The sequence below is a fragment of the Desmodus rotundus genome, chromosome 7, assembly GCF_022682495.2.
Source record: "Desmodus rotundus isolate HL8 chromosome 7, HLdesRot8A.1, whole genome shotgun sequence".
NCBI lineage: Eukaryota > Metazoa > Chordata > Mammalia > Chiroptera > Phyllostomidae > Desmodus > Desmodus rotundus.
The window spans coordinates 94326531-94396597 of record NC_071393.1 but is presented as its reverse complement, the minus strand read 5'-3'; the positions used below and the strand labels follow the sequence as shown (position 1 = coordinate 94396597).

The 70067-nt window shown below is 45.3% G+C and overlaps 4 protein-coding genes across 5 annotated transcripts in view; 3 read left to right on the top strand and 1 right to left on the bottom strand.

Annotated features, from left to right (window-relative positions):
• RASL12 (RAS like family 12) overlaps positions 1-6186 on the top strand; it is a 12940-nt gene extending 6754 nt beyond the window's left edge. Inside the window, exons 3-5 of the mRNA XM_024568433.3 lie at positions 823-896; positions 1584-1774; positions 4489-6186. Of these exons, the coding sequence (XP_024424201.2) occupies positions 823-896; positions 1584-1774; positions 4489-4864 (641 nt within the window). The 3' untranslated portion in view covers positions 4865-6186. The remainder of the gene's footprint in view (positions 1-822; positions 897-1583; positions 1775-4488) is intronic.
• A 115-nt stretch (positions 6187-6301) lies between these two features.
• SLC51B (SLC51 subunit beta) lies at positions 6302-15347 on the bottom strand. The gene is made up of 4 exons (XM_045201982.3): positions 15123-15347; positions 10356-10566; positions 9093-9183; positions 6302-6652 (listed from the first exon to the last, which is right to left on the bottom strand). The coding sequence occupies exons 2-4, from the start codon at positions 10504-10506 to the stop codon at positions 6502-6504; spliced, it is 393 nt and encodes a 130-aa protein (XP_045057917.2). The 5' UTR covers positions 10507-10566; positions 15123-15347; the 3' UTR covers positions 6302-6501.
• An 8391-nt stretch (positions 15348-23738) lies between these two features.
• Positions 23739-41178, top strand: MTFMT (mitochondrial methionyl-tRNA formyltransferase). The gene is made up of 9 exons (XM_024568064.3): positions 23739-24001; positions 25789-25998; positions 27837-27959; positions 29721-29823; positions 31265-31340; positions 34395-34486; positions 38017-38095; positions 38931-39013; positions 40651-41178. Exons 1-9 carry the CDS (start codon positions 23778-23780, stop codon positions 40843-40845), a joined length of 1185 nt encoding a protein of 394 aa, XP_024423832.1. The 5' UTR covers positions 23739-23777; the 3' UTR covers positions 40846-41178.
• Positions 41179-48664: 7486 nt separating this feature from the next.
• SPG21 (SPG21 abhydrolase domain containing, maspardin) lies at positions 48665-67458 on the top strand. Of its 2 annotated transcripts, none has more exons than XM_045201511.3 (9): positions 48665-48899; positions 52805-52891; positions 55681-55842; positions 57184-57264; positions 58109-58254; positions 62393-62501; positions 63189-63296; positions 65387-65527; positions 66756-67458. In XM_045201511.3, exons 2-9 carry the CDS (start codon positions 52829-52831, stop codon positions 66870-66872), a joined length of 927 nt encoding a protein of 308 aa, XP_045057446.1. In that variant the 5' UTR covers positions 48665-48899; positions 52805-52828; the 3' UTR covers positions 66873-67458. The 2 variants fall into 2 exon arrangements, with proteins under 2 accessions (XP_045057446.1, XP_024423855.1); XM_024568087.4 differs by having other exon boundaries at positions 48665-48927.
• Positions 67459-70067: the final 2609 nt, after the last annotated feature.

The following is a 70067-nucleotide window of genomic DNA, read 5'->3' as shown; positions in this document are numbered from 1 at the left end:
AGCACCACGGTCCCCACCGCTCTTTACCGGGCACTTGTGGAGGGCCAGGGCCCCTGCGCAGGGGCCCATCCCGTCCGCACACAGCCCTGTGAGACAGTGCAGGGACAAGCATTCGGCACGGTGTCTGGCACAGAGCAAAAGTTGAAAACTGTCAGCCAATGTTATCAGCTTATCCCCATTGTAAAATGAGGGAACAGCTCTTTTCAAAGAGCTGAGGTGGCTTCACTGAGTCACACAGATAAACAAGTAGCTGAAGTAGGGTTTGATTCGACATCCCCAACCTAAAACTTTCAACTACGATTCCTCTGCTATTATTTTGGCAAGGTTATTTGTAAAAACTTCTTGGGATTTCTAAACAGGGTTCTCTCACTGGGGGCAGGAGGACTGTCCTTGGGGACTTCCTGTGGGCCAGTATAGTGGTCAAAGGGGGGGAGTGGGGAAGCTCGGAGTTCACGAGGAAGGGGCTGGCCATGCAGCTTCTGAGGCCTCTGCTGCTACCTGGGCCCGTGGCCACACACTCCAGCCTGCAGGCTTGTTGGGTGGACACAGAACACAGTGCCATCCCCCATGGCATCTTCTGTGAGTGGCCCCTGTTGCTCTGAGCCCTGACAGGTGGAACAGTATTTCCTTGGTGGGAGGTTTTGCTCATGTCTCCATGTGGGTGAGAGCCAAGGCTTTGCGGTGGCCCAGCTCAGCCAACCCTGTGTTAGGTCTTCCAAGCTACACAGGGTCCAGCACAGAGGGAAGCCGGGATTCAGACCAGTCCATCATCAGCCGAGTGGCCTGCTCTGTCTTTAACCTGGCTGGCTGTCTGTGTTGCAGAGGACACCTACAGCTCGGAGGAGACTGTGGACCACCAGCCTGTCCACCTGAGGGTCATGGACACTGCAGACCTGGTAACGTTATCCCCATGACAGCTGAGGGTCAGGGCAGCCTCCTGAGGGTCCTGGCCCCACAGTGGGGGCCTCAGATGGGAATATGTGTCCCTGTTAAGCTCCAGTTTGCTGTGTGACCCTCTCTGGGCCTGAATCTCTTCATGTGGCAGATGAGAAGCCATGGCCGGGCCTGGGGAGCCCTGATGATCATGGCGCCAGCTCCGAGCCCCTGTGCTCTGGGGCTTGATACCCATGCACATGTGGAAACAGGGGCACACACTTGTTTACACAGAGGCTTCCTTCAGCCCAGGTCCCCCCCATACACACCTCACCTCTGTGTTCTCACCACCCCTGCCAAGGCCAGATGCCAGTTATTCTCAGGAGCCAAAAGGGCACCGTGAACCTGACCCAAAACCAGTGGTGCCAGAGACAGCTAAGTCTCAGTAGGGGCCATGCTAGAGTGTTGGCTCTGTACCCCAGAGGTCAGGGTCTCCAAGTTTCTGGCTGGGTGGTGGGAGGGAGGCTCACAGACAATGTCTCCTTTCACACCAAGCCAAATCCACACTCAAGCACCCCTTTGACAAGGGCTGTGCTGGGGAACAATATACAAAGACCCAGAGAGTGGGGAGGTGGGACGGGGCAGCTCAGGTGAAGGCCTTTACCCTGACCTCCTCTGTCCCTGACCAGGGCTTCCCTCCTTTGCCCCAGGACACCCCCAGGAACTGTGAGCGCTATCTGAACTGGGCCCATGCCTTCCTGGTGGTATACAGTGTCGACAGCCGCCAGAGCTTCGAGGGCAGCGGCAGCTACCTGGAGCTGCTCGCTTTGCACGCGAAGGAGACGCAGCGCAGCTACCCCACTCTGCTGCTGGGCAACAAGCTGGACATGGCCCAGTACAGGTGAGCGTGGTGGTTTGCCCCACAACTCCAGAGCTCCCTTTCCTCCTTTGTGAAGCCTAGGCATCATCTTCAGGGATTATTTGGCTGCTAAGAACAGAACAATAATCTCTTGAATTTGGGTAAAAGAGGGTGTGCTGTGAGGGTGTGGCCTACCAGGCAGCCGTGGGCAGAAGGGAAGGGTGTCCGGGCAGCACAGGGGCTGGACCACGAAAGTTAGAAGAGAGGCCACTTCTTCCATCCTCATGGGGCTCTGTGATCCCTCTCAGCCTTACCCTTTCTTGCCTGAGTCTATATGACCTTCTGTTCCCATTCAGAGCGGCTGACTGGTTATTCTGTGCCCAATTCCAAGTCTATGGAGAGAGGCTCTGATTGGTTTCTTGGGTCAAATGTCTGCGCTGGTCCAACCACCTCTCACCTCACCCAAGCATGGCCCTCAGAATCACTTCCATGGTTGGCTGTGCTGAGGACAGCTTCTCTTAGAAAGGGTTGGACTTGAATCAGAGGTCCCAGGCTGGGCCAGAGGGCAGATTTCCATCAAATACTGCAGCCATATTTTGCTTGGCCAGCACTGTATTTTAGAAGACCTGGAATTGGAATGCTTTGAGGTGGGGTGTGCTCTTTCTAGCCGACCACAGGCCTCACCACTCCCTGTGGCCCACCTCCGCCCTCTCTGAGCATTTGAGTTGCCCGCTCGCCCTGAGGCATTTGAGATGATGATGTCTCCACTGAAATCCCACTGGCCTTCTTCTTCATGACTGACCTTTGTCCTATGTGGCCAGTCCTCCTGCAATGTATGCCACCTCCCGCCAGCCTTCCACCGGTCCCTCCCTGCTCACGGCCAGTCGCTCCTGCTTTCCCAGGCCCCAAAGGTGCATTGACTGGTGGTAGCAAGGAGGGGACCCTTTGTTTAACACGGGTCAGATGGACTGTGGGAAAAGGGGGTTGCAGGCTCACGAAGGGTCCACGGCAGGGGCCTTCAAAGGCAGGCAAGCTCTCGGACCCAGACAAAGTGCGTCTCAGGGAGCAGGGGTAGTTGTGTGATATGAAAGCCAAAAAGAGCCCAGGGCCACAGGGCCTTGAGGAGGGGACAGAAGCCTGGATGGAGATACACCAGTTTTCACTACGAGGGGAAAAAACCAAAACTTGACCACTGTTTGGTACCAACCTTTGTCAACGAGATTGTCTAGCAATGGTTTGGGAGCAAATAACAAAGAATATGGGCTCCAATGGAGCAGCATCGGTTCCCTAAGAACAAGTCAGTCCATCCGCATTTCTGTCTTTGACCAGGTCCCTAGGTCAGGGGTCAGGACTTGATGGACATGGCAAATCTGACTGGAGCTAAGCGTCGATCAGCATCTCCCACGATTGTCGGGCAGCTAAAGAGTAAAACGTAGCTTAGAGCCGTGGCTCCCAAACCACTGATAACATTGTCACCAGGCTGCCACAAAATAAAACAAAAAGGACAGTGCTGCATGCCTGGGACACCCATTCACACACGTGTATGCATGCATGCGAGGGGTCCTCGTTTCCGAAAGTTCGTTCTTCAAGCTCCCCAATGACGAAGTTCCAGCTTCAAGGTTATTATAAAAAGTAAATAATATCAAATATTCTTTCTAAGGGCCTTCCTCAGGAAGCAGCGAGCTTATAGACAGGACACCAGCCCGGTGGGGAGGGGAGCAGGTGCTCTGCCCTGTCCCTTTTGGTCCCAGTCACGGGGTCTCTCTGGTGCTCCCCTGGTCAGCTGGCCCCTCCCCACCCCCTGTTCCTGCCAAGTGAACCTTGGCTCCGAAACCCTTTCCCACCAGCCCCCACCCTAGTGTCTCCTCTCATCTCATGGACTGTGCCCTTGTCCTCAGGAGTAGTGGGTGGGGCAGCTCAGTAGCAAGGGGTGGTCAGGAGGATTCAGCCATTGAACCTTGGCCTCAGCACTTAAGGGACCCCCTGTCCCTTCTGCCTTCTGGACACCTGGCCTGCCCAAGAACCTGTCTTCTTTTTCCTCCCACCGGGTTCCCATGGCTCCCAGGTTGACGCTCTCAGGACCTTCCCAGCTGCAAATACTTGATCCCACCATCTCCAGCAGGTGGCGTAGGACCAAGCCAGGAATAGGTGCTCCCTCCCCATGAAATGCTGTCACCCTTTCTCTCCTGCCCTCCCCTGGGTGGGCAGACAGAACTCACCACGAGCCCTGAGAGCCTCGCCAGCCACAGGCATCCTGAGTGACCTTGGCCCTCCACGCCTCCGTAGACACTGTGACCTCACACCCTTCAGTCCAAACCGCTGCCTTTTTCTAGAGCTGATCCCACAGGCGAGGGCTGAGGGGGGCTCATTTCCTGGCCAAGGGCCCCGTGTGGGGACAGAGGAGAAATGGGGCTGGGATGGCTGTCCTCCGGCCACAAGCAGGGCCTGGGGAGGGCCAGCTTCTCCCTTACCTTTAACTTTGTTCCTAAATTCTGGCTTTGGTGACATTAGCCACCATTGATTGAGCGCTGACCCTGCCTGGTACCGGGCCAGGCACTTAACACAAGTTATCTTTTTTAATCTTAACAACCCTGAGAGGCAGATGTCGTTACCCCATTTTACTGATGAGAAAGTAAGCCTCGCAGAGGTGAAGATGACCTAATCACCAAGCCAGTAAGTGGGAGCCTGGTGTAGGCCCAGGCCTGCCTGACTGGTGTGCATGCTCCTGACCCCACCTCGCCCTGCTTCCCTACCAGGCAGGTCACTGAGGCGGAGGGTGCGGCCTTGGCGGGCAGGTTCGGGTGCCTGTTTTTCGAGGTCTCCGCCTGCCTGGACTTTGAGCGCGTGCAGCACGTCTTCCACGAGGCGGTGCGGGAGGCCCGGCGGGAGCTGGAGAAGAGCTCGCTGGCCCGGCCCCTCTTCATCTCCGAGGAGAGGGCCCTGCCCCACCAGGCCCCACTCACTGCCCGTCATGGGCTGGCCAGCTGCACCTTCAACACACTTTCCACCGTCAGCCTGAAGGAGATGCCCGCCGTAGCCCAGGCCAAGCTGGTCACTGTGAAGTCATCCCGGGCCCAGAGCAAGCGCAAGGCACCCACCCTGACGCTATTGAAGGGCTTCAAGATCTTCTGAGGAACCTCCTGAGGATCCTAGGCTCAGAAGCTGGGCGGGGCTGCAGGATGGTGGCTGACTTCTGGCCACTGGCTTTCCCGCTGATGGAACAATAGCCTGCAGTGGACAGCTGACCCCTGCTCCAGCACCAAGCAGTGTCCCCGACATTCAGTTCCACGTGTGAGCTGGAAGGACAGGCAGGAATGCTGCTCCTCTTCCCTCCGGGGCCTTGGTTTCCATGGTAACCACTGCATTCCCTGCTGTTGAATGGAAATGGCCACTGGGACAACCCAGACCCCTGGGGTCAGCCTTAAGCAGGAGGAAACTGTGGTGTCTGTCGCAGTGTCACCCCTCTAGGTGGACGGCTCCAGGAGGCCCTGCCTAAGTGTAGGCCTGAGAACACCCTATGGGAAGGGCAGCCCTGAGGTCCTTGAGCCCCCTGGTAGGCGTAGGTTTTGGAGGGTGGGAGTCTGGCCCTCCCATTGTCTTCTGACTTCATAGAAGCCCCAGGCATCAAACCTCACAGTTTATCCAATTAATAACTAGTTTAAACGGGACATCCTATAAGAAGTAAAGTCACAGGAAGGGCTATTTCCAGTACTTTGCCTCTCAAGGAGGGTGAGGGAGAGGCTGTGGGTTGTCCAGGATAGGGGGCCTTGAAGTGGTCACCAGAAGGCAGGGCCCCCTTATCTTACCACCTTAAATTAAGGACTCTGTCCACAGTCAGGACCGGCCTTCTTAGTGTTGTGACCAAAGCTTCGGAACAAAGCCATTCTCCCCTGTGGGAGCGACTCAGGACTCCAGGAGCCCACAACTGGCAGTGTCAGGCCTCCAGGCGCTATTACCATGTCTTGGGTCCGTGGGCAGAAATAGTAGGCTGGTTTGTAGCCTGGCTCTGCAGGACCCAGTACCCTCGGCAATGGGTCTGCGTGTTCAAAGTGTTCTCTTGCAAGATAGAACCTGAAGCATCTGTGGTTCCTAAAGCAAATTTTTGCATAAATTATTTGGGGTTGCCCCCTTGGCTTATACCACAGCACTGTGGCTCAGACAAGATCAGGACCCTCCCTTGGGATCCCATGGTTAGCAAGAATAAGGGTCTCATAGGTTTCTAACACCACGTACCACGGGACCCTTGGCCTAATGGAAGTCTTTCATGGACCCTCAGCAGATAAGCAGATCCAGGAAAGGGCTCTGGTGGGAGGAAGGGGCTGGAAGGGATTCTGAGCTCAGAACCCTGCTCCTTCCAGGAGCTTGGATCGAAAGCAAGAGCTCTAACCCAGCCTTCAGCCCGTTTTATAAAGGCGGAGGAGCTGAGGTCAGAGGGAGGCTGTGAAGTCCTCAGGACTACGCAACGAGTCCTGGCCAGGCTTCCTGACCCACAGGCTGGCTGTGGGTTTTACACTTTCGCTCCCCACCGCTAGTGGGGGAACCATTTGAACAAAATGCAGTTCCAACGGCCCATATCCGGAAGCATTTTAATAAAAAGGGTTTGTGTGTTTTTTCACAACAGAATCTTAGTTTGATGGCTGTTCTTTCACTGTATCTGTGGACAGCATGGGGGCTCTGCTCTGCACTCCCACTTGCTCTCGGGTTCTTGTGGGTCTGGAAGGAAGACGGTGGCACACCCCTCTACCTTCCTTGTCTCTGTGTCTCTCTCTTTAATCTCTTAACTCAATTTCCTCCTGGGCCAAATCTGGCTTTTCTGAGAGCAAAGTCTCTTTTACGACGTTCAAATTGTTGTCATCTTTGGTTCTGGTCTCAGCCAAGACCTCTGGAGTTTGCTTTTCCGGTGGCAGCTTCTTTTCCTTTCTGGGAGGAAGGAAAACACTAATGAATGTGAGCCCCCAGAGCCGGGGTACTGAGTGTTTGAGGCAGGCCTGGGTTTCCCAGATGCCTTAGAGTTTGAGGGGAAATCCAGGGGGCAGTTCTGGGAACTCTTGGGGGAGAAAGCTGAGACGGTTTGATGTTCCTTCAGCAGAGAAACAGCTTATGCTCACCTGGGCCTCTCTCACCAGATCCTCACTGCCACTTGCACGTTCGGCTGTCAGTGTTATTGCTCCTCCTTTCAGAGGGATGTGGCTCAGAGAAGCACATACCTGGGACATGCATTTAAGTTTCCTGACCCTGAATCCTGTGCTTTCACCAAATCACATTTTCTCCTCTCCCAGGACTGTCATTTTACTTAGTATAGTCCTTGTCACCCCATACCGCATGCCCAGACAAACTGCAGGAAATTCCTAACTAATCTTCCTGCCTCTGGGTGCTTGCTTGTCCAAACCCACCTAAACGTACCAGTCATGTTTCTAAAGCCCCAGTGTGCACACATCACTCCCCAACTCAAGCACCTTCAGTGGCTTCCCACTGCCCACCTTCTTAATCTGGCATTCGAGATCCAGCCTTCCTTCCAATAATGCCCCCAAATGTTCCCGCTTTGTGGAGGTTTCACTGAAGGTACACTTCCTGGCCACGGTGGAGGCATCCAGCTGTGGCTAGAGCTGACCGCCCAGAGAATCTGCTTGGGCCGTAGGGGGAGCAGCTCCGTGTCTGCTGCTCCGTTGGACAGACACCTTGTCTCTGAGTTGACCTTGCTGAGAGGGGATGCTTCCGCACAGGGTGAGAGAGGCAAGGACATCGTAGGGGCTACACCCCGCTGGGCCCTTCTACAACCTGCATGCACAAGGATCTTGCTAAAACATAAACGTTTCATGTCCCTGTGCAAAGCCCTTCTCATGAGCTAGAACCCGAACTCCTTAGGATAGCCCTCAGAACGTGCCCACTCTAAGTCCTGCTGCCTCTTGTCCTTCCTCTCCTCCCTCCCCCCACCCTCCTCAAACCCCGGGCTACAGCCAGGCAGGCACTCCCCCCACCTCCATTCGGTGGGTGCTGTCCCGTGGTCTGGAGGGCTGCTGCAGCCCACCCTCACTCTGTTTGCTCTGAAGGCCCCAGGTCCCAGCTCTGTGCTCCCACAGTACTCTGTATGTCCAGTCACCATTTGTCACCTTGAACTGCAGTCATCTGCTCACCAAACTGTAACTTCCATAAGGCCAAGGCTGAATCCATGAGGGCCACTGCCGCGGCCCTCACTCGGCACAGAGCAAGCGGTCAGCTCACATCTCTGGAGTAATGAACGGGGCCGTAGCGGCTCCTGACGACTAGTTCTCAGTGTGAACTACGTGGGTTATTTCTTTTTGACCTCATAGCAGAACTGTGAGGGAGATTCGTAGGTGATATAAACTGTGGCACAGAAGGAAGGGCACGGGGGTTAAGCCGACCCTTCCACGAACCCTTAACGACCTTATTCTGCACAAAGGGAGTAAATAGCTTGTGCCCGGCCCACCTTACAGAGCTGTCTTCAGGATTAAATAAGAGAATGTGAAGGTGTTTTTAAAATTACAAGCATGATACAGATTTGAGGGAGAGATTCTTATTATTGTTTCAAAGTTGTTGATGGTGGTGGCTGACAGGTATGGAGCAATTGTCGAGAGAATGAATGAATGAATGGATGGGATGAGTGAAGTAAGCATCTACTGAGTGATTTCTAGGACTAGACGCTGCGCCAGTTGCTTGGGGAAACAAAGTGGAGTCACATGTGGCCCCTGTCCTCGAGGATCTCTCAAACATCAGCCCTGGGACCACCCAGAGAGTGTAACCAATTGCTCTGCCCGGTCCCACCCTTTGTGTCAGGGTCTCCGAGCTGAGGCGCAGCCTTCTGCATTTTTAATATTTCTCCTCGGAGATGTTGCTGTGCATCTAGGGTTAAGGAGTATTGTAATCGTAGAAATGTTAACACTGCCTGAGGAGCCTCGGCTGATCTCAGGTCTGTATCTGAGGCCTGCATTTGGCCTTGGAGCAGGGCAAGGCTTTTCCCCTTAACAGCATCCCTAACTCTGCCACGGCCCCCACGGAGCACAAGGTGATAACCACAAGGAATTGGTTGTTACCACCACTTCTAGGAGAAACTGGTTCAGAGGCACTGAGTGTGTTGCCCTGCTAGTCAGTGACAGAGTGGGATTCGAACCCAGGCCTATGTGACTCCAGAGCCAGAGATCCTGACCTCTGAGACATACCGCCTCCTGCCCCTGCCTGCTGGCCAGGGCCAGTGGGTGGTAACTGAGCACAGTTGCTAGTTTTCCCACAATTCTAGGTTCTCAAAGGACCCTGAAGATTGCATTTTGCTGTCCCAAAGGGTAGATAGCCAAAACCCATAGGGCCCCCACCTTCCAGAGGCCACCCCAGGCCAGCTCCTCACCTCCTGGCCTTGATGTTCCTTCCCAGGAGGATGATGCTTATCACAACCACCACACCCACCAGGACCAAGATGGAAATATTCCACGGAGATGCTGGGGAGGGACACACAGGACAAAGAATGAGGAGAGGCTGGGTGCCCCTGGGGCCCAACAACAGTTGGGGTTTAGGCTCAGACACAGCTCACAGCATCAGCTGCCCCCTGCTGTGGACCAAGTGTTGTAGAGACTAGTTAAGGGGAAGATGAGCCCCTGCCCTGTGGGAACTCCAGCATGTGTTCGGGCGGGGGTGGGGGGAGCTGATCTCTGTCTTGGAGCAGCTCCAGTCCAAGGGGAGATGGCACTGGAGCTGGATGACAGTCGGCAGGGTGGGTCAAGCTAAACTTCACAGTCTTCTGGGTTTTGTCAGGGATTGGCAGCCCTGAGTGGGGCAAGGGAAGGAGGGAAGCAAAGGACAGAATGAGAGGGGGAGGGATGGAGGGAGAAAGGGAGGGAAGGAGGGAAAGAGGAAGGAAGGAGTGCCAGCTAAATTGGATTGGAAAACTGCCCACCGGTAATACGTAAAGTGGCCAATCTGGATTTGGATAATCAAGATTTGTCCATACTGTACTGAGGTGAGGCAGGATCCAGCCTCGGTGTTTGCATTTGCTGGTCCCTCTACCAGGAATGTTCTTCCTCCCCATAACCTGTGCAGCTCAACCCTTCACCTGCTGCAGGCCTTCGCTCAAATGTCACCGTCTCAGTGAGGCTTCATGACCTTGCTACCTACCCTCGCTGCGAACTTCCTATTCCCTTTCTCTGCTGGATTTTTCTCCCTGTTTTTTCTCTTAGCCCTGGAATCCTCCAGAGTTTCACAAAATGCCACTGCCCAACTCATCACCAACACAGTATGCATTTGCGATGTTTATCCTGCTCATTCTCTCTCTCTTTCACTAAAACGTATGCTTCATGAAGGCAGGGGTTTTTGTGTTTCATTCACTGCTGTAACCCCGGTGCGGAAAACAGTGCCTGGGGCTCAGAAGGAACTTAAATATTTGTGGCTGATCGGATGGATGATGAGTGAATGAATGGCCAAGCCCTGAGATAAGGACGGTGAGGGTCAGCCACACCCTTCTGGGCACTGAGACCCTTGGCCTCGGCCCCTGCTCTGAAGGAAATGTGCAGCCTGCTGTGGGGCAGGGGCCCTGTGGAGACCTCAGCCAGTGTCCGCTGTTTGTGTTTTGTGTTGAGAGCACCACCCCCACACACGCCAGCCCCCTGCCACTTACCGTCTTCTACCCGAAAAAACCAAAGCATTTCTTCCAGCAGCTTCTGAGGCACCACAGTACTAATGGGGGCTTGGGTAACCCCCTCTCCAGGGTGCATGTCCCACTCCTGGTTGGGGTACATATCTGACAACAAAGTCTTTAGGCCCTTCATCCCCTCAGCTTTCCTCTTGGCCTTCTAGGTGCTGGCCCCTGAGCACAGCCTGGAAGACCCCTGGAAACAAAGCAGAGAGTGTGACTGGGTAACCCACCCCAGGTTGAGCTCCCCTCTCTGCCCAAACCCAACTCTCTTCTGGCCCAAAGTTACAGGACCAGAACAGCCAGACTCCAGAGCAGTCGGGGCCTGGGGGCCACAGACCACAGACTTGGGAGTCACTCAGATCTTTATCAAAACTCATCACGTGTGGGGAAGAGCACGGACCTGGGAGTGAGGAGGACTAAGCCACCGATGGGCTGTAGGACCCTCACAGGGGACATCCCCCTTTTTTACCTGCTCAGCATCCCGCTTCTATAGCCCACAGCTCCCCTTCACCCTGGTTTCTTAGCAAATTGCCCCATCCTTTGCCATTAATTTTTATGCAGTAGCGAATCAGAGGACCCACATGACAAAGGTTGGGCCTATCACAGTCTCTCATCTGGAGATTGGCATGCCTGTGACCCAGAGCTGAGAATGAGAGAAAGTGCTGGGAAAGGGTGACTGTCAGCTGTGCTGCTGAGAGCCTAGTGCTCCTCCCTCTTCCCAGCTACCATCCCTCAGCTGGATTATCAGCTCTGCCCTCAGGTCAGCTGCCCCATAACTCCTTTTCTTTAGACACGTTATCAGAATTGCTTTCCTCGTTTACAGTGGAAGGCCCTGAATCCGTGCTTCCTGGTTAAGTCCCTCCATTAATTTCAGTCTGTTTTCATCCCCACAGAACAAAGCAGATCAAGCAGTCTGTTTACTAAACCCCAGTCAGGTGTTGAATCCTAGTAATAAAAAATAATAATTCCAATTTTGGATGTTGACATGAGGCCGTGTCACTACTCAAGGGATCAGCACCGAGATTCCAGAGACCTATGGCCACATGGGAACTTGAAACCAATAAAGGCAGCTCTACTATGGTGGGGGGAGTGGAAAGGAGGGGCTGTTTAGCTCACTGGGTGGAGAAAAGGAAGGCTGGAAGCACGCCTCACACACTGCATACAAAACAGACTCCACAATTAAGGCCTAAGTGTAAGAGGAAAAAGTATGAAGATAATAGAAGTGGGGTAAAACTTTTTTTTAATCTTTGCCTGAGGATATGTTTATTTATTTTTTTTAGACAGAGAGAGGAGGAGGGAGAGAGAAAGAGGGAAAGAGAAACATCATACGAGAAACACTGATTGGTTGCCTCCTGTATGTGCCTTGACTGGGGATTGAACCCACAGCCTGGGTATGTGCCCTGAACCCACAACCTTTTGGCTCACGGGATGATGCTTCAACCAACTAAGTCACCTGGCCATGGGAGAAGTGGGGTAAAAATTTTAAAACAAAGCCATAATAGCTCAAATCATTCAAAAACAACAAAAAACAACAAAAAACAACAAAAAAGTGGCTTGATTATACCAAAAATAAGATTATGTGGTCAATGAAGAATACCATCCATAAAGTAACTAACACCTTTCTGATTGGGACAAGAACCTTGCCATGCTTAGAAGCAGGAGGAGACTGATATCTAGGATACACAAAGAATTCTTGGAAATTAATAAGAAAAACACAGGATCTCTTATCAATGGGTAAAGATCTAAAACCTGCAGTTTACAAAATAGGAAGCCCAAAAGGCTAGCAAGTGTATGAAGAAATGCTCAAACTCTTTGGTACTCAGAAAAATGCAAATCAAAAACGAAATACCACGGGACCTCTATCGGATCATCATGGGTTGAAAAGCGGATAATGCTATGTGTTGGTGAGGCTCCGGGCCACAGCCTCGTGCGCTGACGGGGATAGGCTGGGGCAGCCATCTACCGAGCAAATTAGTCACAGTAAGTGTACACAGTCACTCTGCTCCTGAATATGTTTTTGTAATTACATTTTTAATGTGTGTGTGTGTATACACACACACACACACATATATAAATGGTCTGTCCTGAAAAAGTCCAGCCATTGTTAATATAATGAGAATGGTTTGCATGACATGGATGTAACCTGGCAGCCAAGGAGAGTGGACTGGAATGCGCATGTGTGAACAATGACAACTTCACTGTACTAGTCAGTGGGGGCGGTAGATGCCATGAGTGAGCATGTGTTCTGTGTGGCTGTTTCATTTAAAATGACTGAGTGAGTAGAGCAAGGAATCTGCATCACACTCTGTGTTAAGCTTGAACATTCCTCCACGGAAACTATTCGGATGATTCAGAAGGCCACAGCTGTGGGCAACACGCCTGCTCATGCATCACATCTGGTGCAGAGTTCTTGGGAGAAACATCAAATCACCCAGGTGACTCAGCCCTGCTACAGCCAACATTTGCTGCCCTGCGATTTCTGGCTTTTCCCAAAACTAAAATCACCTTTGAAAGGGAAGAGATTTCAGACTGTTGATGAAATCAACAGGGAAGATTCAGGGAATGAGATTCAGGGAAATAGGACGGGGCAGCTGATGGTGATTGCGAGAACTGTGTGAGGTCTCAAGGGGCCTACTTTGAAGGGGACTGTGACGTCATTGTCCTATGTACAATGTTCCTTGTATCTTCTTAAATAAATGTCTCTTTTTCATATTACGTGGCTGGATTCCTTCTGGACAGACCTCGTATGTCCCTAAAATATTATCCCTAAGTATCATAGGGGATATGCCATTTATGAAAATGCAAAATACACGCATACCAAACAACCACACATATTTTACCAAAACACACTGAAGAGAAAGGGAACAAGAACAGTGATAAAAGTAACTGAAAAAACAGGAGAAGAGTTATGAAGAGACCAATCACGAAAACATGTCATGGGGCAACAGCAGCGACAACACCAACAACGAGAGAGGCCCCCAGACCGTCTCAAACCCGCCCAGGCCGACACTGCCTTCCGAAATCGCCTTCGGAGGTTCCGCTAGGAACATTCTAAAACTAATGGCAACCAGCCAAATGGAAAACCAGAGCACTAAAAAAAGGACTAGCCTGACGTCAGAGTTTTCTTCAACTCTAAGTGCTCCGAGAAAACTGAAGAGACATCTACAGACTTGGGGGGAAATACTTTAACAGAGATATAATTCCGAGCTAAGTTTTTCATACGTGACTGATCGATACTCTCGTGCCCAGGTGGCGGTGGAATTCGGGGAGGAAGACCTTGTTTGGACTTCCAAGGACTCAGAGGCATAACTACCTACCTACCCTTTTGAGGGATATATGTATATATACTGAATAATGAAAATGCAAAGTTACAGAGATGGCTGAATAATGTGATCTTGTTTCCAGCTCCAAGTGTCTGTTCAGAGCACTTGCTAAGAAGGGTTGTGACTTTCTGTCCATTCTCAGGTGCAGGAGTACCTGGATTAATTAGTAATATTGCCCATAGGCCCCTGTTGTATATGCAGACTCCCCAACCCACAGAGAAAAGAGTGTGACAGTCCAGGAAGCAAGCGCCAACTCCCTCTGGGGAGGTGGGATGGGGCTTGGACGCATGGAAACACTTTGAATACTTCTGTACTGTATACATTTCTCATGAGTATACACTACCTTCATGAAAACAATACATGGAATTATATATTTTAAATGTACGTATTTTTGTATATATATTTTAAATATATTTTCATATATTTGCATGTATTTTTTAAATATATGCATATATTGTATTTATACCTTTGAGACCATAATTCCAAACTTTTTAAAATCCTCACCTGAGGATATGTTTATTGATTTTAGAGAGAGAGGAAAGGGGGGAGAGAGAGAGAGAGAAAAACATCTGTGTGAGAGAGAAACACTGATCGGTTGCCTCCCATACATGCTCTGACTGGGGATTGAACCCACAACCCTTTGGTGTACAGGTGACGCTCCTGTACAGGCCACCAGGTCAGGGCGCGATTCCAATTTTGGATGTTTAATTAATAACACTAATCAAGATTCTTCCCAACCTGACCTATGGATTCAATACAATCCAAATCAAAATCCCAGCAAGTTATTTTACGGATATCGACAAAATAATCCTGAAGTGTGTATGGCGTGGCTAAGACCCAGAAGAGTCGTCGTGGCAACACTGAGAAAGAACAAAGGCAGAGGACTGGCTCTGCCGACCGCAAGGCTCACTGTAAAACTGCGGTAATGGAGACGGTGGGGTGCCGGAATCCGCTAAGTGCACACACTCGCATGCGGGCTGCTCCGCAGTGGAATGTGCGTCTTAAATACGGTAACATGGTTACAATAAACATATACCAACAAGCAAAAAACCAAAGTGACAAGACGGACGCAGGTCCAGAAGTGAGAGTCTGCCCTCCCGGACCGTGATAGACGCCACAGAAACAAAGACACGTTTCCCTGAGAACGCTTGACCAGTTTCCTTCCCGACTGAGCCTCATATTAATATCCCTGCTTTAAAAAACTTAACTAAATTTCATGATTTATTTGGATTTTACTTTCCCATTAATGTCTTTTTCCTATTCCAGGATCCCATCCAGGATATCATATTGCATTTAGTAGTCCTGTCTCCTTAAGCCCCTCTGGGAGACTCCTGTACTTTAAACAGAGCTAACCATCTGCCGTTGGACTGTGATTCCTACCAGAGGCCCTGGGCCACCCCTCCCCATGGGAGGCTGAGACACTCACCCTGGGGCCTGCCTGGATCTGCTGTTGGGAGCAGCACTGATTTCTGTGTCTCCTTCCTCCTCCTCTCATGGAGCACTGGACGGTCTTTGCACTTGGGTTCTCCCCAGGGCTGTCGCCTGGGGCTGGGGCTACAGAGCCCGTAACAGCCCAGCCCATCTGGGAGCCCTGCTCTGAGCACACGCCCAGGCCTGGAGTCTTCTCTGCTCTTCTGGGGTGACTGACCTCTTGAATGAGTGGCCTCAGATGGCAAACAGGCTCCACCTAAGTTTAGTAACTTGAAAGAACCAGGAGCCCAATGCTTTTTTTCTCACACATTGGCCCCAAATAAAGAGAAAACACCCGGACCCTCTTGCCAGCACAGGGGAATGGGCTTGAGAGGACCCTGGGTCTGGGTTCCAGCATGGCAGGGAGCTACGTGATGCACCCTCTCCAGGCCCCTGTCTGCTGGTGTTATTATCAATATTTAACCACAGAGCAGGGAGCCGAGCCTGGCCTTTTACAGCCTGCTCTTTCTCACAGTGACGGTTACGGACTTCTATGAATCCCTCACAGGAAGCTATAAAAGACCTTTGGAGGGCCAGGGGTGGGGAAGGCCAGGCATGCGAGGCTGTGTGAGTGATACAGAAAGGAGCAAGCAGGCCAGGTCGGACAGCACAGAGTAGGGAGTGAGTGGTAGGGAAGTGGGAGTAAGATGCTCCTCCCACCAGGCCAGACCCATACAATTAAGCAGATCTGTCAGGGCCTTGTAAAACAGGACAAGGTGTTTGGATGTAATGAGAAACCACTGGAGGGGGTTGGCGGGGAAGTCATGTGATCTGACTGACATTTATCTAAGATCCCTGGTCTGTAGGGTGGAGAGGGATGGGGTGACCTATTGGGAGGCTCTTGTGCTCCGCCAGGTAAGAAAGAAGTAGCGGTGGTTTGGACCAGAGTGTGGCTATGGAGACAGTGAGAAGTGGTCAGATTCAGGGTACATTTTGGAGTGAAAAGCTGCCGATAGATTTCAAGAGGAAATCTATTAAGCTCTGTTAAGCACCAAAGGAATTCAAAAGGTGACTATTGGCTTATATAACTGGGAAGAGCCAAGTGGAGATGACCTTAGGGAGAGCTGGACCCAGGAGCCTGAAGATCCTCCCTAGCTCTCTCCCTGCTTCTCTCTGGATATCAGGCCCATCCCCAGGGCTAGCCACCTCCAGGAAGCTGGACCAGGCTGCAGGAAGTTCCGACTCCTGCCCTGACAGCTGGAGGAGAAGGGGTCCCTTCTCTCAATTCCAGTGTGGCAATTCCTGCAAAAGGGCTCTCCTTGTCCTGACCTGGGTCACATCCCCATGTTTTGCATCAATTGTTTCAGCCAAGGCCGAGGTGCCATGGATGACCAGCTCAAACCTCATGCCCATTTGGTAGCCAGGAGAGAAAGGCTGGGAGCTGGACAGCCGTTCCAGGGTTGGTCCCCGAAGCGACCCCGTGACCAGAAATCTCCCTGTCTGCCTTGGAGGAGAATCATGGGGAGCCTTCGCCACCCCAGGTTTTCCACTCCTCTGCCTGTTTCTTTTTTATTCCTCCTCTTACCCCAGTTCTCCCTGCTATAGCTTATCTAATAACTATTCTGTGCCTGCTCTGTGCCAGGCACTGTGCTAGTGATGGCCAGTCACAGACACTGTCCCTGACCTCATGACGATTTCAGTCTAGTGGGGAGACAGACAGGTGGCCACACCAGGGATCCTGTAATTGTGACTGCGGTGTGACAAGTGCTATGAAGGAAGTGTACACACCCACCAAGCTCTCCCTTCCTCATAGTTTCAAATATCACTTCTGGACAAGTCAATTCTGCCTTAGAATCTCCTTTCCTTATGTCTCCAGTCCCTTGTCCCGCTGCCTGGAAGATGGTGGGCAATGAGCAGCGCAGTGCAGTGCAGTGGAAGGGGCTTTGGGCATTTCTGTGCTAATATCTGCAGCTATCTGCTAATAGCTTCATAGTTCTTCTAGTCTCAGCTTACATGTCATCTTGTCCGGGAACCCTTTCACATCGGTTAAAAATTGTGTTTGGTTCTGGGTCCCAAAGACCCAATTTGGATGTTTAAACCCATAAGGGTATATTTTCTCATATAAGGATTTCTGAAGTAACCAGTTACTGATGTCTAAAGCTCAAGGAAATCAGGGCTGAGATTTTTGAGTTTCCTTCATGGCCTCAAGGTGGCTGATGCAGCCCCAGCCATTACGCCCAAGTTCCAAGCAGAAAAAAGGAAAAAACAAAAAAGGATCACAAAATGGACCATAGGATATAATGGACAAATAACCTCCCAGGGGCTGAATCCAGACAACAGTGAGAACTATGGACGAGGGCTGACAGCCCCAAAGGCTTCACGGTGGCAGGGGCCGCTCCGTCTTTCCAGGTCAGACTGCTCTGCTCCCTGGGGGGAGCCATCCACATCAGCTGGCACCAGCAAGGTGGACATACCCTTGGCTAGCTGTTTGTTCTTATCTTCACTTTAATAAGCATCACTTACACTCAGAAACTATTTTAATGATTGAATGTGAACAATAATTCTGTCAAGTTTCTGGTAGCACATTCTCCTCTCGGTAGAGAAAACTTCATGGAAAAGCAAATTAAATCTAGAAGTGGCGAAGTAAGGAAAGGTAACACACAGGAGCAGAGATGTATGCACAAGGATATCCACTGCAGCTTTGTTTAAGATGGTAAAGAACAAAAAAAACCCTAAACGGTCAAGAACAGGGGAGGGGTTGGATGATGGCACCAATGGAACAGCATATTTCTTTTAGGGGCCAATTTTTATATTAAACCCAGACGGGAAAACATAGAGTAGAATTAGCGGGGGCATTTTTGAAAATGTAGGGCAATTAAGTCCAAAATTACTGGTCCTTCAGCACCGGCCTGATGTCTCCATCTGCAATAGGGTGGCTGAGAGGAAGGGCGGTGTACAGAGGGAAGACAAGGAAGGCAGGGAGAAAGAGAAGGAGAGAAATATCAGTGTGCGAGAGATACATCAATCAGTTGCCTCTCGCCCACCCTCAGCTGGGGACCTGGCCCGCAACCCAGACATGTGCCCTGACCCGGAATTGAACAAGCGACCTTTAGGTTCACAGGCCAGTGCTCAATCCACCGAGCCACACCAGCCAGGGTGAAATGCTCTTTCAACAGCCATGTTTTGCTGGAAGCATTTTGGGAACATTTGCAAAGCATTGGAAGTTTGGGCGGAAACTGACGTGAAGCATGGCACAAAGTACGAACTTTCTTCCTGGAAGGTCGTTCTGCAGCCTCCGCCTTCACCCCTTTCATCTCACCTGTATGCTATGTGAGACTTCCCAAGTCGGTGGCCCCGCTTTAGAAAGCTTAATACTTTATATGTCTTTGACCCCTTGTTTCTGGTTACACTATAACTATGTTCTTCAGTCCCTGAATAAATCAAAGTCCAACAGCAGAATAAAATCAAAGTGCTAGCCTTTTGTTTTAATTATAGGAGGTACTTGAAGCTTAATCATTCCCATAAACGGCACTCCCAATAGCCCCCTCTGGAAGAGAACTTGCTCGGTGTGTTTGGGGAATGTCAAAGACGTTGGTAAGTCAGGCTTGTGTGTTAGTTTGCTGAATGTTGCTGCTCCCAGCTTTCACAAGCAAGGCAACGTTCCTTCAGGGAACAGAGGGGAATACAGTCGGCCCCAGTATTAAAGAAAACACTTCAGACCGTTCAGTTAGGACTATTTCATTAGTCAGAGTTACATTACAGTCTTGCTGGGAGGGCAAAGGCCTCTGATAGTCCCACTTTAGAAATTCACTTCTGGCGAATGGTTAGGTAATAGTGATTAGACTAGATTTTTTAAAAAAGAAAAGAATGTTCAATGAAAAAAAGGTCGCTAAGACTCTTGACTGATGTCAGTTGGGTGAGTGGGTGATTAGTTTTCCAGACCAAGTCTTAATCCTCTTAAAGTTTATCAGAAAATTTTCTAAGCATTTTTACAGGAATCATAATTTCTTTCCAGAAGGAAGTGGTGGATTAAATCATTTAAGAAGGAAAAAAGTTCTGTCCTGCATCAGATTTGGGACAATTTTTCTTTCTTTTAAAACATTTTTTCAGTTATGGTTGACATACAATATTATATTAGTTTCAGGTGTACGACATAGTTAGACATTTATGTAACATACAGAAGGATCCCCTGATAAACCTGGTACCCAGCTGGCACCACGCACAGTTACTACAATATTATTGGCTACATCCCCGAAACTGGACTTTGCCTCCCCACGATTGTTGTGTAACTGCCAATTTGTACTTCTTAATCCCTTTACTTTTCCCCCAGCCCCGAAAGCCCCCTCTCACCTGGCAACCATCAATTTGTTCTCTGTGTCCATGAGTCTGTTTCTGTTTTGTGTGTTCATGTACTTGGGGTTTTTTTTTAGATTCCACATATGGTATTGGGACAATTTTTCTTTTAAAGCCCCTCCTTTTGGCTCAGATAATTTTTGCAGATCTGTTTTGGTTTTTTAAAAAAGAAATCTCTTTACATTATATAATTGCTTGCCTAGTTGATCACTTTTTACATTTTTTTCACAAACGGAGGCAAGTAGGCCTACAAAACATGCACAACCGCTGTTGCCAGAGTGTTTGTACCCATACTGGTATTATTTCTTTGTTAAATAAAAGCCTTCCTGGCCAAAGTATTTTCTGAAAAAAGGGTTTATTGGACCATATGCTAGCCAGAGAAAGGACCAGGTCCTGGGACAGGCCGTCTAAACCACCAGAAGCAGGGCTGGATGGAGGGGACAGACATGTCCATCGTCCTGGAGCTGACGGGGCTCTTTGAAAGCTGAAGCAGACCCGTTCTAGGATAGGAATGACAAGGAGACATTTCTGAGACGTCCTGAGTTAAATCACAGCAGGCCAGAGGGTGGAAGGGAGAGACCAAAGGTCTACCAGTTAACAACTGCAGGGCAAAACCAACAAAAGACTGCTCACATTACTGCGTGTTTAAACTTCGTATTAACTTTCAGGTGGCTATTTCTGCAGTTATCTAAAGAGAATAGCCAGTAGCCACTGACCCCCAGGAGCCTCTACTTCTTGCTTGCACATGAACTTTCCAACTGTTGCCCATGACCAGTCCTAAAGAACAAACACTTTTTTCATGGATTCTGCACCTCTCGCCAAACTGGCACCACTTCCCCTTCCCCTTCTCCCACCCCCTCTATCCATTGCCAGTGTGAATTCTTTCAAAAACAATTTACGTCTTTCTCCTCCTACCCGATGTATAAAGAGGCTGTCAACCCCAGGAGAGCGGACATGTTGCTTTCTGTATCTAGCCTTGCGGCTGGCGCTTTAGACTTCGTGCCCCAGCACCTGGTCCATTTCTGGCTAGCATTTGGTTCAATAAATCTTTTCTTTTTAAAAAGTGTTTAGTCATGAGAGTTTTTTGTTTAACAGGTGCATAGTCCATGAGAAAGAAATATGCTTCTGGATTCATTGTGGGCAATATTTATCTTTCCTTTAGTTCTAGGCAACATTTAAATCTCCCTCGGTTTATTGGGTTGACTGTCAACAGCAAAGGGATAGCTCCTAATCCCTAAGCTGCTTCTCAGTCTTGTGGTCTCACTTCTTGCTTCCTCCAGATGTCCTGTGACCTCTCCAGTCTCTCTCCTCAAGGACAGACACCCAGTTCTGCTGGCCCACGCTGCCTCTTTAGCGCTCCCAGTCTCCTGGTGGGGAAGAGTCTGTTGCATAGAACAGCCTCATTAGTATTTCTTCATCATCTGTGGGGCATGGGGCATGGCCAGCATGTCCCTGTCTGTCCCCAGCAGGTGGCCTTGCAGCCCCAGGCCTGCTTTACAGAAAGGCTGGACAGATTTGGAAGTGGCATCTCCTACTGAGACCGCAAAGGACAGTAACAACACAGATGGCCTAATCCGAATCAGAAGCCCTGTCGCTTTGTATTATCCCGCCCCAAACCCGTCAATGACTAAAAATGTTGGTGAGCAGCGCCCCCTCGCGGACTTCTGCTCCCACCACAGGCAGGAGATGGCAGTAGTACAGTACAAGGAACTTCTCACTAAAGGCTGCATCCCTAAAGGCTCCGCTGGGCTGTGCCCCTAGGTTCAGTTTCTGCTCCTGACATTGGTCCAATGCATGTGTATGGCAGACCTTCCCCTGGTCAAATGTGGCATTGTCTCCCAGGCCACATTCAGTTCTTGTGGATTCAGGCATCTCCCACCTTACCAACCAGAGCTCTGACCACTTTCCTCCTCGTGCCCCTGCTCCATCTTTCCCAAGGCTCTGGCTGCTCCTCCTTTTTGACTCTTAAAGCCAAAGGGCTGATCTCTCTCTCTCTCTCACACACACACACGCACACACACACACACACACACACACTTTATGGCAAGTCTCCCCACTCCTCAGAAATCATACACACAAATAGTTACGGTCAGGATCGGACGATGAGGAACACGGAGAGGAGATGTTTCCTGCTTCCTCCCACTCCCGGATCAGCTTTTTGACACACACCACCGGCCCTTACCTGGAAGCCAATCCCACGTTCTAGATTTCTACCAAAAGTCTCTACTTGCCTGTCTCACCACTTCCATTTTAAAGCATACAAAGCTGAAAGATTGTCATGGTTACCACCAAGCAAGTCATTCTCTGTCAATGACACTGCTCTTGTCTTGTCACTCAGACTCAGAACCTGGAGTAATATCATTGATTATGTGCACACATTCTCCATTCATCACGGGAGAGACATTTCTGGAAACTGGAGCAGCAGCCAAATTGGCATTATCTTGGGTGTGCTTTCTGGACGTCTAAATTTATTACCTAAAACTCCTTGCCTTTAGGCATTCTCATGTTCTCTGTGTACTTTATAGTAATTCAAGCAGTGGATTTGTCTGGGCTTGGAAGTGGACGCTCCTCCCCAACCCCATGCATCCTCTAGCTTACTATCAAGAGTTTCAGAATAATTTCCATTTTATCATCCTGGGGAAACTTCAATCGTTACAATAATGTTATTTTCAATAAAATAGAAGTCTGCTGCAAATCAAAATTAGATGTTGATGGCCGGCAGCAGCTGTGTGTGGACGACTTCCGCCCCTTACACCGGAGAGTCACCATGTGGTCGGCAGAGGGCGCTGTGAACAGTTCAATGCAGCTCTAGGGGACAGCTGCTGAAAATTGAATGCAACAATACAGGCTCTCTAACTCAAGGAGAGAAATGACATTAACACATATAAAGAACCACAGTTTAGACAGCAGCCAAGTTCTAAGGTGAAAACCCAAATGACTATTTCGATTGTATTTATAGCTCAGGCTGAATGGAGAAAGACCATTTTTTAAGATACTAGAAACATATTCCACTTAGCCTAAGAGAGGGTACCGAAAGAGAACTCAATTGAAAGAGTAAAAGGTTTGGGGCCCCATCTCACTCTCCTTCTCATATATGATCAGATGAGAAGAATCACTGAAAATACAATCTCTCCCTTCCTCTTTGCCCCTCTCTTTCTATTCAAGTTATAAGTGAATTTGTCAGTATCTGTGTATACATTAGACAATTTCCCTTAGTAACTCCAAACTGTGTGACAAACAAAAGTCCCCACAGAACATCAAGGGAATGCATGCGGAAAGACATAAAATCCATACAGGCAAGAGTTCAGGGGAGGATGTCTGAACTTGGTATTGAAGAATGGATAGCATTTAGAGAGCAAGGGAGGTGGGGAGGGCATCTAGGAAGAACAGCATGAGCAAAAGCATGGAAGCAGGGGTGTGCAAAGCTCATAATTTAGGAAACAGGGCTGGTCCAGGGTCACCGGTCTAAGCCTGTGTGATGGGGAAAGTTGGTGAGAGTGACTAGTAGAAAGGAATCTGGTCTTCTCTCTACAGCCAGGATGTGTGATCACATTCAAGGAGGCCACTGCATGGGCCTCAGGAACACAGAATCTAATCAGTAGAGGTCCTTAGAGGTCTAAGAACACCTCCCACCCCCAACCTATTTTCCCTAAGAATCTCCTGTATGGTATCCTTCGGTGCCTTTGATTCGCCAGAGTGACTATGAAAGCAAGTAATTGAGCCACATTTTCCACATGTGCAAAATAGGGACACCGACTTTCATAGTACATAGGATTGCTGTGAATGTTTAAGATCATGCTTTGGAGCTACATGGGCTAGCTCTGAAGACCTTAGGTAATTACTTAACTTTACTGAGCCTCACATTCTCTTCAGTAAAATGGTTGTAATAATATCTATCTGGTATGGTTGATAAAAGGATTAAGGAACTAATCAAAATGCTTAATAAAAGCACGGCATAGAGTAAATGTGCAGTAAATATTAGTTATCATGTCTGAGAAAATGACACAGTCTTACGGAAACAAATGAGATTTCATTGTATGAAACACATGATTTGTTCCCAAAAGAGTTCTTTCGGCAGATTACATAAATCGTGCAAATAAATGCAACAAAAATCACGTGGACTCTTAAAACCTGCAAATTTCTTCACCATTTCCAACATGAGTGGCCACGCCTCCAATCAGATAGACCCCGCCCCCAATCGCTGACAGACCCCGCCCATGTGGTTTCCTCCCCACAGCTCCCTGGTTCCGCCCTCGAGCACGCTTCGCTCCCTGTCAAGCCAACGCGCCTGCGCAGGGTGAGCCGCCCCGCGGAAGCAATGAGGGTGTTCGTGAGGCGCTGCTGGGGACCCTTGCCAGGCGGCGGCAGCGGCGCTGGCCGAAGGCCGATCCCCCAGTGGCGAGCGCTGGCCAGGCTCTGCGGGTCCCCTGTCGTGGAGAACGGCTGGGGCGCCCGAGTACGCGAGAAGCCGCCCTGGCGGGTGCTCTTCTTCGGCACAGACCAATTCGCCCGCGAGGCGCTACGGGCGCTGCACGCCGCCAGGTACCGGGGCCGAGGTTCAGGGGGCCGGCTGCAGAGGGCGCCGATGTCCAGCCTTTGCGGCGGGTCACGACTGTTTGGACGCCCCGGGGGGAAAGCAGCGGCGCCGGAGTCGGGTGGGCCCAGATCCCGGCGAATCCGGGGGCCCGGAAGGTTCGCTGCAGCCGCCCAGGACTGTCCTGTCCGCACCCCACACTCCAGGCCCCGTGCGTTCGTTCTCCGAGCGCTGCCCGGCGCCCCGCAGTGCCGTGCCGGTGCCAGCTGCTTTGCGGGCCTCGCTTGCGTCCAGTCCTACCGCCTCCCTGTCTGTTTGCATGTAAGGAAAGCGGAGCTCAGAGAGGTTAAGCGATTGCCCAAGGTCATCAGCTGAGCTGATTGGGACGAAAATGGGGTCTGATATCAAAGTCCTCCCCTTTCTACTTCCTCGGATTCATCCAATTTGTACCCGCGAATCCCTTGGGCTTCTTAACAGGCGCAGACATCCCCTTGCACACCCATGTCTTATTCCGTCACTCGCCATCTGCTTCCTGTGTACAGCAAGACCTAGTTTTCTGGGGCTGAAATGAGGACGTAGTCCAAAAAACGAACTGTTTTCAAATGAATAAATTTATAAATTAGAACTCTTAGGTATACATTTAGTATTTCTAAGATTTAACAAATCTTGTTTACTGGAAAAAAATGACTTGCGATCCAGCCGGTCCTGAAAGCCCATGATATGTGGTGGTTATACCCATATATACTGCTCTGCCTCCCTTCCCCCAACCTCCATTTCATATTTCCCCACTTCTCTTTTTCCTGCTGCATCCCGCCCTCCACCCCACTCATTTCCGTCTTCTCACTCCATCAAGTCTCCCCTACAAATACTGTACTTCACAGCAGCCCTTCATATTGACTTCCTTCTCAATCCCCTTGTATCATATTCCTCTCTCCACACACTGCCGTCTGTCTGTACACACACCGTGAAACACAGCCTTCCTATGTGCTGCCTGTGCACACCCTCCATAATGCCCTCTCCGCAGGCTGCTTTGCCCATATTGCCTCCCACAGCTCACACTGCATGTATCCTCCTCACCCTTCCACTGATGCTCCACTTGGAGGACTTTTAGGGCATTCCTATATATTCCTTTTCTCCTAACTCCTCAACATGAGATGCAATACCTGCTAAATAAATGAATGAACAGCCTCCTGGGAGATGGAATACTATACAGCAAGTAAAAAAAATGAGGTAGTGTTGCCTGGAATGATGCCCATGGAACATATTTTTTCCCCTAGTGTTTATTGTTTGAGTAACACATGGTTATGGTACAAAATTCAAAAGATTCCAAGGATCTGCAGTGAAGGGTCAGTTCCTCCCACCTCTGTCTCCCAGCTTCCAGCTGCTCTCTTCAGGGACAGCCACTGTTTTTAGTTGCTTGTTCTAGGAATGTTCATTGCATATATAAGCAAATGTATAATTAACCTATTTTTCAAAAGACTCCCATAATAGCATAGATAGTGTTAAGGGGGGAGAAAAACAAAAACAAAATACAGAGTAGTATACATAATACCCCAGTCGTATAAAATATCTATACTGTACATGTTTCTGTCTGCATAAGGAATTTCTAGAGCCATGCTGTCTAAACAGTAACCACTAGCCACATGCAGCTCTTTAAAATAATTAAAATGAAAAATACAAACTCAGTGGCTCCATGAATTTAATCATAGAAATACTGTAGAAGTGTGTGAGGTAGTTTAGCTTTGAGCTGTCATCTTAACACTGTCCCATTTTCTTCCAATCTTTACAACTTAAGGGAAAACAAAGAAGAAGAGTTAATTGAAAAATTGGAGGTGGTCACCATGCCTTCCCCGTCACGAAGAGGACTGCCTGTGAAGCAATATGCGGTCCAGTCTCAGCTGCCAGTGTATGAGTGGCCAGATGTGGGATCTGGAGAATATGATGTTGGAGTGGTCGCTTCATTTGGCCGACTTTTGAGTGAGGCTCTTATTCTTAAATTTCCCTAGTAAGTCTTATTTATAAGGAAATATAGTACAGGGACCTTGGTCTTTATATGTGGACCTGGTATCTGTAAAATGCAGTAACTGCAACTCTAATTCTGCTCTCTTTAGTATTTTCTCTTAAAGTAAAAAAATGTATTAGTGGCATGAATTATTCAAATGTATCATGTTCTTTATCACTATCTATGTGCTTTCACCCACCCTCATTTAAATTCCATGTATATGCTGAGAACTCCCCAATTTGTACCTCCAGTTCAGATCTCTCCCTGAACTCCCGGCCCCTGATACCCACTGTCTCCTCCACAGCCCTGTTGGGATGTCTAGTAGACATCCAACATTTAAGAGGTCCAGAACTACATTCCTGAACTTTTGCCCCAAATCTGCTCCTCCCCAAAATCTTCATCTCCACAGATGGCACCTCCAGCCTTCTGGTTGCTTTGTCCCCAGACCCTGGAGTCGTTGACTTGTCATCTCGTACCATGCATACCGCCCATTAGGAAATCCTACTAGCTCTGTCTAGGATCTGAATGTTTCCCATCACTTCCACCGCTGCCACTCTCCCCTGTCTCACTGCAGCAGCTTCCTGACTGGTCTCTACTTTCCTCCTTGGTCCTCTCAGTCTTTACCAATGCGGCAGCCCAGGTGACCCTTTTAAAGCATAAGTCAGATCAATCACTGCTCAAAATTCTCCGGTCATTTTCCATCTCACTCAAAATAAAAGTCGAAGTCCATATATTGGCCTGTGAGGACCTGTCTACTTGGTTTGGTCTCCTGCTGGCTCTGGCCTCATCTTCTAGTACTACTACACAGGTTCGCACCACTCCAGCACACTAGCTGTGCCGCGATCTTGCCATCATTTACCTTCCGCAGAACCTTTGTACTTAGGGGTCCCTCTGCCTGGAAAGCTTTTCTCCCATATATCTGCTTGGCTATTCATGTATATCCTTATGTTTTTGCCCACTGTCTTCTTACTGATAAAACCTTCTCTGGCCACTATTAGAATTGTAATCTCCCGCCCTATAGTCCTAGCCCTTTCTCTGCTTTATTCTTGTCCATAGTCCTTAGCACCAGCTTGACCAACTTTTTACATATTTTATTTTTTAATGCTCATCTCCCACTCTTTGCACATAAGCTCCCTGAGGGCAGAAATTTTTTTTATTTGGTTCACTGTTGTTTGTATCCCCAGGATCTTAGACCATTGCCAGCACGTGGGTTGTGCTCAGCTAATACTCGAATGAGTAATACTGAGCTGAACAGTGGAACTTAGAGTATAAGACTCTCTCACATACGTACACTCTCAAGTGCATGCTCATGCTGATGAAGCCTCATTAAACTAATGACAGATCAGTAAATTATTTAAGTTGCCCATTAATGGGTGATGGGTGTGTTGGGATAAACAGCGAAGGTGATGGGGATTCAAGAAGCTTGTTTAGGCATTCTGTATGCAAACTAAGAGAAGTGAGGATGATGCTGTCACTAAACTATAAATACAACCCATACCCTCCATGCGATGCCCGCATAATAGGGTTTGGGTGGTGTTCGTACAGTAAAAAAACACGTTTTTGTTTTTAATCAGAAAACTCGTTTTTGTTTTTATTCAGAGCCACTGGGCAACATCTTTGGAATAATGAATAGTTGTTCTTGCTCTGTTTCTAGTTCAGTGTCATTGGTCTCATGGTAAGAGAGGGAACCTAGCTTTTCTGATAGTGCAAGACTAGATTTAACCGTTAGTTTTTCCGATTTTCTGGGAAAGTTTAATGATGAAGAGTAGTATGTTAGTTTAGGTAGCAGCACTAAGTGGGACAGCCCACTTGCACACTAATTTCTGCCTTTTCTGACTCAGTGGCGTATTGAATGTCCACCCCAGTTGCCTCCCGAGGTGGCGTGGTCCAGCCCCTATAATCCACACCGTGCTTCATGGGGACACAGTTACTGGAGTAACGATTATGCAAATCAGACCTAAAAGGTAGAGCTTATTTTCGCTTCTTGAGATTCTTTTGCTGATTTTGAATGTTGACATTAGACTGTGTGGAGGAGTGTAATTTCTTAAACTCCAGAATTCTTCCTTTGCTTTTGTCCTCTTTCCATTTGTTCCTGGTTTCTAACATAAGACATGTGTGTTTTGGTATTTATGCAGTATCTCTTTAAAGCCCTTGTGAAATTTTTAACTTATTAATTGAAGTAAATTGTATTATTAACAACTGGATTTTTATCAAATATATTATGTAAATGAGAGATGGATTTCTGTGTGTTAGTTGTTATGAATCTCGTTCTGCTGGCCTTGGCTTCAGTAGTCAAACTATGGTCTAAAAATTTTTGAAACCTGACATAATATATTGTATACCACCCTGGCTGGTGTGGCTCAGTGAATTGAGTGCTGGCTTGCGAACCAAAGGGTCACCGGTTTGATTCCCAGTCAAGGCACATGCCTGGGTTGCAGGCCAGGTCCCCAGTAGGGGGCACACGAGAGGCAACCAGCAACCACATACTGATGTTTCTCTTCCTCTCTTCTCCCTCCTTTCCCCTCTATCTAAAAAATAAATATATAAAATCTTTTAAAAATATATAGTATATACCAATAATTGTCTTAAGTATTTAATTTTTTGTTACACCTATAATCTAAGGAGCAGTTATTTAAAATTGCTTCAGAAATGTATTAAGCCTTTGCCAACTGTCACCTAATGTTCCCATCAAAAGAATAGTTCGTGAGTTCACAAAAACAACTGAATATCTGGAGTTTGCTTTAACTTACTTCAGAAAAAAGGGGGTGGGCTAGATGAAACAAGAATGGCAAAACTTTGATAATTCTAAAGTTTGGGTAATGAATATATAGTGACTCCTTAGACTGTTCACTGTTTTTCTGAATGTTTATAATTTTTCATAATAAACATTTTATCAAAGTTCATAGGTTCAAAATAGAACTAACAGAATCACGAAGTTAGATCTAAATACTCAGAACAAAGCATATTTCTAGTAAAGACTAGTGGCCAATATTTACGGAGCTTGGTGTAAAATATAGGACTTGTGGGAATACAAATACTTGCACCTACTAACAATCAACACTGGGTATAACCCATGCAAAACTCCTGTCCTTTGAGAAAAGAAATATACAATAGGAAGAACTCATTGAAGCCCTGACTGGTGTGGCTCAGTGGGTTGGGCGTTGTCCCACAAACCAAAAGGTCACCGATTTGATTCCCAGTCAAGGCACTGCCTGTGTTCGGGGCCAGGTCCCCGGGTTGGGGCATGTGAGAGGCAACAGATCAATGTTTCTCTTGCACATCAATGTTTCTCTCCCTCCCGTTCTCCCTCCCTTCCCCTCTAGGAATAAATAAATTAAAAATTTTTTAAAAAGGAAAAATATTAAGAATTTCCTCATTGTACTTCCTTGGAAAAGAAATTCCTTGCTCTATGCTTTCATAGAGATTTTTTTCATACTATTTATTACTAATGGTAGAATAATCTATAATTGCAATGAAATCCCTGATATGCAACCTTATTTTTGTTCCTTTAGGAAAAAATAAATTTAAAATCTAAATACAGGCCAGACTTTACTCACCTGTCTTTGAAATTGACATTTACCCCTTGCTAATGAATGGCAAACAGTCCGATTTGTGGCCAAGGTTAAACTATCCTTGTGATATGTAAACACTCACATAGACAAACATTTTGATTGTAAGAAACTGTCAGTAATCGTGTTGTTGCTGTTTTTTATTTTGTTTGGCAGATTTGATGTGGGCCCAATACTCAAACAGGAAACCGTCCCTGTGCCCCCCAAGAGCACCGCAAAGGAATTGGAAGCAGTGCTGTCAAGACTGGGTGCCGACCTGGTACAGCTCCCTGATTGCCCACTGCCTTTCGTCACTTAGTACACCTCCCAAGTGGTTATGATGGAAAGACTGATTTTATGATATGTAATTTTAAGTTGTTTTTTTGAAAGAGTGATTTCTTTCCCTGACTTCCTAAAAACTAGCGTGGCATTTGTGATCTCATGTAAGTCTTTGAGAAGTTACACAGAGCGGGTACTTAAAGGTTTTCAAATGAAACACGGCCTTATATGGGCCACCGTTTTACAGTGAGGCTTCAGCCCAGCGATTTTCAACCTTTCCCATCTCACAGCACACCCAAACTCATTACAAAAATTCTGCGCCACCCCCCAAATTAGACTTTTTTACCAATCTGACAAAAAATAGACATGATTTTGATTCATTCACACCAGACGGCTATTGTTGTGTCCGCCATTGTCTTTGTTTTTTGACAATCTAAGGGAAAAGAGGTCAGTGCCCCTGACTAAATATTCGGTTATTGCATGTTTTAAAAACTCCAGCACACCAGTTGAAAATCGCTGCTTTAGACTATTCTTCCCAATTTTACTCTCCTCAGTCGCATAGACATTCTTTTCATCCCTGTCAGACTGAACCAACTGCATTTCCTAAGCGATGCGTAGCTTTCCTCCAGGCCCTTCTGTGCCTGTGTCCCGGTCATTTGCGTCCGTGTGCACTGGAGTTCTGCTGACCCCAACTGTGAGTGCACTCTCTGGCTTTGCACAGCTCATTGAAACTGTATACAGTAGCGTCTGAGTACATGCTCAATGACCAAATGAATCATTTTCATATGAACTAGTTAATTTTTTGTAGAAGAAAACTTTCCCCCCACTATTTGTATAGATGGTGCTTCCTATTGTAGGCACTCACCTCGGAAATGCTGTTATTATAGTGGTCACTTACTGAGCGCTGGCCTGTGTGCCGGGACTGTTCTAGATACTGTATAGATTTTTGTTTTTTACTTTCCCAACAAACCTTGGAGGTAGCTCTTGTTGTTGACCATTTTACAGATGACGATGTTGAAGGTCACAGACAGGTAAAATAACTTTTCCACAATGACACAGCTGGTAGGTAGTGGAAGAGGGGTTTGAATCCAGGACTGTATGATTCCAGAACACACTCTACCGCTGTGAGGCTCCCCTGCCTTCCCCACTGCGGGGCGAGGGCGCGTGCATGACTGAGCATAACCTGTCCTGACGCTGAGAGCTTGCACGGGCAGGCAGAGCTCAGCACGCTCTGGACACAAACCAGTGACCTGCACTCTGTAGAGAGCACCGTCTCTACCGCCGCCCCTCGGAGTGGGCACGTGTGCTTGCAGCTGAACCCAATTTACTGCCTTCCCTGCCACATAGCTCCTTCGAAGCTGTAGATAACTTCGTGATCCTGACTTGTGATGTACTTCTGCTTTTGTTCTTTTCATCTTAAACATATTGCTCTCCTTTTTTAGCTTATTTCAGTTTTGAAAAATTTGCCTGAAAGTTTGAGCAATGGAAGGCAGCAGCCAACTGAGGGGGTGACCCACGGTGAGTGAAGGCTGCCGAGACTCTTGCCTCTCCCAGAGGTTTGTCTGTCTCAGTGGCATCCAAACAGTCCGACTTCTTCATTTGCACCTGTCCCTTCATTTTCACTAAAGGTTGAATGCCCACTTGTATGTTCTTTTCTAAAGAATGGTTGGTAGGCTCTCCCTCTCCCTCTTAACATGCAGCCTCATGAAAGACTGAAGATTTTTTCCCTGCTCTTTATGTTGATTAGATTCAGGTGTAAAGTTTTTGGAAAGAGTATTTCATAGATGATACTGTGTTTCAGTGATATTTGTTTCAGTTCATTTTTAATTTCAAGGATTGCTTTTTAAAATTTATGGCGTAATTTTATTTCTTTAGTGTGCAAAACATTTACATGATTTGAAAGTTAAAACTATTTAAAAGGATATACTCAGAATAGCCTTGCCTCTGTCCCTTCTAAGTCTTAGGATGGTCACATCAATAAGCCATAATACCAGGTTGCATCAAGGCTAGTGAAGCTAAGTTTGATCACTTGGTTGAGGTGGTGACCACCAGATTTTTTTCAGTGTAAAAATGTGTTTCTCCACTTGCAATTAGCAGGTAAGCTGTGGGGTGATACTTTGGCACCATGCAAAAATCCTGTTTCCTAACAATTTTTCACATAACAATTTTAGCATGGATTGATGCTCCTTCCCTGAATCGATTATTTCCCTAGGGACTGCAAAAGGGGGTTTCCAACTCCTTTTACATTTATGTGTTTTAAACATTGCATTTATTTATTTTTAGAGAGATGGGGAAGGAGGGAGAAAGAGAGGGAGAAAAACATAACGTGTGGTTGCCTCTCACGTGCCCCATTGGGGGTCTGGCCCATAACCCAGGCATGTGCCCTGACTGGGAATTAAACCAATGACCCTTTGGTTCGCAGGCCGGCACTCAGTCCACTGAGCCACACCAGCTGGGGGCAACTCCTTTTACATTCGGTAGTTGGCATTGTTCTGTAAAGAAGAGCTTTTCCTTATTAATTGGGGGTGAATTTTAGTTCATCCTAAAATAGCAGGATAAATGCTCAATTTTTTTCTCTCATTGTCAATTTGTAGAGTCAGGAGATGGTGCCATAATTACCTTCAGTTATGGTGGCAAATGGGGTTTTTAAAAGTTATATTTGGCTCATGGATCTTCATTTATTGGGTTTTAAAATTAACTACATTCATAATTCTTTGTGCTGCTCAGGTTGTTACAAATTGGCCAGTGGGAGCCTCTTAACATCGGCTCCCACATTCTTTTGACGCCTCCCCACCCCACCCCACCCCCGGAATGAATTTTTGAGTGCTTCCTGGCTTTCTGTCACAAGATGTCCCAGAATCACCTTGTAAATTCTCTGTCACATGTTGTTCAGTTTAGTGCGGGACGGCATTTAGAAACCACCTGGTACAATAGTGTGCTCCAAGAAGAGGTGTCGGGGACAAGGGAGGCACTATAGCTTTAAAAATGTTTGAGTTCATATTGTTTTTTGATTCAAATTTTATCTAATTCAAATTTTAAATTACAGGGATTTTCACATATTTTTTTCTTACACTGAACATCTTTTTTTAAGTTAATACTACTAACCTGTTTGTTTATTTTCCATGCATAAAATAGTTTCAAAATTATAACACCTGTATTACTACAAATAGTAAACCTACTAAATAGGATTCAAGATTTATCTACAGTTTTTGTTGCTGTTGTTTTCTGTCCTTAGAATATATGTTACTAAGGGCATATAGACAGTGCTGTGTTCAAAAGTTACTGGAGGTAATTATTTTTTCCATATGATTTTGTTTTCTAGTTTGATATATAGGTAGGTTTATTTGTTCCATTTTGTTTTTAATTTTCAGGGTTGCTTTTTCTTCTTTATGATTAAAATCCTATTTTTTAATATACCAACATTTACATGATTCAACAGGTAAAACTATTTGAACAAGTATACTCAGAGAAGTCTTACTTCAATCCCTAGCTCCCCCAATCCTGTGTACCTCCTTCTGTAAGGTAACTGTTTTTGTTAGTTTCTTATTTAGGCTCCCAGTTGTTTCCTTTTGTCAAAATAAGCAAGAATACATGTTTTGAAATGGATTTTTCCTCCTCACCCCCCCAAAAGGAGGCATGAACTATACACTCTTCTGCACCTTTGGTTTTTTACCTAACAGCATATTCTAGAGGTCATTTCCTATCACTAAGAAGAGATTTCCCTCATTCCTTTTTATAGTTGTGTAGGTCTCACTTGTGACCTCCTGTTGGTGGACATCCGGGTTGTTTCCAGTCCTTTGCCATTTCAAATACTGCCGCTTTGAATAACTTTACGTGTATGTTATTTTCTACTCTAATCGATAAGAATTTGTATCTTGGAGTAGCTTTGAATTATATTACTCCTTGAGTGAGGTTAAGGATCTTTTCATATGTTTAAGGATTTATTTGTATTTCTTTTTTCTGGGAAGGTTTATTATATCTTTTGCCAAATTTTCTATGTGGTTTTTGGTCTTTTTCTTCTTAGTTTTTAGGGGTACTTTACATTATTGATATAAATAAATCTATTATTTTACAGATATAAAGTATCTTTTTTATAATAGATATAAAGTATCCCAAAATATGATAATTATATATAAATATTATATTTGTTTTATAGCTATATGTCTTGTATATCTATATAAATAGATATAAAGTACTGTGATATAAATTACAAATACTTTTGGTTTGTCATTTGGTTTTTTTTGATTTGACTTACAGCATTGCTTTTTGTCTTGCAAAGGTTTATTATTATGTAGCACAACTATCATCCTTTTCTTCACCTGTTTTTGGATTTTGAATCATAGTTAGAGGGTTTATTTCTATACCCAGGTTATAAAGAAATTCACCCATGTTTTCTTCTAGTACCTGTATGATTGATTTATTTTTACTTTATATTATGGAACATTTCAAACATATTCAAAATTTAGAAAATAATATAATGAATTATCTCGTGTCAGTCATTCAGCATCAATAGTTATCAATTCATGGACATTGAACCTGATATTCATTCTTGGCATTGGCTTTGTCTTGTAGCCCCTAAGATTTCTGCTGGTACCAGCTGTATAAGATGGGAGGGACAGACTTCCGAGGAAATACTCAGGCTTTATCGTGCCATTGGAAATATAGTAAGTTGAAAGTCAGATTGCAGTTTTAAGTAATTGTGAGTGTGTGTGTAAGTATGTAATTCACCTTCAAAATATTTTTGGTAATGAGTCTCATAAACTAAACCTAAAACTCTTGAAATTCATTTTTTTTTAAATAATGTTTTGTTGTGGTAAAATGTAAAAACACAAAATTTAGCATTTTAACTCCTTTAGGTGAGTGGCATTAAGTAACCTCCGATCATTAGTTTGTTCATCAGGAAATTAGGGCTGATACGATATATATAAAGCATCTAGTACAGTGTATGGCACAGGGTGGGTACTTGGTAAGTATCTTCTATTATTTATTCATTCATTAAACAAAATATTAAGGGCCTATATTATGTCAGGTATTACTCTAGGTACTAGAGATAAAGATGATATGGGAAGAAAGACAACAAATAAGCAAATAAATAAAAAATATCAGCATATTTTTATAGTGTGCTGATATTTTTTATCATACAAAAATACACTGTGGTAAGTTCTTTGATGAAAATTTAAAATGGATAATGTGATAGACTAACTAGAGTTTATTTTATTTTATTTTAGGTTTTATTTATTTTTAGAGAGAGGGCAAGGGAGGGAGAAAGAAAGGGAGACAAATGTCAATCAGTTGCCTCTCGCACACCCCCAACCAGGGACCCAGCATGCAACCTAGGCATGTGCCCTGATGAGGAATCGAACTGGCAACCATCCCGTTCGCAGGCTGGCACTCAATCCACTGAGCCACACCAGCCAGGGCTGGAGGTTACTTTAGATTAGATGGCAAAGGCCTCTCTGAACTAACATTTAAGCTGAGAATTGAAAGACAATAAGAAGCCAGCCATACCAAGATCAGGAAAAGAGCATTCCAAGCAGAGGAGCAACTAGTACAAAACCCAAGGTAGGCAAAAGCAGATAAAGACATTACAGGAAAAGAAAACTAAAAGTCAATAAAACCCCTCAACATATTAGCAAACTGAATCAAACAACATATAGAAAAAAATTATACACTATTACTGAGTGAGATTTATCCAAGGAATAAAGGTTGGTTCAACATACAAAAACCATATTAATAGAATAAAGAAGAAGAGCCACAGAATTGTCTCAACGGATGCAGGAAAAGTATTTGACAAAATCCAATGTCCTTTCATGACAAAATTTTCAATAAACTAAGCATAGACGGGAATTTCCCCAACCTGATAACGAACATCTACCAAAAACCCATGGTTACCGTATTTAATGGTGAAAGACTGAAAGCTTTCCCCCTGAGACCAGGAGCAAAAGGAGAGTATCTGCTGTCACCACTTCTGTTCAACACTGTCCTGGAGGTAATAGCCGGAGCAGTTAGGCCGGGGGGTGGGGGGGTGCGGGGGAGGGATGGTAACCAGATTGGAAAGAAAGAAGTAAAACTATTTCTATTTGCAGATGACATGGTCTTATATAGAGAAAATCATAAAGAATCCCCCAAAAAACTGTTAGAGGTAATAAACAGTCGAGAAGACCTAAGTAAATAGACCTCTGTGTTCATGGATTGGAAGACTTACTGTTGTTAAGATGGCACCAGTTTCCAAACTGATTTACAGATTCAACACAATTCTTATAAAAAGCCTAGTTAACTTCTTTGCAGAAATTGACAAGCTGAGTCTAAAAGTCATATGGAATCCCAAGAGGCCCAAAAAAGCAATAAATTCTTGAAAAAGAAGAACAAACTTGGAGGATTCACACTGCCTGATTTCAAAATGTGCTACAAAGCCACAGTAATCAAGAAGTGTTGTACTGATGTAAAGGCAGATAGGTAGCTCAGTGGGGGGAATTGAGAGAACAGGAATAAACCCACACATTTATGGTCGATTAACTTTTTATAAAGGCGCCGAGACAATTTGATGAAAAAGAATAGTCTTCACCACATGGAGTTTGGACAACTGGATATCCACAATCAAAAGAATGAATTTGGATGAATCCTACCTCACACCGTTTATAAAAAATGAACTCAAAATGGATTCGAGACCTAAATGTGGGAGCTAAGAGACTGACACAGATGTGGAGAAATTTGGAACCCTTATACACTGTTGGTGGGAATGTAAAATGGTGCAGCTGCTGTGGAAAACAATTTGACGCTTTTTAAAAAGTTAAGCACAGAGATATATTATTACATAATGATCCTTATTTCTGCAATTCACCTTTTTTTTTTCCACTGAGAAAAGCTTGTGCTATAACAGAAGTACTTTTCTTGGAGCCAGAAGTGAGATTTGATTCCCAGAGCTTCCAGTTACTAACCAAGAGCAAAACCCTTATCTTCTCCGAACTTCTGCTTTCTCACCTCCAGAATGGGGTCAACAACTCTCCACAACTGTCAAGGTCAAAGGAGATAAACTGAATTTAACTCCTTGCAAACATATGATTTTGATGGTGAACACTGAAATGACTGTTTTCACCATCCCTTTCCTTTCTGCAAGGCTCTGATGATAGAGGAAGATAAGCTTTACCGTCTCAAGAATAAGAACTGTGTATTTGATTACATTCCCAACATATTTATAGCTCTCAGCATACATACATCTCTTTTTAGTCAGTAAGCATGTTTCCGAAGTACCCTGAGTTCTTTGGAAGGGAAAAGTTACACACGTGAAAAACCGGCCATTGGGAGCAATATATGAGAAAAGCAAAATGAGTCGGCAGGTTGTCGGAGAGGGTATTGTATCGAAATGTGCCAGATATAGGGTTATGGACACCTAGGAACTTTACTTTAAATCTAATGTTTTAAATTTAATGTTCGGCCCTGGCTGGTGTGGCTGAGTGGATTGAGTGTGGGCCTGCGAACCACAGGGTTGCTGGTTCGATTCCCAGTCGGGGCACCTGCCTGGGTTGCTGGCCAGGTCCCCAACTGGGGGCATGTGAGAGGCAGCCAATCGATGTGTCTCTTGCAGATTGATGTTTCTCTCCCTCTGTTCTCCTTCCCTTTCCCTCTCTCTCTATAAATAAATAAATAAAATCTTTTTTTTTGAAAATGAAATACTACACAGCAGGTAAAAAGAATGAAATAGATAAGTGTGCACTAATGAAAAGTTGTCCACTGTTTTATGGTTAAGTAAACAAAATTATAAAACTATAAGTTCTGGATTTTTAATAATAATATTTGTTTTAAAAAAAACCTTGTTTTACTTACACCTGTTAAACTGTTAGCAGTGGGTACCTCTGGGGATGGGAGCACAGAATACTTTCACTTTCTAAATGTCTTAACATAATTGCTGTAATGTTTACATTGTTATAATGTGCATATGTTTTTAATTAGTAATATTAATAAAGATATAAACATTGATTTAAAACAGTGTTTAACGTTAAAATATTAAAAATCCTGGAGACTGCTGTAGAGGATCATGTTTATATTCTGTTCTGTAATATTCAGAACCTGAGTTCCCGGTTCCTCTGTAATTGGGAGACGAGTCAGGCTGATTAACACCAAACAGTTTTAGTTAAAAAGCGTTTGGGGGTTGAGGGTATTTCTCTAATCAAACCTTCTTTTATTGTATTTGCAGATGCCGTTGCAGACACTCTGGATGGATAAAACCATTAAACTTCTGGATTTGGTAGAAGTTAATAGTTCAGTCCTCACTGGTACTAACTTTTGAATAGCTGACATGGAAAATTTTTCACTATAGTCTGTTTGAAAATGTGTCTGTTTTACCATAAGTCCCATTTACTTGAAGTAAGGATTCTTTTAGTTTGTTTCGGTTCAACAATGATAATACTTTACATTCATTTAGTGTTCGTTCAAATGTATTTTATCATTTAATCATCATCGGAACCTGGGAAGTAGGCAGAGCAATGTTACTATCCCATTTTTTAGCTCTGTGGTTTCCTGCACTAAGGTGTTCAGGGAGTGCAAAACGACTTGGTTAATTTCAGTCTGGTAAATATCCGAATGAAAATGTCTGGGCAGCTCAGTGAGGCTCGTAGGCCAGGGTATAGCACTTCACACCACAGGCCTGTTGTGTGGCCCATCGGTGCCCCCCCAGTTCGGTGGACTGAAGGAATGTGAGCCACAGCAGGCGCTGGTTCAGAGGGAGTTGGAGTTCCCCAGAAATCTAGGAATTGGGATTTGTTTGCTTATGGATGAAGGGGCCAGCTTAGAGCCTAAGGTAGCTAGTTATTTTCCCCAAATGGTCAAAACTTTAAGATTCAACATTTTTAGGTTGATCTCTGAGAAGCTGAGTAAAGGACTCATTAGCTTCTTATCTGTATGGGAAGCTTCTCTTTGGGTGTGAGATACACACAGGGTACCGTGGCTCCATCATAAGTTTTGAGTTACAGAGTCAGGTCATCAGCAGATGTGTCCTCTCTAGTGTTAGTACTGCCTCCCAGGATGTTTTTGACCCGTAAGAAGCACAATGAAGTTGTATAATTACTCTTGCTCTCTCACATCCTTTTGTCCCCACCCCTCATTCTTTAGATCCAAAATTAACAGGACAGGCTGTTATTCCGGGATCCATAATATACCACAAACAGTCACAGATACTTCTGGTCTGTTGCAAGGTACATTTCCTTTAGTTTTAAATTATCATACTTGTTTTACCGAATTTATAGTTTGTATCATTTATCATTTTTATTTGGGACTTCACTGAACTACTTGTCCATCAGATTGAGTGAATGGACAGTTTTTCCTAAGAAACCGCAGAATCTTGCCCTGGCTGTGTGGCTCAGTTAGTTGGAGCATCTTCTCATAAACTGAAAGGTCTCAGGTTCGATTCCCTGTCAGGGTACCTGCCTAGGCTGCAAGTTCCTTCCCCTATGAGAGACAACCAATCAATGTTTCTCTCTCACCTTGAGGTTTCTCTCCCTCTCTCTCTTTCCCTTCCCCTGTCTCTAAAATCAGTACGTATGTCCTCGGGTGAGGATTAAAAAAGAAGAAGAAATAGTAGAATCCCTAGTATAATTTTTTGAAAGTGATGAAGTTTTGCAAGGCATAAACAGTGAAAGGATATTCAGTAACTTTAGTGCTTCCTTAAAAGAAACGTCTATATTCTAACTAACCCAACTTAATTAACAGAGCTCTTGTTTAATTAACATCGTCTTGTTAATGGGACTGTCGTGTCAGAGTGCTGAGCTGAGCCACAGTGCACGTGTCCCGTGTGCCTTTACCGTTCAACTGTGGTTGGACGGGAGATCTTTTAACCATTTAATGACTTTAGAACCACTATTGTTTCATAAGACAAGGGTGTTTTCCTAAGAAGTGTTCCCCATCCCTTCCCTTTCCTTCCTGTGGTGTTTCTGTGAGAAGTTTCACGCTCACGGAGGGGTGTTTAAACTGTGAGGTAGATCGAATTGACCTACATGGGCTGTAGATACAGAACTCCTACATCAACCTTCCTTCGTGCTTCTTCTGGAAGAACATTGGGTGCGTATGTCTCGTCCTTGTCTGGCTCTGCAGTTTGCTCTCATAGAAGAAGCTGGTGTTGTTTGAAGATGTGAGCTTAAGTCCCACCAGTTATATCACCCTGGGCCAGCCGCTCACCCTCTTTGGGCATTAGTTTTCTCTTCTAAATTCAGTTTTCTCTTCTAAATTCAGTTTTCTCTGTGGCTGGTATTGGGTCTGTCTACCTTTAGAATGGTTATATTTTGATGCCCAGTCATAATAAGATACGTGGACCCACTCTGAAACTGTAAAGCATCATGTAAAAATACCTTTTTATTCTGCTCCCTCTATGTTTAAATAGGTTTACACAGATCTGTATATTTGCTATCACTCCTTGGTAATAAACTTTTTTTTTAAAGATTTTATTTATTTGTTTGTTTGTTTGTTTTTGAGAGAGGAGAAGGGAGGGAGAAAGAGAGGGAGAGAAACATCAGTGTGCAAGAGGAACATCAATGGGTTGCCTCTTTCATGCCCCCAGATGGGGGCCTGGCCAGCAACCCAGGCCTGTCCCCTGACCGAGAACTGAACCAGACACCATTCATTTTGTGGGTCGATGCCCAGCCCCCTGAGCCAGGCTGGTCAGGGCAGGTAATAAACTTTTGGAGTCAAAGAATTGTATATGTCACAGCTCTCTTTGCAGCTAGACATTTAGTAAAGGTTTTTCGATTGGTTGGTTTTTCATGATAAAGTTGTATAAACCAAAATGTATGTAGTTTTACTACCACTTCATATTCATTATTTGTCTTTTGCTTTTTAGGATGGCTGGATTGGTATTCGGTCAGTGATGCTCAAGAAAACTCTAACAGCTACTGATTTCTACAATGGATATTTGCACCCCTGGCACCAGAAAAATCCCCAAGCTCATCCAAGCCAATGCAGGTTTCAGACTCTCAGACTTCCAACAAAGAAGCAGGGGAAAAAAATTGTTGCTGTGCAACAGTGCATTAAGTAGTTAGGAAGAAGGTGGATAAGACCTTACATATTTGTAATTTATTAAAAGCCTTATTTACAAGGAATTACTTTGACTTTCAAAGAGTATGACACTATTGGAGAACAGAAGATTATTGTCAAAAAGATTGATTACCTCACTTCCCACTTTTTAACAGTAATTAAAAACAACTTTTCTACCTGAATAACAAAAGAAGCCTTAAATAAAACTTTTATTTATGTCAAAGGCAAGGAGAGTGTAGCTTTCCCTAAGAGCAAGTATAACTAACTGGTATGCGTATGTGTACTAAAGAGAGGTGCCTCTAAAAAAAAGCACCTATTAAATTTTTTAAATTTATGTCCCCATTGACTGTGTTTTCATTTTAGGAGTATTTAATCTGCATTTCTGATTATCAACAAGTAGTAAGGTCAGTTTTTTAAATTCCTCTACCATCTAGTTCCCATCAAGCAGTAAACAGGCAGAAATAATCTGTCACGTAGATCTTTACTATAAATTCACATTTTACATCTAAGTTTTCTTCAGATAGGAATATCCTATATTTTTTCAACTTATTTATGCAATGAAAGTTATTGAGCATCTGGTCTGTGCAAACTCACCTTCTCTGTCTCTAAGAGAGTCAGGAACTTCTGGAGGAGGTGCCCTCTCCTGGAAGTGTGCCCCCTACTGGGGACCTGGCCTACAACCCAGGCATGTGCCCTGATTGGCAATCAAACCAGAGACCCTTTGGTTCACAGGCCGGCACTTAATCCACTGAGCCACACCAGCCAGGGCCAGCTATTGAATTTTTATTTGAGGATATTTACATATCAGCTTTTCCTGCCTAAATTCTATCAGTTAAGATCTATCTCCACTCATCATTCATTCAAGAACATTTATTGATAGGGCAGTCATATAATTGATCATCTAAATCAGACAGGTTTCTGAGTAAAAGGAAGTACCTATAATAATCACTCTTGGACCAGAGGCACAAACCAGGCCTCTCCCAAGCACACCAGGTTGTGTGGACTCCGTATTTATTGAGCGCTTTCTGTGTAACTAGCCTTTGTGCTGGTTGCTGGTTGCTGGAGATGAAGCGATCAAATAATATTTGGAATCTTCAATCTATTGGGGAGGCAAACATAGCAAATATAATACCTTTGTAAGTGCCACAGTGGAGGTATCATGGAAGCACTGAGTCTCCCTCAGGGGAGTCAGGGGAGGCTTCCCGGAGGAGGTGAAGCTGAATCTGAGGTTCTAGACGATGAGTTCACTCTGCAGACTAAGGCCTGGAAGGGCGTTCTAGCATGTGCAGAGGCACAGAGTCAAACTCACACGGGGTTTTGGTAGTGCTCTTAAACTGGGTGGTGGGACCATGACTGCCTTTTATTATTCTGTACACCATAAATTTGCCATACATTCTCTTCAGTGTATGGGCTAATTATCTGAATACTTACATAAAAAGCTGACTGTGGAACAGGTAACAGTGAATCATGGAAGAAACACAGGGAAAAGAACAGTGTCTGGAAGAATTGGTATGAGTGGAATATGAGATGAGACTGGTAGAGCAAGACTAGAAGGTCACATCATGGAGGACTGTTTTGTATGCAAGTGACTTAATCAGGGAAGTCACATGGCCAGATCTGCATTTGGGATTAGGTAACTTTGGTTGTGGGGTAAAAGGTAGATTGGAGCTAATACCTGGGGTAGGAAGATCTGCTGGGAAGTTGGAAATGTGAAGATCTGGACTACAGCTTGTTATGGCCGTGGGGCAAAGGGTTTAAAAGGTTTTTGCTGTGGAAGTGAAAGAATGCGGTTATCACTTGGGTATTTTATTCTTATGGAGAGTTTTGACCCAGACACTAACTGCTCTTTGATCTCTGACAAGTCACTTAACTGAACTTTAGTTCCCTCATGTGTGAAATGGGGCTGAAGGTAAAAAGAACAAATCAAAAATGAGAATCAAATCCGAGAATGAGAATCAGTGCCCTCTGGGAGCTTAGAGGTGCGCGGTAGTGGGGGTTTCTGCAGAAGACCTAAGGAAGCGCCCACTCAGGCACTGCCACAGGGAGTGGGGTAACCTTATAGAGGGTGCAGCTCTCTATCAGTTCTGATCTCTTACTAGTGGTTAATGGTTTCGGGTCTGCCACCCCACATTCTGGGTGGATCCTATCTGGTGCTTTAGCCAATTACCATTGCCCTTACCAGGCAGAATAGAACTCGTTTGTCAGACCACCTCTATCTACTCCTTGGCCAGAGTCAAAGCCCACCCCAGTCCAGTGATTTTACCTGCACAGAAAACAGCCTAATGCTGAGTAGGGGGCTGTGAGTGACGCAGAGTGAGCTGGAAAGGGAAGTTGGTCATCATGGTGGGCATACTTAGGACTGTGTGAAATACCTTTCATACATATGAAATACCTTTCATTCACATGAAATCTTGAGGCAAGAGTGCGAAGCCATCCTGTAGAGGACAGTTGCCCATCTAAAGAGCCTTGAGCCCGCCCTGGGACTGGAGGATAAACACCAGGTTTAGAAATACCATCTTCCAGTGGGCAGCCCATTCTTTGAAAAAGTAGCATGTGCACCTCCCAGATAGGCCTTAGGAAACTATAGGACTCACTCTGTTCAAACTCCCACAGAAACCACAGTCCAGTGTGACTGAGCAGGGTTTCTCATCTGAATGAAAATCACCTGGGGTACTTGGTTAAAATGTAGATTCCTGGGCCCTACTCCAAACTATGAGTCAAATCTCTGAATATGAGCTCTACATTTTATCACCCTCAACAAATAATTTTTATGCTGGAGTAGTAACAGCTTTAACTAGCCTATGAGGTAGGCATGGATCTGAGCGTAGGAGGTAGGCATGAACGCTGGCCCCAACGTCCACAGTCCTCTCAGGGAAGGTGGAACACAGTCTGTTCTGTGCTCTGGCTAAAAGGATGGATTTTCAAGCACATTTCCTCCTTTGCAAAATGCTTCTATTTTGGTTCTTGTCATTGCTGAGAAAACTCCAGACTCAAGACAGAATTCAGGTACTCATTATTAGCTGGGTGGCCCAGGATAAGTTATTTAAAAATTTAAACTGTGATTTCTCAGTTTAAGAACATGTGTAATACCTACCTTGAAGAGTAGAAACACATATGGAATATGCCCAGGGAAGTGCCTGGCTTGTAGTAGACACTCAGTAAACGGTAGCTAGTTTTGCCACCACAGTCTAAAACCGCCGTGATTCCTTCTGTGGGCCTGCAACCAGCCTCCTCTGGGCGGCAGCAATGGCTTGCCGAGGTGCTTTTAGACCAACAGAAGGGAAAGAATTTCAGAGTGGGAAAGGATCGATGACTTAGTTAACTCACAATTTCATTTTCAAGATGATGAAGCAGGAGTCCAGCAACAGCTCACTACCGATAATACTAAGATTAGAAACCTGGGGTTTCTAATTGGGGTTTGATTGGGTTTAGGGGACAAAAGAAATGTTCTGAATACAAAAAGGAGCTCTTGAGAGTGGTTGCCAAAAAGGATGTTTATTGTTTTTATACTTCGTGTATAAGGCAGCAAAACCTATCACCATTTTCCTTTCTGTTAATCAAACAATTTCAAGGTAAAAATATACTATTTCAAGAGAATCTTAGATTCAACAAACGTGTGAGCCCTGGCCCGGCCACTAAATAAGCCCAGGTTAGTTACCCATTTTCTCTGAAGTCTGTTTCCTTATCTATGAAATGAAAATTGTACCAACTTTGTCATAGGGAATAGAAATAATATATGTAATGCACTTAGCACAGTGACCAGAACACAGTAAGTTCTCAATACTATTTTTTTAAAAGATTTTATTTATTTATGTTTAGAGAGAGGGGAAGGGAGAAACAGAGGGAGAGAAACATCAATGTGTGGTTGCCTCTCACATGCCCCCTACTGGGTACCTGGCCCGCAACCCAGGCACGTGCCCTAGACTGGGAATCGAACCAGTGACCCTTTAATTCACAGGCAGGTGCTCAGTCCACTGAGCCACACCAGCCAGGGCTCAACACTATTATTATTAGCTAACAGTTTATGAGTTCTGGCTGGGTTTCTAAGGGCTTAACCTGACCTATCTCATTTAATCCTTTCAACAACCCTCTGAGCCAGGTATTGTTAATGATCCTTGTTTTTCCAGAATGTTAAATAACTGGCAAGTGGTGGAGCTGGACTTCACACCCCAGTAGTCTGACACCAGTCTGTGGTCCTACCCCTGGACTACCCTGCCTCTATTTGCAAATGTTTTTATCCTTGATCAGGGAATTTAATGTATTAGGCTTTTGTGCTCCGAAATGAAAAAATGGAGCACATTTTGAGCACCCATTATGTAAGCACAGTGCTAGACTATTTCAAAAACAGTTTTCTCATTTCAGTTACCATTTAGCCACTGTCTTTATTACCGCTGAAAATTCATAAAGTTTTCTAGAACTCTACAGATTTAGTTTGTATTATTTGTAGTGTATTCGTGCAGCTTATTTCATAGGGTTACTTATTGCTCTTCTTCAAAGGTAGATTATCACATTGTTGTTTATGGAAAAAATGAGATGCAAGGTTGACAGGTGGTACCTCTGCTTAGGAATTTTTACTTTAAAAAGTTAATAATGGCCCGGGGTTGGTGTGGCTTAGTGGGTTGAGCACCGGCCTGCAAACCCAAGGGTCACCAGTTCAATTCTCAGTCAGGGCACATGCCTGGGTTGCAGGGCAGGTCCCCAGTAGGGAGTGTGTGAGAGGCAACCACACATTGATGTTTCTCTCCCTTTCTCCCTCCCTTCCCCCCTAAAAATAAATAAATAAAAATCTTTTTTTAAAAAGTTAATAATGGACAAACATTTATTTATCCATGAAGTTAAAATACTGTCTTCACTAAAGAGGCATTTTTGTGACACTTTTTAAAAGTTTGATAGGAAAGAGAGAGGGTGAGGTATGATTATCAGAGAGAAGCAACCTTGAGGAAAGGCTATTGCAAAGAGTCTGTAATATATCTCTCATAAATATCTAAAATCTAAAATCTTAAAATGGGAAAGAACTTAGATCATTTAGTCTAACCTTGGACTCATTTTATAGTGAAGGAAACCACCCCCAGAGAGAGGAAATGTCTTGTCTAAGGAAAGAACTCAGATTTAACTCGCAAATGATAATAAATTATTAATCACAAATAACTGCATATAGCTTATTTGATAGGACACCTAGATAGCAAGCTGTAGAAGAATCACATCAGCATCTTCCTTGGGCAGTTCTAGAACCCCCACTCTGTGTCTGATCCCTATACTCCAGAGTGGCGTGTTTGACACAGACTCTCTCTGGCAATGAGGACACGACATTCACTTTCAGTCTCAGATGTCAGCTTAATTTGATATGTGACACTGTAGTCAATTGTACCCTGAGAAGCTTTAAGGGGATGGTATTCCAAGAATTGGTATCAGTGTGAAAACTATGTGTTTTGTTCTTCTTTCCCTTTTTCACGTATCTACAGTTCTTGGGGGTAAAATAGGGGTAAATCACCGGTGGGTCAAGGGAGGGAGGCACCTGGCACACCCGTACGTAAATGCCTAGAGGTCTGAGACCTTACAGAGTGAGTGCCCAGGGCCTTTGGAGCGAGCCAGACCTGCCCTAGACTGTGCGCCTTGGACTTTGGCTTCAAGTGGGGAGCTGTTGAAAGGACTTAAAACAGGGTTTAGGACAGAATTTAAAGCATGAATATAGTTGCTTTTCAATATTTCTATCACACAATAACATATGAACACATTCTTATATAAATTCAAATACTAAATCTAAAAGCCAAAGTTCCCCTCTGCCACTCCTTACACCCCCATTTTCTCCTCAGAGGACTGTTCTGTTTGGGGTGTATAACGTGTATTAGAGATATATCTAGGATTGTTGTTATGCATGTTTTGAAACAAGTATCCATCAAGAGATCAATTTGAGGGACAGAGCGTGGGTTTAGGCAATTCTGAGAGCCAACTGGCCATCTGTTTATTTCGGTTGGTGTTCACAGAGTATTCTGTGAATATTCCAATTTTTAAGTGAAATTCTCACACAGGGTGCCGTGGGAACCACCTGGCAGACTCCAACCTCGACAGTTGCAAACAGGCACAGCCTCAAACACCAGGTCCGTCTGTACTGTGGCCTGCCCGAGATCAAAAGTTTGCTCCCCGCAGTTGTGCAATCACAGGACAGCTGGAATTCCCAGACATTAAACGTCCCTGGTTGGGATCCGGGAACGGACAATGTGCTTGCCATGTGCTGCAGAACAACAGAGGATCCAAACATGACTATCGGGTCCTTTGCTTATGGAAACAAAACATCATTTTTAGCTTGATCTCTTACATTTTAATAAAAGCATCTATGTAACAAAACATATCTACATAATGAAGGGGTTTTTCATTACCAACAGTCAAAAATTATTATTACCAAACTAACAGAATAAGGACTTATAATATATTTGGGCACATATATATGAGGGCTGTTACTAAAGTGAGGTCTGGGGTGTGGGATCTAAGGAATACAGTTTTAGGAATACATATGGATAGATTTATTTATTCTCTCATTAATCCATTCAATGTTTAGTGTCACATATCAAATCTAGTACCTATTATGAGCCTGATCAATTGCTAAGCACTGTTCGAATCACTCTGTTCTCTTTTTTCCCTTTTCCCTGAATTAAAGTCCCCAGCCCAGTTGGACAGATAAGTAAGGTAGTGAGTGCTCATAATGGGTTTCACATACAGCCAGTGATTTGCCAGTTATTCCATTCACTAAACTATTCCAAAGTTTTGAGGAAAAGCTCCAAGGTTAAAAATCTTCCGTGGAAACAGGCCCCATCACCTATGTGGTGTTTATAATAAAAGACTGCTTCCTGTGACTGATTTGAAATTCCAAAAAAGGTGATGGTGGGGGAGGGGCGAGGGAGGGGGGAATGTTGTTACTGTGCTCTTGGGAAATGTTTTTGGAATTTGTCCAAGTTCTACACTGGCACCCAATGCTCCTGAGCAGGAGGGCGGAGGTCAGAACTAAGGATGCAATTTACTAGGATTCTCCCCTGACCTTAATCCCATAAACAGTTGCCTGGGGTAAGAGCAAAATCGAAGGGCATTTAAACGGGGTACAAGCTTTCCCTAAAGCAGGTGAGGGGGAAGCCCTTTCAACAGGGCCTTGAGGTAGAATCACTAAAAACTTCAAACAGGATGACTCGAATGTTACTCAATCTTATCATATAGTTTCAGCAAATATTTTACCCAAGAAGTCCTGACATCTGCAACATCTTGCTTAAGAAAAATTATCATAGATATGTCAATATTCTCTTTTCCTTTAAGGTAAGTGATGCAGGAGCTGGAGGCTCCTTGGGAGCTCTTCCCAGAAAGCTCCCGGAAAGTCCCCAGATCGTCAGCACAAGTCTGGAAAGGGGCGTGGGTGCGTTACCGTGGAGGACCACGGAGGGCGTGGTCTTAAAACTTGCCAAGAAAAGAGAGGATGCAAAGCTCTGCTCACCCAAGCCTGGAACTCAAGGGGGTCCCCACACAGCTTTACACGGCGGAGAGGGAACCTGCTTCCTCCAGAGGACGGGCAGGTCCCACAGGGACTAGGCGACCCCTCCTTCCATTCCCACAACCCCTCCCTCGGCGCCTACGTTAGATAGGTGACCCAGACCTAACCCAGGGGCAACTCAGACCTCCTCCGGCCCCGGAGCCCGCCCCGCGGAGCTCAGGCCAACGTCGGCTTCACCCCCTGCAGTAAGAAGCGGGAGCGCTAGGATTTAAGGCCCGTCGCCATGGTGACCACGGGAGCCCCGCAGCCCCGCCCCTTCCTCACGACGTGGCCCCACCCCCTTCAAACCCGGAAGCGGGAGAGTCGCGCCTGATGCACGGAGGTTTCGGGAGGAGGGAGCTGGGCGGCCCAGGTTCGCTCGGCCGCGCGCCCCGCCCCTCGGAGGCCGGCTGCCCGGTGCGCCCCCACAGCCTGCTGCGCCATCGGGTTCCGAGCGCTCTGGCCTCCGGCCCCCCACGCGGTCCCAGCCACCTCCCCGGCTCGCCCCCGTACTGGAGGGAAGAGCCGCCTTGGGAAGGAGGGTAAGGGACGTGGGGGAGGCCACGGCAGGTGAGGGGTGGGCGAGGCCCCGGGAAACGGGGTGTGGTGTGTGACACGTAGGGGGTTGCGACTGCCTCAGTCGTTTTGACTTTGTGAGTGGTCCGATCCATGTGACCATTCACGTGATCACTTGTCCGTCTGTGTGCGCGTGTGTATGTGTGTGTATGAGAGAGACTAAGCTCAAGTCTGAGTTCTTGGGGGTGGTTGGTGTGCCTGTGACCCTGCCTTTGTGTGGCTGTCACCAGTGTGACTGGGAGAGGATCGGGGTCCCTGTGGGGATCGTCTTGGGTGAGGGAAGGGGGCGCTTGACCAGGGCAAGCTCCTGTAATCCCATCCTGGGGCTACACTGCTGCAGCCCAGGAACATGTCTTCCAGTAAACTTTTAAGAACTCTGAGCAGAGGCCAGTTGTTTTGGAGTTTGTGCCTCAGCCTGAAAGTGACACATGACTTTGTCACCGCTGAGTAGAGCCAGGTGTGAGACTTGTGAGTGGGAGTTGAGGAAAGTAGCAGGGCTAGAGTGTCTCACTTTTCCTCTTCTCAGTTCCCCCAGGAGTTAGGAGTTCTGCATTTATGCTGCTTCTCCACCTACAATACTGCAGCTCCTGTTAGCACAAAAATTCCAGAGACTGAGGAGTAACTTAATAGCTGTGTGCAAATTTCCAAAAGCTTTTATTCCAAGACAGAACACAGGATGAGGTGTCACAGAAGAAATGTCAAATAGGCAGTTTTTCCTCCCATGAGGTTTAGAAGATAATGGGAAAAAAAAGGTTCATGAAAAAAAGAGGGCTAAATCTTCCACTGAAGAGATCTAAAAAAAGATAGCTGTTTGCTAGTGTGCTAAGGTATGGAGACTTACTTTAAAAAGCCAACTGCATCGCCTGGAGACTGTCAGGGTCAATATTTTGTTATTGTGGAGTTAATAATCATAGATTGCCCATATGTAGATCAACTACGGATTGAGATAAAGGATCCGAAAACCTCTGAATAGTTAAGCTAGTTATGTGACAAATTTCTAAAGGTGATTTCATTCACTGTAGACTGTCAGGTTCTGTTGAAACTCTGAGACGTAAGTGCTGGTGATTCTTAGTGAACACTCAAAACTGGCAGTTTCGGGCAGCTCTAGGGCCAGGGAGGGCCAAGTGTCCAAAGCACTCGGAGGAGGGGCTTCCTTGGGCGAGATGAAGGCTGATCTCTGCAGCCCTTTCCCTACCAGCATGAACAGGTGCTTTTGTTTTTGTGAAGAATTGAATCGTGAGAGATCAAATCAGTGTTGAGCTCATGGTCCACATTCTTTCCTTTTTAATACCGACCAGTTTGGTCACAATCTCAGTTAACCTTTTTTGCCATACACAGAATGTTACTCCTGTGACTTGGAAAAGTATACCCCTTACGTTAGTGAAAGAGCTGGGAGAACAAACTTCCTTTTCATACTGCTCACAGCTGCTTTCCCTTTGCAGCAGTGAGCTTGTCCCCCTCCTCGTCCCCCGCCTTAGACGTCAGTTGGTCATTTGCAGCATTTGGTATCTGTCTCACCTTTCATGTGCTGCCAAACTAGCACAAGTGTTAAAAATCACTTGCCACTACAACAATTTAGTCACAGTTGAGTGGAATCTCTCCAGCAAGATTCGTTATAAAGTGTTACGATACTGGGGTGGTTGTGAATAACATCGAAGACTGTGGTAAGGAACGTCTTACCATTTATTGCTTTGGGGAGAAGTGGATGGCAGTGAATGTGTGTGGTAGTTTGGTTAGTACATTGCGCTTGATTCCAGACTATGAGTAATTTGTTTTATGCCAAGTTTGGTAACTCTAGAGGGAAGCTTTCTGGTTTTAATTACCTGTGGTGTTTTATAAACCTATTGAGATTTTCTTTTTGCTAAACATGTCTTTGGTATTTTCTTCTGTAAAATAGCAATTGTGTAGAGTAATGCAATACTAAAAAGAAATGTTTCCACTAGGAAGTATTTAGATAATATAGAAATATTTCAAATCTGCCCAGGTTGAAAATATTACAGAATTAACTATATGTGCTAATTGCTTTTAATTAAAAGTAATAACCAGCTCAGAGAAAGGCTGTAGTTCAAATGGCTAAGATTTTTTAACATGTTAATATTTAAGAGAAAAGGAATATGCAAAGAATGGTTTTCTTTATTTCAATGTGAATAATAACTGTATCTGTGCACAGTGATTTGCAGGATAAGACTGGCTAATAATTTTCTTGGTACTTCAGAGCAACTTATGAATGTAACAAATTTTTCTAAAAGTTCCATCCCAGCCTTGAGAAAAGAGGCCATTATTACAATGTTGAGGTTGTAAATCAAGTTTAATATTGGATGTCTACATTTACCATTTCCTTGGGGTTCAATTCAGTAACCTTCCCCCCAGTGTTAGAGGTAACAGTTGGGATTGCTGAGTGCCCTGTGTGCCTGAGGGAGCCGATGTGGAGGGCCGAGAAGGAAGAGCCCCATTGGTTTTAGAATCCCCCCATCCTGCCTTTGGTCGGTCCAGAGAAGCTTCTCTAAAGCATCAGCCCAGAAGTTAAGTCCTAGGGCTTCAAACTCATCCCAGCTCTGCTAGGAAATCCAGACTTGCCCTAGGGTAGAGGACAGGGTACATTGCAAGTATTTGAATCCTTTGAAACCAATGGGTAGAAGTTCCTCATTTGGCAATAAGAACCTGCAACAGGGAACTATAATTTCAGGTTCCTATTATGGCATAACACAGATACCCGAGCAATGAGAACAGCCTTTGATTTGAAGATGCTCAGCCAGTTCAACACCCATAGTTGCCCAGGTTAGAAGGGACTCTAGGATTGCCTTGTTCAGTGTCCCTAAGACATAGTCACTCATTTAGTCAACAGATAATGCCTGCTGTGTGCCAAGCACTGTTCTAGGCTTTGGACTTAACATAGCAAAACAGTCATAGATGAGAAAGAAGCCCAAAGAGGGTCAGTGACTGTTCCAAGGTCACACATTTTCCCCAAAGGCACGTTTTCTTTGGTTGCTAGTTCTAGTGCCTTCAAACCTACCCTGGTATATCATCATAGATCTTTCAAAGGACATTATATCATCTTTAAAAGATTTTTTAAATTTATTTTCAGAGAGAGGGGAAGGGAGGGAGAGAAACATCTACGTGTGGTTGCCTCTCGCGCGCCCCCTACTAGGGACCTGGCCCACCATCCTGGCAGGGGCCCTGACTGGGAATGCAACTGGCAACCCTATGGTTTGCAGGCGGGCACTCAATCCACTGAGCCACACCAGCCAGGGCAGATATTATATCATTTTTAATCACACCAATATGAACAGCAATTTTCCTAGATTTTGCATTAAGAACTACATGGGAATTCCTGATGTTACGTTCCACTAGAGTTAGATTTATGGCACTTGGTGAATTGACCAGGAAGCAGGCTTACATTAACTCCTTTCTCCAGTGTGGGCTGTTCCTATAATTCTGTCGGACAGGAACACCTTGACTAAAATGGATTAATAAGGTATTGTCAAAGATAGGCGATGGGACTGCTTTTGGAATCATTCAATTAGGACAGGCAATCTGGTGTCAGAAAAGAGTGTTTTGCGTCCAGTCCTAGCTCTGCAGTAGCCATGGGATCCCTGGTAAGTCATTTACATTTTCTAGATCAGATTCTTTTGAAGGAACTGAGGAGGTTTGAATAACTATCTCTCAGGGCTCCCTCCCACTCTACAATTATATCTATTCCACCCAATTGTTTTCTGTAGTTTAAGTGTGTACTAGCAACGTAAAAAGAGCTCATTTTCTTGGTTTTACCCTTTAAAGTATTTATTGTTGGTGTCTCTAGACCAGACTCTACATTCAGCTCTGATGTAAACATGAGTTCTTGACGCGAAACGTCACATGCTTTTTGTTTCAGGGCTCACCTCCACTTCAGCTAATCATGGGAGAGATTAAAGTCTCTCCTGATTACAACTGGTTTAGAAGTACAGTTCCCCTTAAAAAGGTAGGTATGCTCTTACTACACCTTTTTTTTTTTTTTGCAAAATCTTACATTGTTTTTGTGTGTGATTTAGATGTTATGTCTTAGTCGTGTTGGGGAGGAAAGGTCATTGCCAAGTGTCATGACTGTGAGTTGCGGAGCAAAAAGGTCACCCCATCTGTCAAGTCCAGTCAACTTTTGAGACTCATTCAAAAGTAAAAGTGAATATAACTATACTCATTATTTTATAATTACTTTTACATATTCAAGCAAGCAAAATGCGTGTATTGCTCAGTATAGCTTAGTAGAAAGCTCCCAGCAATGGCAACTATACAAAAAGGGCAGTAAGATTCTGTTGTAAAGCATTTTTCTGTACCTCGGATTTAAGATTTGTAATGGGTTGCATTAGAGATCCTCGGTTAGCAATAATATACTCGCTCCGCCATGGTCATCTTCTAGAAAGTTTATTTCCCTGGGATGTCCAAAAACACCAAACACTTATTTTGAAATTTCACTATTGACTCTGAATCCCAAATTAATCCTAAATGATTGGGGTTCATACTAGACAAAGGCTGTTGCAGTCACAGAGGAAAATCTTGGCTGATCCCCTTGCAAAAGTATCCAAGTACAAGGATCTGAAGATCATCTCTGTAATTTTGCCAGGGTAGACAGCTGTGGAGTGTTATTCACATTTGAATTAATAACAAAATTACTCCATATAGAAATTTGAGGTACAATTCTCCAAGTATAGACAGAATACCTGCTATATATTTAGCATTATTGTAGGAAGCCCCTAGTATCTTATTTAATTCTTTCAACATAGTGGGTAGTGGTGTGCCCATTTTACAGATGAGAAAACCAAGGTTTATGGTGGGTTAGCTTGTTATAAAGGTAACACAGCCTGGTAGGGTCTGGATTAAACTCAAATTAATCTGGCTTCAAAGCCAGAAATACTTTGCTGCTTGCTTAAGGGAGCCCTTTCTTCTTGCTACCCGGGAAACTACTCACTGCCCAGCTAAGAGAAGACTTGGCCTCTGGAGCCCCTCTGCTTTGTCCCATCCCCTCCAGTTAACCCATGTGAGCTCCTCTTGATGGGCTCGCCTATCAAGCTGATCACCAGAACCAAAACAACCCAAACTTACCTAAGTAGTCTTAGAAGCAGTTAAGAAGAAGTAGTCTTAAAACAGGAGGTTGTTTTATTGATGTGATTTTCTGCAGTTGTCACATCAGTTTGGTCCACAAAAGTCATGATAAATTAATTGATAAATTTCATGGTGCTAGATTTTAAATGATCAAACAGATACTGTGTCTTCCAAAGGATTTCTGACAAAATGGCCACTCACAGAATTCTGACAAAGTTACAATGATTAATAACCTTTAAGTATTTATGGCTTATATTTAGGTTATACTATGTTAATGATATTTCAATAAAACTAGGGAGGTGAGGGGAGAAAAAGAGAACATGCTGTTTTTGTTAGTTTTCTTCCAAACTGGATGATTAAAGTGCTTTTCTGGAAAATTTTAGAGATCTTTTCTCATATGAACTTTGTTACTACAAGGCTGAGATTTACTGTGTGTGCTGTCAAAGGCCACTGAGAGATTTCACCACAATTACAGCAAAAAGACATGAAAAGCAAAAATGTGAGTGGCAAGATACAAAGGGTAAAAATGTGAGCGTGAGATACTCCTGTGACCACCTGTGACCACGGGAAGTCCAAAAGGGGATGGGCCGGGCCCTCCGGACTTGGCCTTGCCCAGTTTTCTGCTCCTGGTAACATCAGTGGCCGGGGCTAGTGCGCTGCCACCCAGAGTGACACCGTGGGGGTCAGGGCACTGCCAGCTAGGAGCTCTCAGAAAATGGAACGTGGAGGCCTTGAACTTTTGGATAAATATTGATTGCATTGGCAAAAGTTCAAGCCATTAATGTACTTTTCCAAATACCACCAGAAGTCAAAGAAAACAAAACTTAAACCATCACGCAATGGATAATACCAATAGCTGCACTTACTGAACACTGAGCATCTGCCAAGCTCTGTGCAGAGCACTTGAGTAGTTTCAGCTCACTATTGCTCATTGTCTCCCCTGTTGGGTCCAGAACCTTTAAATCAGGAAGGTTTCTGATGACCCTCCTCCTTCCCACCCACTTCCCCCGCTCCAAAAAAAAGCCAGTTTTTCCTGTGCCCATTCCCTCCCCTCTCCCCCCTACTGAATGGTGTGAAACATTCTCCTAGGAGGACAGTGATGCCCACACCTGCCTGTCCCTCCTCTCTAGCAGAAGTCTCCCCTTTGGAAGCTCCATCTACATCAGGTTCCTGCAGCACCTCGTGAGTGGTACTATCTCCACCCAGTTTCTCCCTAAGTCTTGCCTCCCCTGTGCCCACGCTGACCCTGTTGATCCCACTCAGTTTGCTGCGCCAGCCCTGGAGAACGACCCTGCAAACTGCCCTTCCCCTCACACGCGTGCACGCGCACGGGCGGGGAAGAAATGAGATGCCCTGTACTGAGTGTGCTGTCTAATGGTAAACCGGGGAGATTTCGTGTAATCATGGGTGGAAAGGAAGATTAACAACTGGAGGAAAAAGCAGCTCTTTGGAAGAGTATCAAGCAGTTCTGTGGAATGTTTCCTTAGCACCAAAGAAGGAAAAAGAGACCAAAGCAGTTTATTTTACATACTAGTCTGCTGTGACCCCCAGGTTACCTTTTAACAAACAAGGCAGTGGTATTAAAATTGTCAGCGAAATCGCAGTGTGAAGTTAACAGTACAAAAACCAAATCCGTAAGACTTTCCGTTGTTTTTATACCTCCCCCTCCAGATTATCGTGGATGATGACGACAGCAAGATATGGTCGCTCTATGACGCGGGTCCCCGGAATATCAGGTGTCCTCTCATATTTCTGCCCCCCGTCAGCGGGACTGCAGATGTGTTCTTCCGGCAGATTTTGGCTTTGACTGGATGGGGTTACCGGGTGATCGCGGTAAGTATAATTGATTCAGTATTCTAGTTTGGGTCTTTGTGCTTTTTTGTGCTTCTGTTTCTGATCGACTGTAGGGAAGGGCACATTTTTTTATTGAGGTAAGATATTGTTTTCCTTTTTAAAAATGGGAAGTGAAGCCCTCTGAGGGAAGGTGGTATGGTACAGAGACACACACAGATGCCGAGGGGACAAGCCTGTGTTGGAAACCTTTCCTACTCCCAGCTCTTCTGTGCATTCTGTCCCGTAACTCTGGTCAGTAGGAAGCACTGTCCTTTTTCAGAGAGGAGGACACTGAGGTCCGGGCCATTTTAGTGGTTGCCGCAGGTGGCACAGCCAGTGGGTGGCGGAGGGAGAGCCCAGCTCAGCCCTCTGACTCCACTTCCACTCCTCCTTTGTCACGCCAGGGAGGGGAGCGTGGAATGCGAGACAGCAAGGACATCGGCTACCATCCAGGTGACAGAGAGCTTCCTTTCAATCTTTGACCGTTGAAGTGAGGTTCACTAATGAGTTCGTGTCCTTAGCATTTGATTAAGAACTTTTTGGTTTCTAGTTGTTATTTTACCACTGAGTCTGGTCTAAATCTAGATTTAGTTTGGTCATTCTTGAGTCGTCTTCTTTGGGAGAACGGTGTGGGCGGGGAAGGCCCTGTAGCTGGTGGCTGTTTTTTTTTGTCCTGCTTCCACTGTGGAACGACAGTGGAGGTCGGTCTGGTCTCCCAACTTCCAAAGGAGAGGCTCCTTTGCTGTGGATCTGGCAGTTGTCTCTGGGACCCGGGATATTAACATGTAAGTGGTACTTCCTGTGGGACTACTGCTGTTATTATACATTGTATTTCCTATTTAACAGAAAGAAAATGTGGGCCAGATTTCTTCTCTGGGAAGGTAACCAAAAAATCTACTAAGGGCACCACCAGCTGGGGCCACACAAAGCAAATCCAATTCCTCTTCCCCCTAACAATGCTTTTCTTTCTCAAGAAAACTAGTTACTATCGGCAGGTGCCGCCTGCTGCCTTCCTCCCAGGTCTTGTCTTCTGTGCTTAAATTTTTCCAGAGTCTTGAACCATCCCTCATATGGCTGTTCGCATCTCCGCAGTGTAACCTCTCTTGTTTTAGGCTTTTAGCAGTCCCTCCTGGTGGGCAGCACTCCGTGACAGTAGGGTGGGGACCACCTCGGCCCAGTGCCCTCAGCCTCACACATGACCGTACCTTTCCTGAAATCAGATGCCATGTGCAGAGCCACTGAGAAATGCTATTAGGAGAGGCCTACAGTTTTCAGATGTATATGAGTTACAGTTACCTTTAGAGCCTTTACAATAAATTTTAAAATTTGTTATTATTCCAGTTGCAATATCCAGTTTATTGGGACCATCTTGAATTCTGCGACGGATTCAGGAAACTTCTAGACCACTTACAACTGGATAAAGTGAGTACCGCGGCACTACTTACATGTGACCCGAATGCAGTGTGTACATTGCACAGCCTGCAGTTGCCTTTCTCTTATTTTTTAATAACAGCTCATTTAAGATGAAAGTCACATGCCATCCAATTTACCCTTTTTCAAGTGTGCAATTCAGCGGTTAGTACATTTACAGAGATGCACAGTCAGCACCAGAGTCAATTTCAGAACTTTTTTTTCACTCCAGAAAGAAACCCCACGCTCAGCAGTCACTCCTCACCCTCCCTCCCTCCAACCCACTCTACTTTCTGTCTGTGTGTTTTCCTATGCTGGGTATCTTTTTGTATAAATGGAATCATACTGTCTGTGGTCTTTTCCGACTGGCTTCTTTAGCTAGCATAAAGTTCCTGAGCTTCATCCACGTATCAGTACTTCATGCCTCTTCATCGTCCAGTAATGCCCCATGGCACGGATGTGGCACGTTTTGTTTATCCAGCCGTCAGCTGGCGCACGTTTGGTGCATTTCCAGAATATCTGGCTGTTACAAATGACGCCGCTGCGACCGTCCGTGTGCAGTTGTGGTGTGGACGTACGTTTCCCATCTTCTCGGCCATGGGGTGGGGTTACCGAATCACAGCTGTCTTACACAGAAAATGCCAGTTGTATTGTTTTCCTGAGAGATGTATAAACTGTATCTAAATACATGCAGTACTTCCTAAAATTCTAAGTGCTGTAGGTATTTTAGTCTGTTGGCTAGTAGTGACATTCTATTCTGTGGTTGGTGACAGTTAAAACAACTTTTTTAAAAAATACATTTATGTTCAGGATTGGTCATTGTTATGGGATCCTCCTTGTGTTTGTTTATAATTAGGTTCATCTTTTTGGGGCTTCTCTGGGAGGCTTTTTGGCCCAGAAATTTGCTGAATATACTCACAAGTCTCCCAGAGTCCATTCCCTCATCCTCTGCAATTCCTTCAGTGACACCTCCATCTTCAATCAGACGTGGACTGCAAACAGGTAAGCATGAACATTTGGCCAAAAGGCTTACTCTCTGTGTTCAGTGGAAGTTTGAAAAGGGTAGCTTTTATGTTTGTCTGTCTGTCTCTCTGTCTGTTTGGTGTACCAGGGCAGGAGGGAGGGCGGTCATATCTACTTCTGTCTTCTGAAACTGCCCTGGCTTTTATTTATTTATTTTTTGATATATTTATTGATTATGCTATTACAGTTGTCCCATTTCCCTCCCTTCACTCAACTCCATCCTGCCCACCCCCTCCCTCCCACATTCCCCCCCTATAGTTCATGTCCATGGGTCATACTTATAAGTTCTTTGGCTTCTACATTTCCTACACTATTCTTACCCTCCCCCTGTCTATTTTCCACCTATCATTTATGCTATTTATTCTCTGTACCTTTCTCCCCTCTCTCCCCCTCCCAATCCCCTATTGATAACCCTCCATGTGATCTCCATTTCTGTGGTTCTGTTTCTGTTCTAGTTGTTTGCTTAGTTTTCTTTTGTTTTGGTTTTAGGTGTGGTTGTTAATAACTGTGAGTTTGCTGTCATTTTTACTGTTCATATTTTTTATCTTCTTTTTCTTAGATAAGTCCCTTTAACATTTCATATAATAATGGCTTGGTGATGATGAACTCCTTTAACTTGACCTTATCTGAGGAGCACTTTATCTGCCCTTTCATTCTAAATGATAGCTTTGCTGGATACAGTAATCTTGGATGTAGGCCCTTGCCTTTCATGACTTGGAATACTTCTTTCCAGTCCCTTCTTGCCTGTAAGGTCTCTTTGGAGAAATCAGCTGACAGTCTTATGCGAACCCCTTTGTAGGTAACTGTCCTTTTCTCTTGCTGCTTCTAAGATTCTCTCCTTATTTTTAATCTTGGGGAATGTAATTATGATGTGCCTTGGTGTGTTCCTCCTTGGGTCCAGCTTCTTTGGGACTCTCTGAGCTTCCTGGACTTCCTGGAAGTCTATTTCCTTTGCCAGACTGGGGAAGTTCTCCTTCATTATTTGTTCAAATAAGTTTTCAATTTTTTGTTCTTCCTCTTCTCCTTCTGGCACCCCTATAATTCGGATGTTGGAACGTTTCAAGATGTCCTGGAGGTTCCTAAGCCTCTCCTCATTTTTCTGAGTTCTTGTTTCTTCATTCTTCTCTGGTTGGATGTTTCTTTCTTCCTTCTGGTCCACACCGTTGATTTGAGTCCCAGTTTCCTTCCCATCACTATTGGTTCCCTGTACATTTTCCTTTGTTTCTCTTCGCATAGCCTTCGTTTTTTCATCTAGTTTTCGACCAAATTCAACCAATTCTGTGAGCGTCTTAATAACCAGTGTTTTGAACTGTGCATCTGATAGGTTGGCTATCTCTTCCTCGCTTAGTTGTATTTTTTCTGGAGGTTTGAAGTGTTCTGTCATTTGGGCCTTTTTTTTTTTTTTTTTTTTTTTTTTTTTTTGTCTTGGCACGTCTGTTACTTTAAGGGGCGGAGCCTTAGGTGTTCCCCCGGCCTGGTAACGCTGGTCGCTGTGCTGTGATGCTGTACCTGGGGGAGGGGCTGAGAGGGAGCAATGGCGCCTGCTCCACTCTCCGCAGGATTTCAGTCACTCCCTCCGCTGCCCACAATCAACTTGGGCCCCTCTGGTGCTGGTTCCCGAGTGGGTGGGCTTGTGCACACTCCAGGCCCCTGTGGGTCTCTCCAACGACCTCTCCTGTGAGGCTGGGAATCGCTCCTGCTGCCGCCCCAACCCCCACGGACATTTTCAATCAGAGATTTGAGGCTTTATTTCCCGGTGCTGGAGCCCTGGGTTACAAGGTCTGCTTTGCTCCCCGCCGTTTGTCTGGTTTATCTGTGCGCAAGTGTAGGGCCGCGGGGTCTGCTACCCACTGCTCTGCCTGCCCTGTTCTCCGCCACTCTGAGTCCGGCCCTCTCGGTTTATCTGCGTGAATGTGGGGCCGCAGGGTCTGCTAGTGGTCGGACTACCTGCCCCTTTCGTCCCACACTCCGCCAGTCTCGGTCCCGCCACGGCCACACGAGTCCTCTCTGCCCCGGCTGCCCATCTCCGCCCCTCCTACTGGTCTGGATGAATGTTTATTTTTTATTTCCTTGGTGTCAGACTTCCTTGCCATTCGATTTTCTGTCAGTTCTGGTTGTGCGAGGAGGCGCAGTGTGTCTACCTACGCCGCCATGTTGGTTCTGTCCTGCCCTGGCTTTTAAAGTTAGAAATAGTCACCTTAGCGAGAGAAAAGAATTGAATGGACTCCGAATTCAGCGATTTCGTTCACTCTGAATCATTGTGTAGCTCCGTGTACTATGTGCCCGCATGCTCCCGCTGTCTCCCTTCGGAGCACGTGCAGCTTTCTTGGGTCCTGCTTGTTCCACTCGTTTTCTGCACACAGCCTGTGTATTGACCGACGCGGTTTCCTTAGGCATTTGGCTTCTCCCGATTTTTTGTCATGGTCTACTGTAAGTCTTTGTACAGATTATCTCTTTCCTTCCCTCTCTGGCTTGTTTCCTTGAGATACGCCCTCCAAAATGGAGAGACTAGAGCGTTTAGTCTGTCAGCAGGAGTTCTGCCCGTCCCGATATTTACTGTTAGTCTGCTTTTCAGAAAGGTGGGGACGTGGACGGCCTTGTGGGGCAGTGGGGCGTGTCCGCTTCCTCTGAGTCACCCTTCATTGATTTCGTCGTTTTAATTAGTCATTTGGGTAATTAAATTGGTACACTTATGTAATGGTACCTTAAAGCTGACTTACGTGCGTTGCTGTCATTGCTGACGAGGCTAGGCTCTCCCCTAGGAAAAAGCACCCTGGCCAACATGCCTGTCTGATCAGGTTGGCTTTCCCGTAATGTCATAGGTAAATGATATTTTCGTGATTTTCACACCTACTTAAGATTGTACTGTTATTTTTTAACACTTCTCTCGATGTCATCTCAGTAGTTTACTCAGCATTCATGCAGTGACTTCTTGTATATGTCAGCTATATGTACATCATATCCAGGCGATGTACTAAAGCTCTTTGATTATTTTTCATGATTTTTTTAGAGACTTTATTTATTTATTTTTAGAGAAGGGAAGGGAAGGAGAAAGAGAAGGAAAGAAATATCAATGTGTGGTTGCCTCTCGCACGCCCCCTACTGGGTACCTGGCCCGCAACCTAGACTTGTGCCCTAGACTGGGAATCCAACTGCTGATCCCTCAGTTCTCAGGCTGGCACTGAGCCACACCAGCCACAGCTATTTCTGATGATTTGTAATGTTTCAATGGTTAGAAGCCAAGACTGATCCCATTTCATGCTCTTGCAGATTAGCTACTTTTTATCAAATACCTGAGCACGTACTACGTGCCATACACTGAGGCCAAAGGGGTGAACATAGACAAAAGGGCACCCCTCACAGAGCAAACCTACACATTGGCCTTTTTAGAAGATAGGAGAGCTGTGGGGGCAGGTGGGGAACTCAGGAAAGTGAAAGACAGCGACTGTTCTCGTGAGGGAAGCCCCACCACCCACAAGGCCATTCTCCGGAGCGTATGCATCAGGAGGTGGTCTGCACCTTTTATAGGTCATTTTCACCGCAGGCTTAGAGAAATTAGTGTTTGCCCGACATAATGGCTCCTAGCATTTGTAATTAATGGAATAAATACCAACCAAAACTCACATAATAGAAATCCATAAAGATGGAATTGTCTTGAGTTAGCCCAGTTGAATCTAATAGCAAACTTTGGGAGGTGTAATAACTCTTTCATTTTGCTATTTTGAAATATCAGTCAATCCAAAGGTGATATAAACACGAAGGTTGATATCTTAAGTTTTTAGTCATCTAAAGGAAATAGTTTAGCACTGGAAACAAGGCCAGTTGGAGGGGGAGGAAGTCTTGGAGTCATCAGAATGTCTACCTTGGCAAAGGTATTTTGAAATATCACTTACAATTATTCAAATCCTCAAAAGTTTAATCATATTAAGCCATAACTCTTTGGGAGCTCGGGAAAGTTTATATAAAAACAAGATGCTGAGCTCTTTGAAAGAAGGGACTAGGTCTTTTTATCTTTAGATCCCAAGTACCTAGCTGATACAATGCTGCAGGGTTGAATGAATATTTGCTACTTATGTGTAGTCTTGGCAGTTTAAATGATCAGGTCTTTGTTTTACAGCTTTTGGCTGATGCCATCATTTATGCTCAAAAAAATAGTTCTTGGAAACTTTTCATCTGGCCCAGTGGACCCTGTGATGGCTGATGCCATTGATTTCATGGTGGACAGGGTAAGGATCACAGCACTGGGGGCAGGGGGACGGGCACACCTTGTCTTGAGAGCTGTTGTGTTTGCTTGGTTCCTGAAGGTAATCTGTCTCATGTCGTACGTATTAGAGGTGCTTGTTAAGCAGACTTGCCTATTAACTTTAGTAAATCCAAAAGATATTGCTGCTGGTAATTCATCAGAATCACTGTGGGGAGCTTTCCAAAGTACAGAGTCCAAGGCCTCACACCAGACCATTGGACTGCAACTCCCGGGCATGGGATTCCTGTGCTTTTATTCCACTCCTCCCACCCACCCACCCCCACCTTCCCCAGGTGAATCTGATGTAGCAGGTCTCTAGACTCGCATTTAAAAACTACTGGGCTAGACAATTTTTCTGGGGTCTTAGCCAGCTCTAAGGTCTCCTGAATGTTTATCTGTCGTCTTGGAACTGCGGGAATTGGCCATGGGCATGTAGCTGAGAAGCAGTTCCAGCTGAAGACTATGAAAGACCGGGTTCCCCGAAGAGGAAAGTACCACCACCTGAGAGGCCTCCTTGACGTCTCTCAAGTACATTGTGTTTCCTTATCGGTGACCGTTCTGGCCCCACCACACATGATACCACTTTTATAAGCAGATATTGTCTGTGGATTTAATGTAAATGTGAAAAACAAAATTAATTCAAAAACTTTACCTGTGTTTCTTTCTGTAGCTGGAAAGTTTGGGTCAGAGTGAACTGGCTTCGAGACTTACCCTGAATTGTCAAAATTCATATGTGGAACCTCATAAAATTCGGGACATCCCTGTGACCATTATGGACGTAAGCTTCCTTTTAAGTCACATAGATGCCTCACCTTTTTCAATGTACATATCGAGATCCTCCCCATGATTATTATATAATTTTTAATGTTCTTCTTCAAATGCAGCCTTGATTTTTTTTTTTTAACTCCCCAGCTTTCTTAATTCCAAAACAATCTGTTTATTGCTTATTCTGTGTTTTTCCCGGCAGGAGTAACACCATTGAAATCAGAATCAATTTAAACAAACATGGTAGTTCTTACCCATTATGGTGCACTTTTGTTATTCTTAGCCGCAGCTCAGCTATCACACATCTGGGCAGCAAAGAGAAGGTGCCTTGGGGGCGGAGGATCAAGAATTCCATAAGTCTAATTAGTATAAAAACTTCTTCCATCTTTGAGTTGTGGTAAAATATGTGTACAGAAATTCACAATGTTTACCATCTTTGAGTGTACCGATCAGTGGCATTAAGTACATTCACAACGTTGAGCAACCGTCACCGTTACCTATTGCCAGAACTTTCCACCATCCCAAACGGAAACTCTGTGCCCATTGAACAGCACCCCCCGTGGCCCCTCCCCCAGCCCCTGTGGCCGTGTGGAGCGCGTGTTAGAATGTCATCTCTCTTTAAGGCTGGGTCATACTCCATGGTGTGTATAGACCGCATTTTACATATCCGTTCATCTGTCGATGGGTTGTTTCCACCTTTCGGCTATTGTGAATGATGCTGCTCTGAACATGGGTGTGCGAACATCCGTTTGAGTCCGTACTTTTATCTCCTGGGTCTACACCTAGAAGCGGGATTGCTGGAATCACACAGTGATTCTGTTCAGCTTTTTGAGAAGCCACGCTGTCATCTTCCACAGCAACTAGCATTTCACACTCGCACCAGCAGCAGACGCGGGTCCAGTTGTGCCCGTCCTCGCCGACACTGGTTCTTTTCTGTCGTTTCGATGATGGCTGTCCTAGTGGATGGGAAGCGGTGTTTCATTGTGGTTTCGGCTTGTATTTTTTTTACTATTATAGAACTATTTTGCTTCATAGATTTATTACTAAACTCAAATAACAGGGTATTTTAAAAAGTTCATTTTTGTCAGGAAGTTATTCATTATCAGCATGTAAACAATAACTTCTTATCATTTTACACTATAATCTCTGCATTCTGACATTCACCATAGCATGGAGCAGGCGTCTCAGTGAAGTATTTGCTCCTCACAGCGCCTTTGATCTGCTTGCTCATCTTTGAAACCGCTTTGGATGTATGCCCACTGCTTGGATGTGTGGTCATATATAAGCATTAGCAAGTTGAGATGCACTTTTTTATTGCGTCTTTGAAATTACTTTTTGAAAACTTTTTTGCATATGTGTATAAACATCAATTTGTATGGCCATTGAAAAGTGTCTGAAATCATATGCCCCAAACTGCTAGTTGTGGCTCCAGACTATTTCTTATACTCTTTAAATTTTCTGAGATTTTTTTTTTTTTTTTACTGAGCATATACTACTTATGTAGCTGTGTTTAATAATAAAATTAAAATGTTCTTTTGGGGTTTTATGATCTTTTTTGAAGTTAATTGGCATTTTCTTTTTTCTCTTTCAAAGATTTTATTTATTTTTAGAGAGAGGGGAAGGGAAGGAGAAAGAGAGGGAGAGAAACATCAATGTGTGGTTGCCTCTTGCACGCCTCCTACTGGGAACCTGGCCCACAACCCAGGCACGTGCCCTGACTGGGAATTGAATTGGCAACCCTTTGCTCTCAGGCCGTCACTCAGTCCACTGAGCCACACCAGCCAGGGCTTATTGGCATTTTCAATAATGTTTGTTCACTATTAATATTGTATTAATTTAATTAGCTATGTTTGAGGAAAAAGGAAATTCATGGGAGAATTTTCCCCCCATAAATGCAAGAAACATTTGGCAGCAAAATCTGTAGCTAGTGTCTGACGTTGGAATTGGAGTCACCAGAGGTCCGTAGGAAGAGGTGCCCAAAACTGCACTGGGATTCTGTAAGTGGCTCCTCATGAGAAAGAAATGCTTAGGATCGCCCTTTCCATAACGTGGAAAGAACATACTAAAATACCAATACGTTTCAACCTTGTCTTTCTTGAAAAGGTATTTGACCAGAGTGCACTTTCCACTGAGGCTAAAGAAGAAATGTACAAATTATATCCCAACGCCCGGAGGGCTCACCTTAAAACAGGAGGCAATTTCCCGTACTTGTGCAGAAGTGCGGAAGTGAATCTTTACGTACAGGTGAGTCCCAGCTCGGGACCCAGAGCGCTTTGAACCCCAAAGTCTATGATTTGAAACATAAAACCTTTTTTTATAGTAGAGTAGGAGAACTACAGAATTCCCTGTAGGAATGAGGCATCGATTCTATAAAGTTGGCTTACGTTAACAATTTATAGAAGCATTTATAGGAGCAGGTATATTAGAGATACCCGGGTCCCTCTGCTCACCATCCCTTTTCTAAGAACTGCAGGCCCGCCCGCCTCTACACACTGAAACAGCTATTTGGTAGGATGTGACCTTGCCCCCTAGACACAATGAATTCAGAGCAGGACGCCAGACAGAAAAGGGGTCAATCTGAGTTCCATGAAGCGACTTCTTGATCTATTTTTAATGCACTCAGAAAACCCACAGAAAATAAAAAACACCACCTCTTCATCCCCTACCTAAATGGATGTTAGAATGTCAGTGAGACCAAGGTGGGGGAGGGATGGAAGCAAGGGAGGGAGGTGGGTTTAGCTTGGGAGGGGGGTAAATGCAGACAACTGTAATTGAACAACAATAAAATAATTTTTCAAAAACATATATATCATACATAGATGCAGACAACAGTGTGGTGATAGCCAGAGAAAAAGGGGGCTTGGGGGTAGGTAGGGGTGGGCAAAAGCAGGGGGTGGGGTGAAATGGGGATGGAAAGAGACTTTGCTTGGGGCAATGGGTGCACCACGCAGGGTGCAGATGATGTTTTGTTGAGTCAGACACTTGAGACCTGTATAAAGTCAATAAAAAATTAAAAAAAAATAAATCAGTGAGAAATGATTACTTTGGCAAAAAATACCAAATCTTAAAAAATACTCAGATCCTTCAAGCCCGTCACCACTTGAAGTGGGTCCTAAAGAGAGGATCCTAAATATGGGAAAACGCGACGGCCGGACAGTCTGCACAGTGTCAGGCAGAACAGCAGAGGATGGGAAGGCCCTGCCTTGCGGCTGAAGGGTGGGGAGAGGGCGGACCCCTGCTGGAGCAGCACACACCACTTAGGATGTTTATGAAGTTTGTCAGAACTTGGAGAGACTGACTACATATTAAATAAGAAATAAAAATCCCAAATTGTGGTTTTTAAAAAAAAATACTTCGACTTTTCTGTGTTCTCCAATTTTTCTCTAATTAGTATGGATTACTGTAAGTTTAGAAGTACAAGGCATTTATACACTATGGCAACATTTAAAGTAATGATTCTGCATTTCTACAGATACATTTGCTGCAATTCCATGGAACCAAATACGCGGCCATCGACCCGTCGATGATCAGTGCTGAGGAACTCGAGGTGCAGAAAGGCAACCTCGGCATCAGTCAGGAGGAGCAATAGCTGGGGCTGGCGAGTGGCCCGCATGCTCTCACACAGTCAGTGACATCGTGCGCGCCAGTTGGCCCCTCTGTTCAGTTTGTCAGGCTCACCCGTTATCACTGTTTGGAAGTAGGACTGATGGTCACCTTCGTGACAGGTGGCAGCTCTTCTAAGCCAGTGTAACTGTTCCCTCTTTGATTTTTTTAGCTTTTGAATTTGAAGAGGTACTTTTGAAGACTCCCGTTTTAATAATTGTGAAAATTTTGCTACCAAAAGTCTTCACCATCGTGTTCTTATGTGAATGTTAATTTCTGAGGTTTGGGATTTGGGGGGGCAGGGTTTCTTTGTCTTTTTTCCTTTCCTTTCCTTTTTTTTATTATGTTATTTGCTGTAAATACCATACATCCAGATTGTGTATCAGAAGGATATTGGCTACTTTGACGCTGTCTTGGTTACAACCATTACCAGAGTGCCAAGCTGCCGTCGCACCGTTTGCTCTCCTGCTGATCAACTACTTCTGATTTCCAGTTATGCAAATTGTTTTGAGTTTTAGCTCTTGTCTTTCTAGCCATTACAGTCATTTGGAATAAAAATTCAATTTCAGTGAGTGGCTTTTCTAATTACTGCAGCTAGCCAACCAGGCTACACAGACATAGGACTTGCTGAGAAGCAGACCATGCTGTTTGCCAACTCCGTGTGACTTTAGGAAAGTTACTTAATTTCTCTAAAGCAGGACCCCAACCCTGGGACCGCCAGACCAGTTTGTGGCCTGTTAGGAACTGGGCCACAAGCCAAGCTCACCAGAGCTCCGCCTCCTGTCCCCGCCCCTTCCCCTTCCCCCACTCCACAGCAGTAGGTTAGCAGCAGCAAGTGAAGTTCACCTGAGTTCCTCCTCCTTCCTCCCCGCAGCTCTGCCTCCTGTCTCCCTGCCCCACTCCCCTTCCCTTACGTGGAAAAACCGGTCCCTCGTGCCAAAGAGTTTGGGGACCGGACCGCTGCTTTAAATGCGGTTTGCTCATGTATTGAGCTGCTACTGTGTGCCCAATAATTTTCATACATTTTTTCTGTTTAATGGGAAATTTTAAACATGCATAAAGTAGAAAAAATATCATGAGCCGTGTCCCAGTCACCAGCTCCAAAAATTATCAACTCATGGGCAGTGCTGTGTCATCTCTCCCCCACCGTCACCTCCACACCTACCCCCATTACTGGGCTACTTAAAGCAGTTTCTGATACCATGTGATTTCACTTATAAGTATTTTTATACACCCCTTCAAGAAATAAAATAATGCCATTACCATGCTTAAAAATTCCCCAGCAATTCCTTATGTCATTAGTCAATGTCCTCATTCACAACTATCTCATAAATGTCCTTTTATGATTGACTTGTCCTCATCAGTTTCCATACAAAGTTCACACTTTATTTGATTGGAATGTCTCTTAAATCTCTTTTAAATTATAAACTCCCCTGCCCTCTATTTTTTTCTTGCCATTTATTTGTTGAAACAGCCTAGGCTTATTTGCCCTATCGAATTCACGGCAGTCCGGGTTTGGCTGATGGCAGCCTCACGATGTTCTTTAACTTTTTCTCTGTCCCTGGTGTTTCCCATAAACTCCTCGATCCAGCTCTCAGTTCACTGTTTTGGGCAGGAATGTTCCGTAGGTGGAGCTGGGTGCTTCCTGTCAGGAACTTCAGGAGGCACATCATGTCTGTTTGTGTCTAAGTTCTTGAGATTTCTCTGTGGCTTCAGGCGTCAGCCTGATCCAGTCATTGGAAGAGTCCCCTGATGGTGTAGCTGCCACTGCTGATCACTGCACAGAGCATCCCTTCCGTAGGGCTACAGGACAGTGAGACACTCTCCTCTTTATCACACCTGCATTTATTAACTGGAGTTCGCTGATTAAGCAAAAAAATACAGCTTTCCCTCATTAACTATTTGGTCTCTCCGAGGTACAATTTAGACCAAAAAAATCAGTATCTATGCTTCTTTCCTTTTAAGTTTTCAGAATATTGAGTACTTTTTGAGGTTTCGTCCCCACCACAACCCAGAGTAAACTGATTTTACAGGTGAGGAGACAGGTCAAGAGACAGCTCGGCGACCCTCAGTAAGGAGTGGAGCTGGCACGCCAAGTTGGTCTTAAAGCCAATGACCGTTCCACAAAGGCCACAGTGTCTTCTCTGCCTGCCTTGTGACTTGACAACTGTGGGAATTATGGAAGCAGCTGGTAAACCATGACGGCAGGGCTTGCCGTTTTTATCTGTTAGCACCGGGTCTTCCTTGAGGCTGGCGAAGTTTCACTGTGTCTTAACTTCCCAACAAACCGGGAACTCCTGCGTGCAAGGCCGCTGTGCGAGAGATCAGCAGCCCCTCCCCTCACCTGGTAGTGCAATGAACCAGGACCGCCCTCTACTTTCTTTTCCTGTTCTCCCTTTGTGAGTCATGCCCCCTACCAGCTTTAACTGCTCCCTGGCTCTACAGCCTGACGACTGCCATTTCCAGCCCTGGCGGACTTTGAGTGCCGGCCTTAAGTACATATTTAGGTCTACCTATTAGGTCAGCCTTTAATGGGCACCCCAGACTCTACTGGCAAAAGCCACAATCATCCTCACTGGTCAAACCTGCCCATTCTCTCTCAAACCCCATCATCTCAGTTCCCAGCATCACTGTCCCTCAGATTTCCCAGCTAGAAACTCAGCCACCTTGGACCTCCCCCCGGCCATGTATCAGACTGAAGCAGATGCTGAGATAAAACTTAGGATGCAAGACATTTATTGAGGATCAAAGGAAGGAAAGTTGTGAAAGGAAAGTGAATTGGGCATCTGTGACACAGGCCCAACCAGGCACGGGCTAACAGAGAGCAGGAAGCTCCGGGCTAGGAGTGCCCACTGGAATAGCCTCACAGAGGGCTGAGAAGGCCTGCCCCCTGCACACCTGGCCCCTCCAGCTCATCTCTCCTCCTCTGCCATTGCTTCCTGTGTTCCAGCCACACCATTCCCCAAACACATACAGCTCCACACCTCCGTGACATTACATAGATTACTTTTTGCTTGGAATGTGCTTCGTTTGCCCATTTCTATCTTCTCTGTGAGCCTCTCACCTTCCTCCCCTTACCTTCTCCAAGGAAGAATAAATCCCATAGTTCTCTGCATACACCCATCATAGCACCAACGCATTATATTCCATTATTGGTGTCCGAGCCCCTATGCCACCCAGA

Bases quoted from the DNA above. Each gene is read 5' to 3' on its own strand.
- SLC51B (XM_045201982.3), bottom strand. From the start codon at position 10,506: ATGAAGGGCCTAAAGACTTTGTTGTCAGATATGTACCCCAACCAGGAG. The intron at 9,184-10,355 runs GTAAGTGGCAGG...GTCCCTCCCCAG, and splicing joins GTTTTTTCGGGTAGAAGACG to CATCTCCGTGGAATATTTCC. The intron at 6,653-9,092 runs GTGAGGAGCTGG...CCTTCCTCCCAG, and splicing joins AGGAACATCAAGGCCAGGAG to AAAGGAAAAGAAGCTGCCAC.
- MTFMT (XM_024568064.3), top strand. From the start codon at position 23,778: ATGAGGGTGTTCGTGAGGCGCTGCTGGGGACCCTTGCCAGGCGGCGGC. The intron at 27,960-29,720 runs GTAGAGCTTATT...TTTGTTTGGCAG, and splicing joins ATGCAAATCAGACCTAAAAG to ATTTGATGTGGGCCCAATAC. The intron at 34,487-38,016 runs GTAAGTTGAAAG...TTGTATTTGCAG, and splicing joins ATCGTGCCATTGGAAATATA to ATGCCGTTGCAGACACTCTG.
- SPG21 (XM_045201511.3), top strand. From the start codon at position 52,829: ATGGGAGAGATTAAAGTCTCTCCTGATTACAACTGGTTTAGAAGTACA. The intron at 52,892-55,680 runs GTAGGTATGCTC...CTCCCCCTCCAG, and splicing joins GTACAGTTCCCCTTAAAAAG to ATTATCGTGGATGATGACGA. The intron at 62,502-63,188 runs GTAAGGATCACA...TTCTTTCTGTAG, and splicing joins TTGATTTCATGGTGGACAGG to CTGGAAAGTTTGGGTCAGAG.